This window comes from Rhipicephalus microplus, chromosome X (assembly GCF_043290135.1).
Source record: "Rhipicephalus microplus isolate Deutch F79 chromosome X, USDA_Rmic, whole genome shotgun sequence".
Classification (NCBI taxonomy): domain Eukaryota; kingdom Metazoa; phylum Arthropoda; class Arachnida; order Ixodida; family Ixodidae; genus Rhipicephalus; species Rhipicephalus microplus.
In genome coordinates, this window is record NC_134710.1 from 258,349,014 (window position 1) to 258,421,102 (window position 72,089).

Sequence of the window (72,089 nt, forward strand, 5' to 3'; positions counted from 1 at the left end):
GATTCAGAGAGCAAGGAAGCCAAATTTTATAGCGCAGTTCACGCCGATAAATTTTCAATTAATTGAAAATTAATTGAAAATCGCTCTTAATTGAAAATCGCAGTCAATTGAAAATCGCTCTTTCTTGTCCTAACAAAATAGGCTATAAAACCAAATGACCGCGATATTTACCCAAGGTCTACGCCATTGGCTGATTTGAGTATCGTGGACTGCATATAGTTATCACGGCCACCATTTCTAAATGAAGTTTATTCCTCCGCCTCCATTCCATTGGAAGCAAGCAGCGCGTTCGAAGAGAAAAAAAAAATGAAAACAAAACTACTCAAGGTCATGACGAGCCCTTGACGTAACTTATTTTCGCCATGTCATCCCTCCCTGCTTATTTTATATTGCACTCGTCGTCGGAACGAGAGAAGTCAGAAAGCGCTGCACGACAAGTGCCTGGAACTCCACTCGCACTTGACGATTCGAAAAAAAAAATTGCTGTGGTTGATTTGCGCGGCCCATATAAACTGCTCTAATGAAGCCACCTGATGAGTACATAGAAAAGTGTTGCAGGGTTCCTTCAATATATCCGTGAATTGTGAATTCCCTTCCCATAGAGTGACTGTGAGCACAAAATCTGTTTAGGAAGGCGTGTATGTCACCCTGCACATGCCTTGAGCTAATGTTCCTGAAATTTGAAGTATAAGATCACGTTTCCATACGCACAATGGGGGTCCATATCACGCAATTTTTGATCGCAATCTGTGTTAAGAGGGTTAATTCTCGTTCGTTTACAAATAAGCTGGTGATATTGTGGCTCGCTTGATTGGGTGCTTAATAATTCATACTGAATAATATAAACACACGAGAGGTTTCAGAGTCGGACAAAACTGGCACACTCACTAGCCTTGACGTAACAAGTAAGTTGCTGTGCCAGCATCTGCGTTACAGTGAACGGTATTGTTTTGTAGTCAACTGCGCATGATATTTGAGTTTTCTTCAGCTTGACATTAAAATTGAATGATTTGCAGCTGCTGAAACTTTTGTAGGAGACAACCACTCTGCTCTATGCAGCTCATGACGTCGCAGGCACCATGACAAAATGGTTGTCGCCGGCGGTAAGTAGCGTCTTCTAGGGCTTGTTTTTATCTGGAACATTTTTACAGTATACTTTTCATATATGTACAAATAGGCATAATAGACCATCTACTAATATTTTTCGCTGAAAATCATAACTTGTTGGATGGCCGTGTCATAGCCCGTTTATATAAGGGTCGGCTCTATCGGCATCGCAAGCCGCATATACGATGCCAGTTATGTAGGAAGGAGGATGTTTAAATTAACCACCTATTTTTTTAATTTCGCATGTGTGTAGATGCACACACACATGTAGACATTGGCATGTACATGCAAGGAGGATAATTTACCCCTCTCTGGACCTGCGGTGAAGTAACTTATATAAACTAAACTGCCTTTATAACCATTTGCTTTTTTCTCTTGTTCTCGACCTCTAGACAGAAATTCTTAAATCCCTTCAATAGCGTTTATAGGGTAGTAGTTTCTACATGAGGTCACCAATCTTGTAAGACGCACGCACCGACACGTGAGAGCGTGCAGAAGAGGGGTTAATGATGGGACACTAGTCATGTCATAGCCGCTATCCAATTACCAGGACGCCTATAGCTTCAGGGACATGGGGCAGAAGGAAAACAGGGCGAAGCACACACGAGCGTAGCGTGACGGGTGCACTCCCCTTGTCATGTTCGTGCATCAATTTTCCGGCGCGGCAGTGAGCGGGCAGTGCGGAACGCATCCTTTATTGCGCTCGCGGCGCGAACGGTGTTGCCCCCGAAACCACGCTGTAGTGCTTGCAGAAGCAGCAGTGGCAGCACATATAGTGTGATTGTGGAGGCGAGCACGGCTTTGTATATTTATAGGCAGGAACGAACCGCTGGCTACATCGTTATCCCCTTTCATCAAAAGGGCAGGTGCGAATCCAGAGCGGACCATTCACGCGTGAAAAAGCGTGGATGGGTGTACCGCTAGTTCGGCTACGGTTCTGCTCGTGCTCGAGTTGACACCGCGTCGCAGGGAGGCGAGCTGGTTTCCCTTCGTCGTGGTTGCACTTCGGGGAGACCAGCAGGACGGGGGTTTATTTCAGGGTACAACCAACAACCTCGGTCATTAGCTGAAGTGTCGCATGCGCGTATGGGAGGTACACGTCCAGTACGTGCACGGCCTTGCACATGATGTGCTATAGTGCGCTTGCTCGGCCATCGAGCGGACGCGCTGAATTCAGCACTCTGTAACACAATCGAGAAATGTCACTTTGCTTGCCATCCCCAAATCGGCTGCTCATTTAGCTATCACCTCTGTGAAGTGCCTATGAGTGATGCGCGATCGGCGAGAGAACTTTAGAAGGGATCAGAAATCCCTGCGCTCACAGCAAAGCTCATTTCAATCACCATACGTGTTCAATCCGAAAGTCACATAGACTTGATAAAAGTTCAGTCGAAACGAACTCATGTACCGGAAAAGCTAATCAGAGAGTCACATTCACCATGTAATCAGCATCACGTCAGTCATCACTGAATATGAAAGTAGAACGTGAGAGAGGGCCGAAGCAAAACAGCCATTCAAGAGAAAAAGAACAAGGAAAAAGAACGGAAGTGCGAGATGTAATTTTCTTTTCGGTTAAACAGCCTGCTCTGCCTTTTTCGTGACGCCTTCTCTGTGCCGAAGAGGCAGCGAAGCTGACACCAAGTAGTTCGGCAAACGTGGTAGCCAGTGAGGCAGGTAGTGGTGAGGAGGCACAACAAAGAGTGCGTGCAGCAAAGCCGTGTTCCTCCTTTGTGGGCCGCTTGTCGTCGCTTTGTGGTGGCGGCGCGACTCTGAATGCCCCTACACGTGTAAGGTCGTCTCAGAGAGAATGGACAGTCGGTGGGGACTGGCTTCCCTGCGGGCGGCCCCGTTCCGTCCTCGTGGCTCCTCGACAAGAACGAATGGACGGACGGACAGGGCTACGTCGTCTTCGACAACTGAGAAGCGCCTCCGTCTTTTTCTATTCGCCCCGAACTTCCTTGTATTTATTTTACTGGCCATTTCTTGTATTTTCATATTTTTGATCACCCTAATACTTTCGCCTTTTTTGCTTCCCAACCAGCTACTCCCTTGGGCCTTCCGGCGTATTTCACGTCTCCCTAGGAAGTGGGAACGTGTGATCTCTAGAGTTGTGTTCTAATTTTGTATAGGTTGCATTTTTGTGGTTTAGATTGCATTTTAAGTGCATGCCCGTATTTGTATATTTTATATAAGGGCCTATTGAATTGTCACAAAACATGTCCTTTGAAGTTTGCGGATGCGAAAAAGTTCGCACTAATAACAAGGTTAATGAACGTGAGTTTCGTTGGGGTACGAGATACGACATTCAAGCTCACATTTCAAGAGATGCGAAAAGTAACAACGCACTTTCCTGTACTGTTAAAATTTTTTGACTGATAATGGCTGTGGCAATAATTTGTATCTCACACACGTATTTGGCAGCACCAGCTAGACCGTGTTATTAACTTCATTATTTTTTAGTTCAACCATGTATCATCCCGACCAAACGAGCTTCCGTCAAACTTTAAACTTCATCATTATTTTTTAAATATATTTCCACACCACTGAATTACGCCTCTTTTTCGCCATCGATGATAGCAATGCCTGTTTTGCAAAAAAAAAAGCCAAGCATGTCGGGCTGTGAATTAGTGATTACGTGCAGGGTGCTATTACAAAACGTCACTGCACTACAAAAATAAGCTGTACTGGGCACTAAACGAGCGTTTCCATCAGAATGGAAACAATAGATAAAACTTGGTAGGCTAGAAAAACATTTCTACAAATGCATTTCACCAGGGATTACAATGTACATGGTTTGCGGAAAAACAATGACTTCATTCTTCACAAGTTCTGCGTTTTCAGAAATCTCGATAACCGTTGTCACGAACTGAAGGTAAGCCAAGCAGATCATTCTTCTAGCTGCATCACGCTGCGGTACTGTTAAACCCACGCAGCGCTTACACACAACTGGACATAAAAGCAGTATGTCGGGTTCAGCCTCAGCATTGATTGCTCAGATCTGCTCACAGCGCACGTACTATATTTTACTGGCTGTATACCATTCCATGCAGCGTCTTGCTCCCTATATTGACAAGTACTCGGACTGGGCCAGTTGGTGCACGATAGAATGGTTTTGCTTTAGCGCAGCTCAGTTTGAGCGCGAAAAAAAAATGCTATACAGTCAAGAAGGAAAACAAAAACACGACAGTATGAGCGCTCATACTGTCACCTGTTTTTTCCACTTCTTTACCATATAAAATCTTCTCTTCACGTCATGCTGAGCATGTGCGAAAGCAATACCATTTCTTCTCACTATATTGTATTCTAAGAACCCAGAACTTTGGCTAAACTTGCAATTTGTGACTAAGTAATCTGCGAGGAATTGAGATAAGCACTGAGTATATACTTGCGACTTACTAACAAGTTAACGACTGATTGTATTCAACATAATATTTTATGTTTTATTGTGCCCAGAAAAAGAACCACTGTCTTCTAAAAAGGTTACTTTTTAGAAGACTTACTAACAAGCTAACGACTGATTGTATTCAACATACTGATTTATGTTTTATTCTGCCCAGAAGAAGCACTGTCTTCTAAAAAGGTTACTTTTTAGAAGACTCACTAACAAGTTAACGACTGATTGTATTCAACATACTAATTTATGTTTTATTCCGCCCAGAAAAAGAACCACTGTCTTTTAAAAAGGTTACTTTTTAGAAGACTTACTAACAAGTTACCGACTGATTGTATTCAACATACTAATTTATGTTTTATTCTACTCCCAAAAAAGAATCACTGTCTTTTTCGCAGGTTAGGTCTTGTGTTGAAATGTCCGAGGGGGTAGAAGTAAAAAAATGCCAACGTGGACGTGTTTGCTTAAGGCTATGGCGTAAATTTATTTCGTACTCATCATTCGTACTCTCTTTTATTTCTCTTTTCTTTCCGTACCTTAAAGCGCAATGCACTGCCGAGTTCCCACCATGAAAGAGGAGAGGCGGAGCAGCTTAAGGGACGAGGGTGTTTCGAATAAAAGTTCAAAACAATCATCAAAAAAAAAGAAGTGAGACACGTGTGGTTGGAACCCGTCTGGTTACCCATTAAGCCTAGAGTCGGCAATGCTTTCGATGCCTCACAAAGTAGAAAAAACTTTCGAAAAACTTGCAGTAGGAGTGAAGAAATTGCGACATTTCGAATGCCCTCCACTGCCATAGAGCAAAGCCCTGCAGCGACTCAAACTGTTACCAATTATATATATATATATATATATATATATATATATATATATATATATATATATATATATATATATATATATATATATATATATGCATAATCACTTTTTTGTCCCCAAGATAGAAGCTGAATAATAGACGACTGGAGAAGGTGACGGGAACCAGCCCTTCGTTGGAGCCCAAGTCGAAACTCCACAGCACAAAAACTTGGCTGTGGCACAAGTCGCAATACAGAAAGAGCGAAACGTGGCAAGCAGAAAAAAAAGAAATAAATAGATAGCCCAAAGGTTGTAAGGTGTGTAAGTACAAGTGAGAAAAAAAAACAGGAAAAAACTTAGAAAGGATAAGAAAAAAATAGGGAGGGGGAGAAGCAGAAAAGACGCTCCGTGATCAAAAGGCTGCCAAGTGGCACGGCCCTCTTTCTCGAGGTCCCCGCCAAAACCAGCTTACAGAACGCTGAAGGCGGTCGTGGCGCCGCGTCGTTCCCCCGATGCAGCAACAAGGCACGTCTAGCCGGCGGCCTTATTCTGTGTGTCCCCGTATATGAACCAGACGAAAGCAGTCCTTTCTCTGGAACCTTCGCCGCTCCTCAGTCAGAGCGTCTACCACACTATCGCTAAGCGGTCGGCGTGACTGCAGCCCCCAACAATGGTTCACGTGAGCGACCTGGGGAGACCCGCGTTGTCCAGGCCCGGACGACAAACGTGAGCATGGGAAACACAAAAGGAACGGACTCTTTTGCACCCCAAGAAGGTGAAGCCTAGATGGGACAGAGGGCTTGCCCGTACAGCAGCTAGACGTGCAGGTGAATGATACGATAGAAGAGGTCCGTGAGGTGAAGCGGCGAGCGACTGGACTCATTGGCCCGTAACCTTAACTCCAGCAACGCTGCCCGAATGAACGATGTGCAAGTGTCTAGAGCGGACAATATTAGATGGCTTATGCGCTTGTTTGGTGCCAAGTAATTGCACGCCTAAGACCGTAAACGGTATACGTAATGTGTTGTTTTAAATAATGTATCAGGATACCCGCTATGAGACAAGCCACACCGAGCTTTGATGATCTCGCAACGTGAACGTTTTACTATAATCTGAAGTTAACAAGTTGTACCTGTCATAACAAATATTTTTGAATATTTTTTAAGTTTTGATATATGTTACTGGTTTGCCACTTGACTCGCTGAATATACATGACGTTTTTGGACGTGTAAGAAGTTGAACAAGTAAAGTGCTAGCAGAATAAATGCGAATATTAACAATTTAAACAACGTAGTTGAGCTTCCACGTTTTCATTTTATATGGAGCAACAGCTTGAATACACATAAAATATTATTCAAAATGAGTTCTGCGTAATTCCTTGAGGTGGCAGAAGGGGTAAAAAGGGAAATGAGCACCAGTTTACTTGTGGTACGAAGCCACAAGGAAACCTATGGGGATTTTTTTTCTCCCTTCCACCACCTTGCGGGATCCCACGAAACTGATTTGGAATGCATGGCCCACCACGGTGGTCTAGTGGCTAAGTAAGGTACTCGGTTGCTGACCCACAGGTCGCGGGATTGAATCCCGCGGCTGCGGCGGCTGCATTTTTGATGGAGGCGAAAATGCTGTAGGCCCGTGTGCTCATATTTTGGTCACGTTAAAGAACACAAGGTGGTCTGAATTTCCGCAACCCTCCACTACAGCATCTTTCATAGTCATATGATGGGTTTGTGACGTTAAACCCCACGTATAAATTGATTTGGAATGCAGGGAAACCTCGGTAATACGATCACGGCTCGTACAAATTTTCAAGTGATAGGAATTTGTGTGTGATCCCGTCCAAGGCCCATTATGCTGCAGTGTACTGGAGTACCATTGTCACGAACCAAAATTTACCCTGCGACGTTTGACACGAACGTACACTAGCGCCCATATACGAAAAGGTGCCACCCACGCTCTCGCTGAAGACGCGGCAGTCACGCGTGGGTGCGGGCATCCGCGCAGGGCGACCATCACCGGTCTGTCCTTGCCTTCAAGATTGTGAGAGCAAATCTGGGAGGTTTTAGCGTTTTGAGTGCCTTGGCGTTTCGATCTGATTTCGCGTTTAGATTACCGATGGTTTAGATTACCGAAGTGGCTGAGCACGTCGTCCTCAACAGGGTTGGTCGATACCTCGAAGATAACGACTGCATCCCGCACCACATGATTGGCCTCTGACCAAGGTTACCCACTCAAGACGCCATGTTACTCCTAAAGCATCAAATTCTAGATGGCGAAAACACTCGGGACTTCATATACAGCGACTCCAGGCCGGCCATCAAAGCCTTCGAACGCGGAGTCATCTCCGACCAGGCGTTACGTATCCTGCGCAAAGCGGACCCGAGTGTCCTGAAGCACCACACTGTCATCTGGTTCCCCGCCCATTTCGGCCAGGTGCCGGGTGCCCTATTCAACCTCAACGAGATCGCCCATGATTCAGCACGCGCACTTACCGACCGCACCGCCGCAGGGCAACCCCATCTTGCTGGGTTAGATACCAATCGGGATGCACCAATTACGTACAATGAAATAACAAAGCACTTTTACCTGGAACGACGCATTTTTCCACCCCCACCTCCCCATCCGAAACATAACCGACCGCAGGCATTAATCCTACGCCTATTACAGACACACGCGCACCCAAGCCTTGCCACGCATCACGTTTATTATCCTCATGCGTAAACCAGCGACACATGCCCATCATGTGGACACACAGCGACACTCGCACACATGCTCTGGGAGTGTAGAACAACGTCTCCCGACTCTACCTCAAACAAGTGGGAGAGGTCCCTCAGGAGCTCACTTCTCGCCGACCAGCAATGGGCCGTCCAGCAGGCCAACGAAGCGGCCACCAGGTACTCCCTGTCGGTCCCTACTTGGGAGACGCTCGCTACGCGCTAAGCGCGTCGTGCGAGACTGAACTAAAGTTTTTTTTCATTCCATTCCATTACCGAAGACTGTGAAGGTTATTGTTTTTTTCCTACACGTCGACGCGTGCTGCTGTGTTAACACGTGCCTGCCATAGCGATGCAAGCCATGCCCTCGCAATCACACGGCCTTTGAAGCAAGACTGACACTTTGGTGGTGGGTCCGTCATGCAGTCCTATCAAACGAGGACGAGCACCTCTGGAGACGAGGCGGACGCTCTTGAGGGACGTACGCGCACACCTGCCTTCTCGGATTCGCACGAGAAACCCCCAAACTTTCAGCAAACCTCCTGATTGTGCGGCCGCGGCCGCAAGTCTCCTGAAATGCACCTCCAACACAATCGTGTTAAGGAAATGACAGAAACAAAGGACAGTGGTTCCAAAATTTTCTGACCCTCATGTATTGAGTGTAATGTACTTATCGAGTCACTTTCGTCGTCGTACTTTAGTGTAATGCTAAAGAAACCACCACACCTGAGCGGAACGCGCAGCATAGTCACAGCGAAGGCTGGAAAAGCAGTTTTTCTGGAGCCTTTTTTTATACATCCTTTGGGTAAGTGCTACAAGCAAACTTGAAGGGTATCAACTACACCATGAATCATAATTTATTATTTTTTTGTAGTAGGGAGGCATTCACTATGCCATTATTCGTCATTTTTCAGAGAAGCGTGGTACCAGCTAAACACTTGCAAGAAATCTAGTGCAATTTCTTTTGTGCTGTGGCTGACGACGATGGACGAAAAAATTGCACTAAACTTCTTGCAAGTGGTTCATTAACTGCACACGTGCACATGAACGTGCGCAATTTCTTTTCAGTATTCTCTGCAATGATTCTTTAGTATGGAGATCAATGATTCAAACTATCTCGTGATCATCTTCCCGTGTAATACATTTGAGTTCCCTTATTTCATGGTTTCCGAAATAGAAAGTTTGCCAGCTTTGCTTCGATCCACCACAGAACCTTGTCAGATAACGTGTTTCAGGATACGTGCCTCAATAGTTCGAAGGGTTTTAGAGGTGAAATAATAAAGCCAGAAGTTTCGAGGGCCCTGCATGAAAGGAAGCTTCTCAATTTCAAAGGCTGTTAAACGTTTTGATGACGTGTACTCAGACTTTTATTGCAAGCAGTAAATTGTTTTTGTCCTTTGAAGAAATGGATAATCTATGCTGTAGGCCAAATAGCGGTAATTCCATATTAGGATGTTTTAAATATGAATGATTTTTTGCGAACAAAAAAGGACCACTCACTGCCACACCAGTATTGTGTGAGAGAACCACCACTATACGCTACGGCCCGTATTCAGAAACCTACCTTGGCCTTACCTCCGGTTTTTCTCGAGGTCGTTTACTTCCTACATGCGGCTAATGGCACAAAAATAGTAACAGGATTAAAGATAACACGAAGATTGCTTCAATAATGTTTTATACACAAAGCGCAATAAAGGAATAAAACCAATAAGGAAAACGTGAGGTAAGGATCAGGCTGTTTTGTGAATATGGGCCTACGTCTCCCTCGGAAGCTTGCGTTATCTGGGCGTTCCTTGTGCGCCCAAGCTCTCGCTGGTGGTTTAACCTCGCCACTTTAATAGCTGTGAACAATATTATAGCACAAAAGTAAAATAATTCAAAACTGAAAACGTTGGTATTCGTATACTTAGAGCCTATGCCTCTCGCACGCAGTCTAAGTAAGGGAGTGTGCTTTCGCAGGCCCCGGAAACTCAGCTCTAGTTTCGGTTTCAAGTAACATGCACGCTCGTAACGGTTGCCGGGCATCCTAAGATACAGCTGAACAGAGCGAGGTTGATGTGAATGTTCGCATTTATTGGCTTTCACAAGTTTTTTCAAATAAAAAATGATACTTCTGTAAATAACCAATCTTTTTGTTTATAAGTGTTTGCTTATTCTTTATTTTGTCAACTTCAAATCAGGCGAAGGGTGGGAAGTGATTGACTTAGGTTCGTAACGCTTGCCTCCTCTCCTTCTCGCCCTTCGGTCAGTGATATTTGAAGTTGGATCCCGCTCAGTTATTTCTCTTGGTTGTCGGGCATGCCAACTACAGGAAAGATAAAGACAGCAAGTGGTGGCGGGCAGAGAAGCGACAGTGAGCTACACCGAACAAGTGAACCGCGTATTTGTCGAAGATCACTTAATCAGACAACACATGTTTTTCGCGGCTCTGCAGTGTACTAACCTGGTGATTTCTAGTTCCGTAAATATTTCTCAGCGTTTCCTAAAGGCGACCGGTGAGCACAAGTATTTGGACCCATTATTTGAGCAGGTATTGATTTTGCATGAGTAGATATGAGTGAACCCAGTTCTCTACAAGTCTGACTGGACTGACAAAAGTGCGGTGTCACTTGCTTAATTGGTTAAGACGGCAGCCAATCTCCTGTTGGGAAAATGCGTTTATTGAAAGGCTTGAATTCAAGTTGGCTAGGCTACAAAGTTTTAGCTTTTTTCACTTTTGGCGTGAAGTTCAAATGATATCAAGCAATTGGGCTGCTTCCTGCTCATAAAATTCTTGTAGCCACTCTTTGATAATTTGTGAGTTCTTACTTTTGATACTGTCACTCAAAGACACGTGATGGACTAAATGCTTCTAAATAAAATTACGGTGAATGTCGATGAAGCCAACGTTTTGACAAGAGAACTTTTCTTTGACAAGGCAACACCGTTGCTCTGATGAGGACAAGTCATCTTGCCGAAACACTGTTTCCAGCGACGTTCTTTCTCGAAAAATTACGAAAAACTACGCTTAAAGCCTCTCCGTGCCTCTGAACTTCAGGCGCATTCGGTACCCGAGGTCTGGAGGTCTGTCCTAACAAACGTCATTGAGTCAAATACGACGTCTTCTACTCGTGATTGTTGGTAATATTTGCATTGGTTATAATACTCTGAGTTCCATGTTTGCTCATTATGTCGGTATGGCAGTTGTAATTTGAAGCTGATTTTATAGATTGACACTCTCACACTACGTGTATGTGTTTTCTTTTATACAAAACGTGTAATAAAATTTCTTTTATTTGTGCCAATTGAGTGTCTTCTGATATTGTGACATCAGTCAGGTCATGTTTCGTCTTTTCAGAACACAGGAACAAAATTTGGAAAAAAAGATTAACAAAGTTTTTCGAGTGACTGCATCGCCCAAGCGGCCAGTGGACCTGAAAGAAGTGATGAGCGCATTCCGCTTGCATGCGAATCGGGAAAGAAGGGCTTCTGCGGCAACCCTCCTCCTCTCAATTTTATTGCGATAGCAATTATATGGACACTCTCGGCTGGATTTTGCCGCCGGCGCTGGCGTCGATGTCATGCACCGTATATGTATACGTATCTCTATATGTGAAAACGGAAGAAAGAGAAAAAAGTCAGAAAAAAAAAACACTCCGTTGTGCGGATTCGAACGTGGGACCTCTGCGTTGTGAAAGCGAGAACGTTTTCCACGGAGAACGTTTTTTGCCGTTGAAACAGCAAGCTATTTATATCTGCCACTTACCGCTGCTCTGTTTTTGGCATTACCAGAAAGATGGCGCAATAAGCGCACGTCACCACATCGCGCAGCGGTGCCCGCTCTGATCTCCTTCGCGTAGTTTGCCCGGCTTAGAGAAGGGGAGCTACGCTCCTCGCGCGCCCTTATCTCGCAGTTGTGAGGAGGGGAGGATCGTACGCCTTGGCTGGCCTCGGGCTTTACGTGGAACGATTCTGCTGTAGTTACCGGGCGCACAAAGGTCACTGCAATCATCGCAGTCTCCGTTCGCGAAAAGTGCGTGCTTTTCAGACTCAGCAAAGTAAAAAGTGAGACGCTTATTTGCATACCTGTGAGTGCGTTTCGTCCGGAATTTGTGCGCGAGAAACACGGGGCGTGTTTCGATCTTCTTTCCATTCGGCGCGTGACGTTTCAAATTGTTGCTATCACGTTTATTGCTTCGCCTTTGTGGCAAAGCTGTGACTTTTTCATTCTTTCCCTCTATTTTGGGACATCACCAGGGTTGTCATGAAGAAATTTTCTGTTGTTGATTTATTTATTGTAGGATGCCCAGCAACCCCCCCCCCCCCCCGCGCCAGTGGTAAAAGCGGCGCTTCGTATCAGCATGCGACAGTGAATACATGGGAGGTATAGGGAGCTTCCGCCCCGTGGTTTACGTGCTGCGCTGAACCAGTGCCCCATTCCCACAGGCTTGCACACTGTTTCATGAGTTCACCACTTTTGTCACGCCGGGCTTCACGATAGAAAATGCAGCCTAACTAGCGTGATGCGATAAAATAATGCGCAAAGTTTTGGTATCAAAAGCGTGGGCACATGTGTCGCATTTCTCGTTATTTCTCGCACTGACCTGGCTTCGCTGCTGAGTGGGCCGGCCAACCAATGGCCTCATCCGCGAGTTGTTCGGGAGAGGAGGGGGTCAGACCCCCTCCGCCCAAGAAACTTTATACAGGACGTCGGTAGCATCCGGTGGCGCTGGCAGCTGCGTATTTACTTGCTTGGGCAGCACACTTTTTCGTGGCTTGGGTGTTCGATTGAACATGACCGCTTTCACATTTATAAATGGATATGAACTGCTTTGGCCTCCTCTGATTTTTTTTTTGAGAGATAATATAAAGCACTTAAAAAGGGACATTTATGGAGGCTAGCTGGTTTTTAGTAAACAATGATTTATTGACATGTGGGGTTTAACGTCTCAAAACAACCATATGATTATGAGAGCCGCCGTAGTGGAGGGCTGCGGAAATTTCGACCACCTGGGGTTCTTTAACCTGCACCCAAATCTGAGCACACGGGCCTACAACATTGCCCCGCCACGGTGGTCTAATGGCTAAGGTATTCGGCTGCTGATCTGCAGGTCGCGGGTTCGAGTCCCGGCTGCTGTGGCTGCATTTCCGATGGAGGCGGAAATGTTGGATAGTGCATGAAAGAGTGTATTTTAGTACACATAAGAACAGACTAACCAATGTGCCTTCAATATTCTCTTCCTTCATTCATCCGTAGCGAGGGTCATGGTCTGGCGGACATGATGCTTTGATGTATAGTATGGGTGGACTTATTGGTCAGTTGCCAATTCGTTAAAGAATTACGTGGAGCCTGACGCCAGCTCGCAAAAGAAAGAGTGTTTCACACTCGCTGTAATGGCTACGAGAAGCGCGCTGTCTATCGCTCCCCGGTTTTCATGCCCATGAATATACGATAAAGAAGAGGAGGGGACAACCGCCACCATAGCTCAACTCGTCGTGCATCGGACGCAGAATCTGAAGATTGCAAGTTCGGTCCCTGCCAGCGGCAAACTGTCTTTTCGTCCACTTTAATTTATTCACATTTATATGAAAATTACTAATGTATACACCTTAAACAGCATAATCGACGTGTCATATGCTTTCTCTGGCTTCATCATTCTGCTGTTATTCGTTAAGGGTTTGTTACACAAAGAAAGAAACCCTCAAAATTTCTTTCCTTCATTTATGCATAAATGGATGTTTCAGTGATCGATTGGTTGATACTTGTTGCCAGTAAAAATGTTGGAGCTCCACAGGAAAAAGTTTCGCAAGAAAGTGCGAAGCATGTCTTGTGTTTCTAGACAACTTAAAAAAATTGGGTTTTCCTGCATTTTATGAATAGCAGTAGGATCCAGCAAAATAATAGTGAGCAGTCACATCAATGCCCAAAACAGAAAAAAAATGAAGGCTGTAAATCTCCATTTCCTTCAAGCCTCACAGTTTTTCCTTTGGAATCCTGATTTACAGCGGTTGTTTGCGTGCGCTCGCGGTTAGCAATCATGCGAGTCGCCTAAGAATGAGAGCACGTTGACCTTTATTCATTATGCCAAGGTCAACACACCGGGCCCGAGTATAGCTCACGTGTTTGGAGAGCCGCACCCATTCTATGGCAAAACCACGGCCCGTTTTACACTGCGCCCCCGTGTCGGGAGCGCTGCAGCCTTCACAACGCCCTTCAAAGGAAGCCACGAAGGCACGCGGAGAGTAAACACGAACGGGAAGACGCGCACGCCACCGACGTCGATATGGACGTGGTGCCGGTGATGCAGTGATCCATTTATGGTCGACGCGCGTCCCTTTCACGAGCTCCGCAGAATGTGCACACAGCGTATCCGGCTCGCGTGCCCGGCGCTGTTGTACATGTATGGCCCAGAGACAAGCAAACGGGACCACCACCACCACCGTGCGCGTGCTGAATGTGCTTCGAGCGGCTTTAGATAAACAAACCGCTGTGACGACAAACACGAGGTGGGAGAGCTAATAGATGCCCAGCGCCGGCTTCCGAGTTTATGGTGGTTCACTATCCTCGGATCCGTTCCTGCAACTGACCATGGCCACAAACTGGAACCGCCGGGAACCATGGGTTTTTGCCTCTAAACCTGAGCTTAGGCGCTATGCGAGATGGTCCGAGCTTGGAGAAACTCAAAAGCTCTGGTGACACCACCTTTTGAATGAGCCAGCAGTAGGAAAAGGTGAAATTCACTCCTCCGCGCGTTGCATTTCATTGGTTACGATAGAATATGGCATCGCGTCAAGGATGGTGGCCAAAGTTGGGTGTTGTTTTCAAGCCAGAAGCATCTCCTTTCATTTGTTGGCTGAGTGCAGAAGCGCATGCAATAAAGGTGTCAGAAACGTTTCCTGGTGATATATTTTTTTGTTTCATGGGCTGTTTAGATACATTTTGAAGCTCTCATGCATGCACTATATGCCTTCTTTAGAATAACTAGCATGGTGGCCTTTGAGATTAGTTCCTGCCGAGTGCCTTACAACATTGCAACCACAGTTAATACCGAGGTTACGTTTTAATAATCATGGTGAGCCTGTAAGTTCTAGCATGTTGCTTGGCAGGTGCGCGCTCTCTTCGCTGTCTTCATCGTCTGTTAGCACCCGAGCACGTGTTGCCAGCAAATGAACTATTTGGCTGGGTTGATGTACTTGGATAGTTAGGCCAGACATGCTATGATCAAGATAATTAATCCAAGTCGTGGTAAGACTGAGGTAATTACGCCACATCTGAAAAAGCTATGCGCTGTGACGTGGTGTCTGAGTCTTTGCGCTGTTAGCCACAATGAAGACTATGCTAATGAATCCAGGTAAAGCTAGCACCGTGCTAACTATAAAGCGTACTAGTGGACGTGCTAAGTAAACTATCCTAATTAATGCGACGTTAAAGATAAACACGGTGAGCAAAACTATGCTACTTAGACATTACTGATATGATGATAATTAGGATCGGGCTAATAGGGGTTACGTTAAATAGTTCCTACTAATCATGACTTTGCTGCTTGTATACAAAATAATTATTGTCGTCTTAAAAAAAAGATAGCAATCAATACGAAACTCTGCAGTGTTATGTTCATTGAGTAATTAGTGTAGTCAAAGTTAAGGCAGAGCAGATGCGGTCTTCATTTCGAAGCAGATGAGTAGACGACTGGCTTAAAAAGCTGGAAGGAGCTAGGTTATCATAAGCTCCTCTGTGGCTCGAGCCTTGTACAAGTATATAGTGCAAGCTGACCAAAACCCTGCCGTGGTGGTCTAGTGATTAAGGTACTCGCATGTTGACCCGCAGGTCGGGGGATCGAATCTCGGCAGCGGGGGCTACAGTTTCGACGGAGGCGAAAATGCTGTATGCGTGTGTGTTCGGATTTAGGTTCACATTAAAGAACCCCAAGTGGTCGAAATTTCTGGAGCCCTGTACCACGGCGCATATCATAATCATATGGTGGCTTCAGGACGTTAAACCCCTAATATCAAAGTAATCTGACCAAACATTTTATTATGTAAAGAAGCTGGTGCTCAGCATCCACCGCATGAAACGCTTGAGAGTCACATCTGCGTTATGACACTCACGAGTTGAACTGGGGCCTTCTCAACATCATCAAGCTTGTATCTGAGTTCATGCGTTCATCAGTTTGACTGACAGACGCCCACGGCGAAGATTGGGTCCGCGCCCCACATTTGTTCTTGACGCACAGCAGGGCTCACGCCGCAACGCCAGCGAGTGGGAAGATTCATCTATCAGCCTTATTGCGCAGGCTGTGCACCCAGGCACGCAGAAGTAAAAGTTATATCAGTGGCTACGGGGTCTCGCATTCCATTTCACCGCGGTCCCGACGTATCCACTCACAGCCGCTTCGCCGCCTCGATGCGAGCGCCCGTAGTGACAATCTGTTCTCACATTAATCTGCAATATTTGATATAGGTGAAACGAGTAGCACGTGAGTGCTGCGTGTGCACCCCTGATGCCTTCGAGAGTGAAAATTTTCATGCGGCAGGTCTAACGAAAGAATTTGCTCGAAAGAGGACAAACGTGCACGAACATGCCTGTGGAAGGAGTGTGTTGAATTATCAAAAAGAAAGCGCGACAAACACGCTGATGTCACTGCACTGGTAAAATGTTGACTGAGTGGCGACACTGACGTGTTCTTGCATGATGTTTCTTTGATAACCACCGCAATGCCCCTTGTGTGTTTCTGACGCCACGCGCATTATTGTAGTCATTTTTATCAGCGTTGCTGTCACGTGCTGCGCACTGTCTTCATGCCATGGCTGCCGGTGAGCGAACGCGGAGAAAACTCGTCTGTTCGAGAAGCTCGGGCCATCTTGCATAGCACCCCTGCGGTTGTATTCAGCGCATGTGGGCATATTGGTGACAATGTCGACTGATAAGAACAAGCGCTTGATTGATTGATATGTGGGGTTTAACGTCCCAAAACCACCATATGATTATGAGAGACGCCGTAGTGGAGGGCTCCGGAAATTTCGGCCACCTGGGGTTCTTTAACGTGCACCCAAATCTGAGCACACGGGCCTACAACATTTCCGCCTCCATCGGAAATGCAGCCGCCGCAGCCGGGAATTGAACCAGCGACCTGTGGGTCAGCAGCCGAGTACCTTAGCCACTAGACCACCACGGCGGGGCAAGAACAAGCGCTTCGATCGCACTTGGAAGAACATGATCTCGTTTTGCATTGAAGGAATCATTCAGGCTTGTATCCGACAAAAGAAAAAGCACAATATTAATTTTATTATGTAAGTAGGTAAAAAGCACCAGGCGTTGTCATTGGATGGTGAAACAGTGCACGTACTACCTCGCACTAAAAAAATATATGACGATGCAGTGAGCGGTCTGTGGTAGGAGACAATGTAGTGTTGCCATGTATTGTATGTTATGCAGACCTGCTCTTTGAAACCAAGCACCACTGTCTTGACTCGAGACAAAAACAACTCTAAACAATTGACTTGGGCACATGAACAAAAGAAAACATAAAAACATAGAACACAATTATTATATATACTCGAATGTAACCTGAGGTCTTTTTCTATATTTTCGCGAACTAAACTTGGTCAAGCCTCGAGTCACAATAAAATACCAAAGTAACCATTTTTTTATTCTTGAGAGATTCAAAACGGACTCCTATCGTTACAACCGAGAAAATATGCTAATAATGAGGAATACAGTAAATTCTGTATAAAAAAGAGAGTGAAGACACTGGCGTGGGCGTGTGAGTACAGAAGGAAGAAATTTATTTTAAAATATAGAGGGAGATGTACAAACAGCTGCAGCCAGAATAGTAGCACAGCGACAACACGAGGGCTATCGCAATTTTCATCACCTTTCTGGCGCATGCTTTTTCTTACCGTGTATCAATATAAAGTAAAAAGTCAAGACAACAGGAGAAATAATCAAATAACACAACACAAAAAAGTGCAAGGAAAATAATAACTACAATCGCGTACTATAGCACCAGCGCAAAGTTTTTTAAAAGACAAAGGAAAAAAATTATAAACCATTTGTCCTAAGGAAACCTTGATGGAATGCGAAGCAGCAACGGTGCACACGGCGTTGACCCGGTTGACACAGGCGTCGACACGGGTGCTGAAAGAGTGGTTTGAAGTGAAACTCGGTGTAGTGTTCACTCGAGTCAACGTTTGTTTGAAACGCAAAGACACAGTAGGTGGTTTAGTTTTTGTTAGTTTCATCGCAGGAAGACTCTTCGCTTGATGTGTGCTCGAACGTTGCGAGTGGTGGAGATGGTGAAGCGAGCGAGATGACACGCGGCGAGTGGCAACAGGCTAGGAAGAAAGTACGTCAACGCGTGCATGGTGCGAGGAAAGGAATAACCTACTTGGCACCGCCCCAACGCCTGTGGCCAGGAGAGCGTGGTGTGTACGGAGGGGCAGCGTTACACAGGCTAGTCAAAGAGCTGCTTCGCATCTAAAGTGTACAGTAAGCGACACTAAGCTAGACGAGTGCAGATTTCGGAGAATAACAGTAACTTCGAGCTATGAAAGAAGAAAAAAGAATTTCGGCGGATCCCACGTCCTTCGGGAATTGGTGGTATGCGAAGCATGCGGAGGGAAGGAGACTGTGTTGTAATTTGTTTACTGAGGAAAGCGCTACGAAATGACGTAAAAGCTACGCACAAATGTTGCACGTACAGTGATATGTTAAACAGATGCAGTTTACTGCTGCGTAACGATGCCAACAGCAACATGGGTATCAGCAACACCTCATGCGGTGTGCTAATATGTAGAGCTTGTGTGAGCAAGGATGGTGGCCCAGCCTACTTCTAGATAAGTGAGGCTTCAGTTGATAGAGCTTCACTACAATTGTCTTTAACACCACGTGACGGCTGTATGATAGGAGTACGTATGTGCTGTTTATAATATTGGATAGCCAGCACTGCAACCACAATTGACGTTTCAAGGACGTTACGGTCTTCTTGAAAAACAGTCGAGACCAGGCGTGGCTCTGTGGTAGAATACTTGATTGTCACGCAGAATGCTGGGGTTACATTCCTGCTGGGACCATGATATTGAATCTATGCGTTCAATATGGTTATACGCTGACAATGCCAGCCTTTAGGAGCGAAGCTCCTTAGGGTCGACCTAGTTGGCGTTCATCGCGGCGCACAAAATCCACACCGAAACTGAATACCTGCACAACGAAAAACGAAAACATATCTCGAAACAGCCAACTATGTGTCATCAACTGTAGGACAGCACAATACATGATCACCCACGCCTTCCATCTGTTCATCCGTTTCTGCATCTGCCTGCCCATCCATCCATTTGTCAATCCATCCGCCCGTCCACACAACCGTGCATGCGTCCACTGACCTGTCCGTCTGTCCATGCGTCCGTCATTTATACTCATCAGCGACTTCAACGTAGACATTAGGAGGTTAAGACTTATATATACAAGGTGCCCCAGCTATATTTAGCCAAAGTTTAAAATATGCAGACGCACTCAACTACGACGCGACTAAATGCATGTTGCTTACCGTTGCTTGGAGTTAGTCAAGACAATTTTTTGTGCACTAAATAATTGTTCAATTACATCTGTTTATTTAACAGACGTTTGAAGGAACGTTGATGAATAAAAATTTCAACGAGAAAGTTGTAGATCGGTTTGCAACATGTCGGATGAGAATATTTCTAACTTTCCCGTGTGCTCAGATTTGGGTGCACGTTAAAGAACCCCAGGTGGTCTAAATTTCCGGAGCCCTCCACTACGGCGTCTCTCATAATCATATAGTGGTTTTGGGACGTTAAACCCCACATATCAATCAATCAATATTTCTAACTTTACACGTTTTAATTATTAGTGTTTTTCTGCTACCTACGAATGCCTGCAAAGTAGACAACAAAATACCACATGACAAAGCCACTGGCGCGTCCACTTGCGCCGTGATGCTGGTGCTCTCTATAACGTTCCGCCTACGAACGATACGCTTCCCTCGCGCTGGTTCATGATAGCGATAAGCTGACACAGCGGTTATCGCTTTTGTGGCCGATAGCAAAACGTGTTCATCTCAAAGTCACCACCATCGCTGCGGCCCTGTCGAGACAGCACATTTAGGCAAATGGCTATATGGTCATTCGTACTCAGACCGTTAGAGAGCACTAGAGTCGTCGTGTGCACTGGTGTGTGTGAGCGGGTTCGTCACGTGGTATTTTTTGTATTTTGCGGGAATTTGTAGTTAGCAGAAGCACGCCAAAGAGTTACAAATATAAATTTCAAAACGGTCTAATTGGACGTTTTGCAAACCGATCTACAACTTTCTCATTGAAACTTCTTATCCATCTTTGTTCTTTCGAAAGCTCGTTGATTAAACAAATCTAATTAAACAATATTTTATAACACAAAAAATAGTCTGACTCCAGGCAGCGGTCAGCAACATGCACTTGGTCGCGTCGTATTTGTGTGTGTCGGCATATTTTAAAACTCTGGCTAAAGATAGTTGGGGCACCCTGTATAGCGTCACTCACTCGTCCCTATTCACTTCACAAAAATGCAGTGATTTTTATTGAACGTTGTCGAATTAAAATCACCAATATCTCTTCGCGCCATTCTTAGGTTGATACAAACTGTCAAACATCCTCAGTGCTTTGATGTTAACTGTAGTTGACATGAACTCGACGGGACTGCTGTATCGTAGGAGTACATATGTAATGTTTAAAAAAATGGATAGCCATCACTGTATCTTTGATTGGCGCTTCGTAAGCATTACGATTTATTGGAAAAAGAGTTGCAAAACCTTGCATGGCTCTGCCCTGGTAGCCACTCACAATTGTGGGGTATTATTCCTGCTGGGGCCCTGACATATTTTTACAATGGTAGGGCCAACGCAACGGATGTCAGCTTTTTCTAAGCGTCCTCGAGTTAAAATTACCCCCGTGTGTTCTAACCACTCCTGGGTAAATATGAAGTGTCGGTGACATGTGGCACATACCCGGATACCAGTGGCACATACCCACCTGCGGGTATGTGCCACTGTCTCGCGGAAAGTGTTTGACGACGTACGCGACGGAACATGACATTATTCATGTCTTGGCTAGCGAGTCGTATTGGTCTAATCATGTTACCCTCCCATACTAATTTTGGTTTACTCCAAGTTAAGGGGGTGACCACGAGAGCACCCAGATGTAGGCGGCTAAATAGAGAGATACTAAATGGATGCCAAAAGTGCTTGGAGTACGCAAAGAAATGTTTCACATTTAAAACTTGACCTAAGCTGCACCCTGCGTGAAATCTGCCCTAACAGCGGCTCTGCTGTGTTTCATTTGCGATATTCGGTGACTTTCTGTGTTGTTTAGTGCTATTGTGCAAGTGTCAGTGATTACATTGATTCTAGAGTATAGATGCACGGTAAAGGACGCTGGCAACAACGTGACACATCTGTTCCTGCTACCGTGACTTTCGGCCCTATTTGCTGTCGAGCCACCTTTTCCTGTTTCACTGTGCTGCGACCGCTTCGACAATGACCGAGGCTTTTACGCCATGTATGAGCGCATGTTGGGGTCGGAGCCTGACATGTAACGCGGACATTTATTTGTCCTCAAGCCAAGCCCTAGTACGGCTCCACCGTTGAAATATATTGATAAAAAATGAGTATTATAAAGACCTCATCTTGTTGTTAATTCAGTTTTGGGCGATGCAGGCTGGAAGAAGAAAGAGTCTATGCCCTCCGCATACCTTAAGCGGAATCCCAAAAGAAGTAGAACACGGCCATTCAGAGTGGGCGAAGAAGCTTGAAAAGTTATAGTGGATGAGCTATATTTCGCCGGCCGTGAAGTAGTGCATGGCTAAGACAATAATTAACAATACGAGTTCTTCGGACATTTCCAGCGGAGATATAGTCATATAAGGAGTGTTTCAAGAAATGTGTCCACTATTTTCAATAATTACTGAAAGAAGGTATCTGCGTGGTACTTGCGGCTTTGCTTTCCTCTGGCAGAATGCATCTTCAGATGAGTACAAACATTGATTATGGCAGTAATTATAGAAATTAACACAATTAACTTTTTAACCAGTGGCAATAGCCGGTTGAGTCAAATGAGTGAATTCAATCTCTTCCTACGAATAGTCTATAGCCACTTTGAAATTTTCAAAAAGAGCCATTGATAATCACCGTGGAGCGAGGCAATGAGTCTAATTTAGCTAGAAAAGCCAAAACAGACGCACCAAACAGCGCATCTACCATTCACTTCGACAACGCCCTCAGTGACGAAACTGTTTGCTTCGCATTTGGGGAGAAGAATAAGCGAGCGTCGATGAGCCGCCTCGAAGCGAAGTGTCTAAATTGAGAGTTGATAACGGCGAAGGAGACAGTGTTGTCATGGAGGGCGTTGTTGAAGTGAATGATAGATGCGCTGTTTGGTGCGTCTGTTTTGGTTTCTCCAGCTAAATTAGGCTCATTGCCTCACTCCGCGGTGATTTGCAGTAGCCGCTTTTCCAAAACTTCAAAGTGGCTATGGACTATTCGCAGGAAGGGCTTGAATTCGCCCACTTGACTAGACCGGCTATAACGCAATTAACGTTCCAACCAGTGGTTAATGTTTATAATTACTACCGCAATGGATGTTTGTATGCATCTGAAGATGTCTTCTGCTACAGGAAAGGCAACGCCACAAGTAGGACGCAGATACTTCTTTTCTGTGGTTTTTAAAGAATATTGGACACATTTCTTGAAATACCCTGTATATTAAGAAATTTTCTCTGAACCCACCAATTAGTGTTACCACTGAATTTATAAATACCATACGAGATCTTAGACGCATGTTCAAATAGGGAAAGTCATATTCTGCAAATATAGCCGCGAGAACGAGGAGCACGCATAGCAACCCGTGCTTTGTGAACAGAAATGGGTAATGTTGTGTCAAAGAGAACACCGAAATCATTCATCTCGCAAAGCTAACGTAACGACATGTTTATTAACAGAGTATGAAAATGACACGCTAGAAATTTTGTGCGTCATACTCATGCCTTTGGTATTAGCAGGATTTACGTAGTGGTACTCTTGAACCATTGATTGATATATGTGGTTTAACGCCCCAAAACCACCATATAGTTAAGAGAGACGCCGTAGTGGAGATCTCCGGAAAATTTTGACCACCTGGGGTTCTTTAACGTGCACCCAAATCTGAGCACACGGGCCTACAACATTTCCGCCTTTATCGGAAATGCTGCCGCCGCAGCCGGGATTCAATCCCGCGACCTGCGGGTCAGCAGCCGAGTACCTTATCCACTAGATACTCTTGAACCATTCAGAAAAAGAAAGGAAATATGAATGCAGTATTCGGCAGGTGTTAACAAAGGGCATTTCATTAAAAGGGGTACCTAATATGCTACTACTACTACAACTACTACTGCTACTACTACTACTGCTACTACTACTAGTACTACGACTAAAAATAACAATGATATTATATTACTAACAGTATTCTTAAAATTGTTGTTATTTACATGTATTGGAGCCTAGGTTCCTTAATAAGTCAGAGTTTTAAGTTTTCTGTTTTGTGTAGTGTTAACAAACGCTTAAAAACTCTTTTTATAGAAGTCCCCATCCATCAAGGGAGGGTTGACTGCCTCTAACTGGGTTCTTTTTTCCAACAGGAACTTTTATTGGATTGGATGGAACCCAATTGCTTTTAACATAACAAGTATATCCCGTTGTAAAGGTCCATAACCTAGTTTTTGTAAGCTTAGTTTATCTTTTTCTAGCTCTAAATATGGCATTATTAGGTACCTGTTTGCAACTGGTATATTTTTGTGTTTCGCGGGCGTCTGCAGTATTCAGAAAAACCCTATAAGAAAGTGAGAAAGAAAAAGAAAATGTTTTACAGAGAGGCAGAGAGGTTGGACTGAGCGACAGCTCTGGCCTGCTACTCTACACCAGAGGAGAGAACGGGGAAGGAAGAAGAGTAGCAGATAACGATGATGAGTCTGATTGAACGTTTTGTAAACCGTTCTATTACTTTTCAATACGAATTCTTCGCCAAACTTTGTTGACGGTTATTAAGAAGATGGTTAAATATACTTGCTTCGTTTTAATCAGTTAAGCAGAAGAAGGTCGCCTCAGAGTGGGTCAACATATTTTTAATTCTGGCTAACATTAGCTGGAACACACTGTACAAAACGATAGTTTATGTTCGATAACTCTAAGAAGAATACAGTATGTGGGATTTCTGTCGGGTACACTGACTTGTGTACCCGACAGAAATCTAACGTAACGTATGACTAACGAAACGTATAACGTATATGGGAGAGGTACACTAACTCTCTGGTTGGTCCCACGACTTTCACAAGAGAGTGTAATCACCCTCGAAGAGAGTTGTTATGTGTCTTTAAAGTCACAGCAAGCCGCTACACACACAAAAAAGAGTCAAATGGTTCCTTTTTTTAGCGTTCTTAGTGAGACAGCTTTCTCTTTTTTTTTTCAAGAATAAATGCCTTCATTATTTGCAGATGCTTACGAAGGGAATCGTCGTGGAGGAGCATGGAATATAAGAACACATCACCACACATTATCGCAGAACGCATAAAGTCTCGTAGTGCTTCATGCGCGCGCACCAAGGCTGAATACTACAAACGCTTCGGGTGCAGCCATTTGCATCACGGTTCTGCACTCCGCCTCTCGCATCGGGAAAGAAGGCGTGCACTTCCTTTGGGTGGCCGGCGCTACAGGTCAATGCATGTGGGAACAATGCAGTGAGCATCCCCACCCGGGTGTGTGTGCGCGCACGCGCAAACATTGACGAAGCCTGCGGAAATGACCATGAACGCGTCGCGCAGGTAAACTCAAGCACGCACCTATGCACAGCGGATGTGAAGCCATGCGCTGCATAGAAATGCACACAAAGCCCGTCATATATAGTCCATTAAGGTTTTCTTCCTGTTCGAAGTTTTCGCCGTTGTGTGCGCAAATTTCGAGGAGTAAAATATGGACCTGTGTGGCCGCTTACTGTATGCATATATACAAGGCCAACTGCCTCACGTACGACGCTAACGATCATTCTGTTTCGTATGTGCTTCCTCTCTCTCGTAGTGCAGCCTCGAGACTGTAATAAATGACAAGAAAGCGAGCGTTTGTAAAAAAATTCAAATCTTTCATCAAATACATTGCCCTACGGAGTTCTCAGGAAAAAGCAGACTTGTAGAATAGGGGGCCGATGCGGAGCTATTGCGTGATGGTGTTTAGCGCCAGCCATTGGCTAATTATAGTGACTGTCACCATACTACGTCAGAAGAATATACTTGTATAAGAGCACGTCTCTCGGTGACCATATTTATGTGACAGACACTCACGTAGTGACATGACGGTGTTAAGATTACGCAATGTCGCAGGTGTTTTCAGAATGTGTCAAATTATTTGAAGCAACTTCCCCGAGCCTTTTTTTCCGGATTCTCTGCTTCATTACGTACGTACGTACGTACGTACGTACATACATACATACATACATACATACATACATACATACATACATACATACATACATACATACATACATATATACATACATACGTACGTACATACATACCTACCTACCTACATACATACATACATACATACATACATACATACATACATACAAATCGCAGATTAATGTATGTAGAACCAATTCACCATAGACCGTATGCTGTGCGACAAATTACCAAAGGACGTTGCCGAGTGCGGATTCATTGACTGCAGCGCTAGCCCCGTGAATTGTCAAAATAATGATTATTTGCGTATTTAGAACAAAATGTTGGTTTCTGCGTCAGAAATAAATGAATTCGCTTTTATATTTGCCTTTTCTAAAAAAACTATTTCGATTGAGTAAGCACACTACCTCAAAGTGGAACAATGGGCTTTTAGGGAGCAAGCGGAATGATTCCAGTTGCAGTATCTAAAAAAACGGCCCAAGGTGATGGCCAAGGGGTTCAAGAAATATCGTCAGCTTAAATTTCTTGTGTATGACGAGTTCCTATAGTTGACTTTGATTTACCTCTCGTGCGGAACTTCTCGACAGTTTGACCCCATCACGCTCCATTCAGTTGTTTGAGGTCCGGGGCGACGAGAACGGAAGCCCGGCTAAGTGTAGGTCAGCACGGCGCACCTCGGCAAGCCACCTGCGCACACACGCCGAGAGAACGGGTGAGAGGGGCCGGCGGAAAAAGCGTATCATGATACACGGACAACCACTCCGTCGGACTTCGCTTCAAGGCGTATCGCTTCGCGCGGAGATGGCCGTGAACATCAGACTCGCACTGGACGCGGTTCGCGGTCTGAATCGACGGGCGACTCTCGGGCTGTTTACAGTTCGTCCCGAATTCTTTCCCTATTCGAGTAAAGAGCGAGGCGGGGGTAAAGCCCTTGCTTGCTCTGCCCAGCAGGAGAGCTCATAGGAGCTCGATGGCGACGGCGCAAACACCAAGGCCAGCGGCCTCCTTCGACCACACTCATGTCTGCGCGGTAGCGGCAGCTCGATGAAAAGGAAGGAGGCCAGCGTTCGATACCCAGAAAACACAGGGACATTCTAGTCCACCATCGAGTACGTTGTTAGCGAGCTCGCCGAAGGATCGCCCCGGCAGGGCGTTTTCCTCGTGTTCCCGGGCGGAACATTTATCGTGAAGGGGAGTAAGGACCCTCGTAGCCACGCGGCAGTGCGCATGCACATAAGGAGCTGGTCATTCTGCATAGCCCTATTCTCTTTGCGACCGTTGCGGTTTCTGCAGCTGCAAGGCAATGTGCCTGGTTATGTAGAATTTTGTGCTCGGAACAGTGTAAATAAAAAAAGAAGGTTCCAGAGCACGGATGGACATGGCAATAAATGAACGAAATTGATAAATCTGTAAAGGATACACGCTCTCCATCCACGCGTTAAAAAGCGTGCATACCCCCCTTCCCCCCCCCCCCCCCAAAAAAAAAGGGTCAAGCGGTTGCTGTCATTTACAATATGAACTTCTCCTTGAATTACCTCTGGCGTCCTCCGGAAGTAAATCTCCATCGCTAATTGCTTTCTTAAATTCTTAAGATGTCGTAAATTGCATTACAAATTATAGCTGCTCGAAAGTAGGGACATGAAATTACTAATACCTTTGAAAAGTCATGTATTTACAGTGAAAATAGCAATAGTTCACCATTTATGCACTATTTTTATTTATATTATTTCATATTTATTTCATGTCTATGCAATTAAATTGTGGATTGATATATATATATGCATGTGTACGTGTATGTACAGATATGTAACTGCGTTTTCTTTGTTGTCAACCCATTTTCTGTTTCTGTTTCCGATCGGGCGAAATATGTGCACCTACCACCTGTTCCATGAATTTCGTTGTGCCATATATATCACGTAATGCTCAACTCCCCCTCCCCTCCCTATGAAAATACCAAACAGGGATTGTGGTATTCTTAAATCAATAAATAAATAAATAAATAAGTAAATAGGTAAATAAATAAATAAATAAACCTATTTACGTTTTAGTTACAAAACATATACATCGAAACCTCCGTGATTCTGTTGCTTCCCACGCTCAAGAAGTGGTATTCAGATGAACTTCTTTTTCTCATTTTTCTTTTCCCTTTTTGCCAATTTTTTATCCCATGAGGGAATTGTAAATAATATTTTAAGGTGAAAAGTAAAAGAGAAATTAATAAGTAATGAACTTGACTTACTCGCTTGAAGTCATTTTTTACGTTACTAAATTACCAGGCCACAAAAGCGTGTTGTTACATTGCTGACTACAGTAAACATATTTTTATTAAACCAATTATATTACTGCCAAGTCTGGTTCTTCTCAATTTTGGAAAAAAAATTAGGCTTTACCATTGTTTTTTCCATTGTGGACAGGAGAAGCTCCTGCTCCAGAAACAATTAGAACTCATAGGAAAAAGGCGGTGGTAAATGAGAAGAAACTGCCTGTACGGTAATTCCATGTTGTCATGTAAGGTTATGAATTCAGTGATCGTAGTGTTTTTCTAAAGCATGCTAAATTTTGATGCTCACGCTCAATGTGCTGTCATGCTTGGCCTTGGTTCACTGTGCTGTGTTTGCAGAATCTCTCAAAAATTCACTTCTACAGCCTTTCACAAATTGTACACCGCAATATGTCTTCCTCAACTTGAATATTCACCTGTGATCCGGAATGACATCGTTAAATCTGCAGTTATGCCATTGAGCGAGTGAAGAAACAATTCATAGGAGTTTACAACCATTGTTTTGCTAGAAATCATTCTGGATGTCGTTATGGCACTGCCAGGTTATGATCATTGCCATCACTTTACTGCCGATGAAACGGCACTGACGTGTTATTTCTTTACAATTTAGTTGACGGTATGATATCCTGTGCTATAGTTCTCAGTCATGTAAATTTGCGGATTCTGCGTAAGTTAACCAAAAAGAATCAACTATTCTGTGTACCTGCCAACGTCTTTCAATAGTCTACTGTTCACACAATACATAGTCTATATAATGTTAACTTTTATGATCTTAATGTTTTTCACAGTCCACAGTCATTGTTTTTATCTCAGCTCTGTACTGGGTTATTCCCTTCCAATTCATCCAGCGTTTTTCCGGCCATCAAAATATGGCTGAAAAACTTTCCGCATGTTTCGCGAAGTTCGAAACTTGCCCTGCTCGTTTATTTTCGTTGCCGAAAACTTTCCTGCCTATTTATGAGAGTCGGTAGTTTTGCACCCACTGAGCTAGAGGGCGTCAAACAACATTTTTTTTCAAAAGACTTTTTTAGAATGCACTTAAGAAAGCGGTATTTGTGGCAAGTTTATGAAGTAATCTAACTGTATAAATAAAGAAATACTGATGAATATAGATTCTTCGAGGCCTTTTGTGACAATCAATATTCAATAAAATTGCCAAACTTTGAAAATTTTTTTCCGGGAACATGGTGGCAACCTCAAAGGACACAGATAAAATATTTTCTATTGGCATTTTAACGTGCTGCAAATTAAAGCATAATATAGGCGCTGAAGTTGTAGCAGATGGTCTGGAAAAACTTGCAAGTCTCTCTATCATAGGAAAAAAACATTGTATTGAAGAGGAAAAAAACTCGCATCAGAGGCCCTACAAAAAATATGCACAACAACTCATTTGAAAACCCCATGCATTAGTTAAACATAGGTGAAGTTACTTGAGAGTATTACTTTTTACCTTGAGAAATATTTTTTTGAAAATATGTATCTCCACCAGCTTTCCGCCTACTTACCTGAGAGCATGACGTACTCGCAAGGACAATGTTCAGCCCAAGGTTACTGACCTGGGATAAATACAGCAAACTTGGTGCCCTCTAAAGAGCAATTGAAAAGAAAATGGGGTTATCTTCTACAACCTGTTGTCAACAAAAGTACACTACAAGAGATATGGAATTAGTGTGGTGACTTCAGGATGAGCCATGCAGCTTTATGGATTCAAAGTAACAAATTATACTTCCTTGGGGAGTTCTGAAAATGCCGCAGGTGTGTTTTATACACCTAATAAAAATACCTATTCATATTCAGTACATAAGCCTTCCAGTACGCTAGTGGCATTGACGCAGTGCAATGATAAACGCTATCGTAATACAAATGCTTCATTTTTCTTTCAGCTTTCAGGAGAACACGCTGCTCTCTCAGACCCTAAGCCTGTCATATTACTACAAAAGTGCAAAACAACTTCTTATTAAGAACTGGTAGCCGAGCCGACAGTCTCGCTCATGTTGTGCGTAACGTAATATTGTATACTGTATACTCTTTAAAGGCTTGATGGCTCATCTGAGAGTCATCACCAGTGGCGTTGCCAGGAAAGGAGGGAGGAGGTGCTGAACTCCTCTGCAGTGCAGTCCAGGAATTTTTTTAGCTGTGCATGTGCATACATACGTGTACACATACAAACACATATACAAACGTACATGAAGTATGAACGACATCACCTCCTCCCTCACACACCGCTCCCAACCAACTTTTTTTTTTGGCTACGGCTAATGGTCTCCGCAACCTGGCCACATTCATTGTAGCACACCTCTGTTGGCAATGGAATGCAGAATGCAGATAACCTCATTCCGAATTCGATTGTCCCAAGTTTGCTGTCTGTATCTGAGGTCAGTAGCCTTGGGATGTAGATTGCCCTTGCGAGTACGTCTTGTTGCTTTAGTTACATAGGCGAAAAGCTGGTGGAGACGCCTTATTTTAAAATATAATACCTTTTAGTAACTTCACCTGTATTTAGCAAATTCATTGGGTTTTCAAGTCTGATATTGTGCTTATTTTAGTCCGAACACCAAGGCAAGCTTTTGGATGCTAAAGACAATGCTTTTCGCCCAAAAAGGGAAATTCCTTTTCAGACTATCTGCTATACCTTCAGTGCCTAAATTATTTTTTTTAATTTGTAGCATGCTAAACAGCCCATCATCACATGTTTTATTTGCGTCCTTTGATCTTGCCGTGTTCTCGGAAAAAAGTTGTGAATTCGGCAACAATATTCAATATTGCTCATGGAGAAAACACTGGAAGAATAAATATACACAACTAAGTCATTATTTTACAGCTAGCTCACCTATTATCTTGCTGGAGTACGATTTTATAAAATGTGTTACAGGAACGCCTCTTGAAAAAAAAAATGTTGCTTCATGCCTTCTAGCTGAATTGGTGCCAAGCTACAGACTCTCATAAAAAGGGAGGAAAATTTGTGGCAACGGAAATAGATGTTCAGGACGAGTTTCGCACTTCAAAATAACACGTAAAAAGTTTTTTAGCATATTCGCGATGGTCTTAATAACTCTGGATGATTTGGCATGGAATGACCACACTGTTTCAACATTGTTTACAAAATGTACTGATGATTAATCTCTTTTCCTTCATTCAGGGAGGTTTTTATACATATTCGTCTATATTCCTTTTAATTTTTAACTCACATTACATGATTCTCGTCTTATCTGTTTATTCTTCCCATATTGCACTGATTTTTTTTGTCGGCGTGTTTTCACTCTTTTCATTTGTTTTTTCTTTCTGAAGATTGCCTGTGTTTTATTGTTTATTTTGCGCACGCCTGCATGATGACCTCATGATTGTTTCAGGGTACGATAAAGAAATAATAATAATAATGGTTAGAAAAAGTAGTTAACGATTTAGAGTACTTGGTACTCTACTATGGGAGAGCACAAAGCCGTCCCGTCAAGGCATCCCGCCGCAATAATAATAATAATAATAATAATAATAACATATCTCATCATAATCAGCCTCACTATGCCCAATTCAAGCAAAGGCCTCTCTCATATTTCCCCACTTAACCCGGTCCTGTCCTTGCGGCTGCCCCGTTTTAGCCGCAGACATCCTAATATCATTTTCTCACCTAATTATTAGTCTCCCCCTCACGCGTTCGCCTTTTCTTGTAAACCAGTCAGTTACCTATATTGACCAGCAGCTACCGTGTCTGTGCTCTATGTGAACTGCCCATGTCAATTTCTTTTTTATGTAAACTATGATGTTCTTAACAACTCTTTGTTTACTGACCCACTTTGCTCTTTTCTATGTATTAAGGTTACACCTATCAGTTTCATTTCCATCGTTCGCTGCGACGTCCTGAATTTAAGTTGAACCCTCTTTTGTAAGTCTCCAGGCTTCTGCTCGGTAGGGAGGTAGTGGTAAGAGCAGCTGCTCTATATAGCCACGTTCCATTTCCCAAGTTTTTGTTATCGTCCCAAAACACCACACGATTCTCAGCGCAAACCGCGCCTGCAGTTTTCGAGAAGGTTCCGGACTGTAGTAGATCATTTCGATAAGATCACGCCCACTGTGCGAACGGTACAGATTGTTCTGGAACATACGCCAACGCCAGCGATAACGCTAGAACATTCGACAGCAAGAGTATAAATGCCGACGCGCTTCGCCGATTGTCAGTTGTTGATCGAAGGCCGACGCTCCGTTCGCTGCTATCAGTCCGAGACTGCTATCTGTGCAAGACTACTGCTGTAATTGGACTTTCCGTTTACCGGGCACAGGTTCACCCAAATAAACAGTTAAATCCCAACACGAAGTCTCCTGTCTTCGGCCACGTCACGACCCCATGACATCTGTGGTGGAGGTGTGGGGTAGGCAAAGCAACGGTTATGCTCACGAATTTCAGCAATGAGTACAAACATGTGAACAAAGGAACAACGGTCGCATACATCGAAGAAATTGTCGAAGCCACCAGTGCTTTCGCCCTCGCCGATTCTGCGGAACCTGATAAGAGGAACCAAGCCCCTCCCATAGCTTTCGACGTCAATCCCAGACTTCCGAACGATAAGCAAGAACAGCTCAAGGCCCTGCTCCTGCAATACGAAGATTGCTTTTCGTCGTCATCGAAAATTCGGCAGACCCCAATCACGAAACATCGCATCATAACCGAAGAAAATGCCAGACCACTCCATCAGAGTCCGTACAGGGTTTCGACGCGAGAACATGAGGCCATGAAGAGACAAGTTGATGAAATGCTGCGGGATGACATTATCCAGCCGTCCAAGAGTCCATGGGCATCCCCCGTGGTGTTAGTGAAGAAAAAGGATGGGACCCTACGTTTCTGCGTCGATTATCGCCGCCTGAACAAAATCACAAGAAAGGACGTGTATCCTCTCCCACGAATAGACAACGCACTTGATCGGCTCCATAACGCCAAGTAATTTTCGTCAATGGACCTCAAGACTGGCTATTGGCAAATCGAAGTCGACGAAAGAGACCGAGAGAAGACGGCGTTTATAACACCGGACGGCCTCTTCGAGTTTAAGGTGATGCCCTTCGGCCTTTGCTTAGCGCCTGCAACTTTTCAACGCGTTATGGATACAGTACTGGCAGGATTGAAGTGGCAGACTTGCCTTGTGTACTTGGACGACGTCGTCGTGTTTTTCTCGAGTTTCGACGAGCATCTTCGGCGCCTTGAAGCTGTACTTCAAGCCATCAAGACGTCTGGACTCACACTGAAGCCAGAAAAGTGCAGATTTGCGTATGAGGAGCTCTTGTTTCTGGGACACGTTATCAGCAAGTCTGGAGTTCGTCCCGATCCACGGAAAACAGCCGCCATCGCCGACTTGGAGCACGGCCTTGAGCTGTTCTTGCTTATCGTTCGGAAGTCTGGGATTGATGTCGAATGCTATGGGAGGGGCTTGGTTCCCCTGAGCAGGTTCCGCAGAATCGGCGAGGGCGAAAGCACTGGTGGCTTCGAGAATTTCTTCGATGTATGCGACCGTTGTTCCTTTGTTCACATGTTTGTACTCATTGCTGAAATTCGTGAGCATAACCGTTGCTTTGCCTCCCCGCAGCTCTGCAATTCCTCTTGCGACGCAAATATTTCGGGTGACCAACAGATGCTAACTGCCTTCAACGACGCCTTCCAAGTCAGGTGATTTAGGAGTGCCGACTGAAATATTGACGCCTGAGCGAGGCGGAATGGTGACTTGTTCTTCCAGCACATTCAAGGCATGGTGTCCTGACGGCGTGCGCGGTGGTAGTGCTTCTTCTGTGGATAACGTTATCGACTTTGTTTTTAGGTTGATGACAGCACCATGGAGGCATAAGAAGTCCATGCCAAGGATGACATCTCTCGAGCAACGCTGTAGGACTACGAAGTCCTTAGGATGAATACGGCCGTTAATGGAGACTCTCGCTGTGCAGATTCCTGCAGGCGTTACGAGATGACCTCCGGCTGTGCGCATTTCAGGGCCTTTCCAAGCTGTCCTAACTTTCTTTAGCTTCGCGGCGAACGACCCACTGATGACAGAATAGTCGGCTCCATTATCGACGAGAGCGGTCACACTGTGGCCGTCGATAAGAACGTCGATGTCGCTAGTTCGCCGTCTCGCATTACAGTTAGGGCGTGGCGTCGGGTCACGGCTGCGTCGGCTTGTTCCGCTGCTTCCATGTTGCGTCGTCAGGCCACCTCCGGTAAGTGAGCTTTCGCCGCCAGGGCTTTGCCTGGTTGGCATTGTGTTCGGAAAGCTCCGTCGCGGCGTCGTCGTCGTCGGAGGATCTTCGGTAGTTCGTCGCACAGCAACCGCACCTCCACCGGTTGCTGCCCTTAGTTTCCCGGATACGGGCTAGGAGACCAGCCCCGCGTTGGGCCGGAGTACTGCCGGGGGTGCGGTGACATGCGGCGGCTGGGCGACGGCGAACGGGGAGGACTTCGGGGTGTCCATTGAGTTTCTGTCAGGTAGTCGGCGATGTCACGTGGCCGTTCCCCTGGCTGCGGACGTGGTGCATCGACGGCGAAGCCACGCAGTCCCATCTGTCGGTACTGGCAACGGCGGTAATTGTGCCCGGCCTCGCCGCAGTGGTAGCACAGTGGGCGGTGGTCAGGGGTGCGTCAAACGTCGGTTTTCCTCGGCGCACTGCGCTGGCCCGCTGGTGAACGGTAGGTCGTCGGTTGGGGTGGTGGCGGCGGTGGTGTCTGGCGACGGAAGTGCGACGGGGCGGCGTTTTGGCGTGGACGGGGAGGAGCGTTGTGGCGCACTGCAGCGGCGTAGCTCATAGTTTCTGGCTCGGGCAGCGGTGTTTGGGGAATTCGAAGTGATTGCCGAACTTCTTCTCGCACAATGTCGGCGATCGAATCCACTTGAGGGTGCGCCAAAGGCAACAGTTTGCGCAGCTCTTCCCGCACGATCGCTCGGATCGTTTCACGCAGGTTTTCGGAGTCACTGGTTTGAGCAGCAGCGCATTCTGGAGTCAGGCGACGATTATACTGTCTGGTGCGCATGTCAAAGGTTTTTTCGATGGTGGTCGCCTCGGATACAAATTCTTGGACGGTGTTTGGTGGATTCCTCATTAGTCCCGCGAAGAGCTCCTGTTTGGCACCTCGCATGAGGAAACGAACTTTCTTCTCCTCAGGCATGTCTGGGTCAGCGTGACGTAATAGGCGGGTCATCTCCTCTATGAAAATTCCAACCTTCTCATTTGGTAGCTGAACCCAGGTCTCTAGTAGAGCAGCGACCCTCTCTTTGCGAGCGACGCTCGCGAACGTTTGCAGAAATGCGCCGCAGAAGACATCCCACGTTCGGAGCGTGGACTCACGATTCTCTAGCCAGGTCCTTGCGGTGTCTTCCAGGTAGAAATACACACGACGGAGCTTTTCTTCGTTGTCCCAGTGGTTGAGGGCGGCCACACGGTCGTATGTTTCTAGCCAGGTTTCCGGGTCTTCAAACGATGACCCATGAAACGTTGGTGGTTCCCTGGGTTGATGAATGACGATCTCCGGCTGGGACGCTCCGGTTGTCATTGTCGCTGCAGTAGAGGTCATGGCATTGGCCTTCCGCGCCTTGTCTTGTAGAAGCCCGTACTCCGGTGGGAGACCTTGCTGTCGGTGGCTTGTTCGCTGCTCTTGGTTGGCGTCGGTGTCTTCTCCGCGACGTGGGCTGGGTTCACGGCTTGACGGGGGCGTCCAGTACATGAACGAAGGAGCACCTCCACCAGATGTCACGGGGTCGTAACTTGGCCGAAGACAAGAGACTTCGTGTTGGGATTTAACTGTTTATTTGGGCGAACCTGTGCCCGGTAAACGGAAAGTCCAATTACAGCAGTAGTCTTGCACAGATAGCAGTCTCGGACTGATAGCGGCGAACGGAGCGTCGGCCTTCGATCAACAACTGACAAGCGGCGAAGCGCGTCGGCATTTATACTCTTGCTGTCGAATGTTCTAGCGTTATCGCTGGCGGTGGCGTAGTTTCCAGAACAATCTGTACCGTTCGCACAGTGGGCGTGATCTTATCGAAATGATCTACTACAGTCCGGAACCTTCTCGAAAACTGCAGGCGCGGTTTGCGCTGAGAATCGTGTGGTGTTTTGGGACGATAACAAAAACTTGGGAAATGGAACGTGGGAACGTGGCAATATATATATATATATATATATATATATATATATATATATATATATATCCTCTTGAGGTATAGTGGTAAATTAAAATTCATGATAGGAGAATATGTGCTCGCCCCATCGTTATTCTTCTAGTTATTTAACCGTCAAGGTTCGGCCCCCTGGTTACTACCTGCTCTAAGCAGTAGTATTCCTTTAAATCTTCCAGTGCCTCACTATACATAGCTATCGCAAAGCGTTGTTATCTTCTAAGACTTTTTCACACTGCTTTAGTTTCCTGCTTAATAATTTTCACACCTACTCTTCTGCTTTCCGTGTCTAGTTCATGAGTTATCCTTCGTCCCCTAAGTTACTCCAAAATGTAGTTTCATCAGCGAATCACAGCTAAGGTATTCTTCATTAACTGTTATCCCTGACTCTTCCTTCTATAGGGCCATGAATACCTCCCATAAGCATGCGCTGAATAGTGATGCGGAAATTGCGTCTCCCTACCTTACGCTTTTCTGTTTTGGGATTTCATCGCTTTGTTTATGAGAGACGATGGTGGATGTGGATCCGCTGTATATTTCTGCCAGTATGTTTATATAGGCTTCATTGACCACATGATTGACCAGTGCGTGCATGTCTGCTGATCACTCGACCAAATCAAAAGCTTGCCCTAATCTATGAGAGCTATATGTGAGGGTTGGCTGTATTCTGCACATTTCTCTATCACCTGATTAGATAGCATAAATATGTTCTATTGTTGACTGCCCTATATTATTATTATTATTATTATTATTATTATTATTATTATTATTATTATTATTATACACATTGACAGTTGAGCGAAACTATTTTGTTAAAAAAGAACGTTGATGACATCTCATTTATTATTCAGTACCACCTAAAGAAAGAACTTTGCCATGTGATACATATTTATGAGGCATCACAAGCTACTTTATATGCCACTATAATCTCGTTGTATTCTCGTTAAATGAGTGTTTCACAATGAATCATTGCTTGGGCAAGATTTATGTGAAACATATTTATACTTCACCTAAAGCTCTCAAATATTTCAATGAGCTTTATAATATTGTTCCTGTGTTTTTTTTGTGGAAAGACGTAATGATTCAAGTTTATAACCGAGGAGTGATAACAAAGGTAACACGCGTTACTTTTGTTTGATAATAATCATGAGCGTTTTACCTTTTTTTCCCTTTTGTTCTACGTAAAGTGGTAACGGTTTCGCTTTTTTTTTAGTGTTATGAGTGACGTATTTAGTAACTATTATTAAAGTAACAGCTACAACGCTGCTTCTAAATAGCTGGTATACTTATTGCTGTTCGTGGGTGTACTTCTTTATGCGCAAGCACGCATCACAGAAAAGAATGCCTCTAGGAGAGCCTTCGACCATACCTGAGCAGTGAACGTAGCTGGAGAAAACACTTTTGAAAACGAACCGATGGTATCTTTGGAACGCATTGAATAAGCATTTTGTAACACTCGAACATAGTTACACACGCGTTGGAGTGTTTAAAGGTGTCAATACTTAAGGACATCACACCAGTTGAATTCCAGCTTCATCTGAGTGTGGTCTACCGAGGCTGTATCGTTGAAAAGGCATGAAGTATGTGTTTCACCTGTTGGATACACTCATAGATGAGGTGCGCTTACTAAACGTGGCTCTGGAGATAAAGAATGTATGTTACCACAGCAGACATTGCATTCACGGCTTTAATACTCATGTAAAATTGTGTTGTTCTCAGTTCTCACTAGAGAGGTATTGGGCATACATTGAAAGGCAAAAAAAAAGTGTGACTGATCCCTCTTTCTAGGAATCGGTATAACATTAAAGTGAATCGCATCCTAACAGAGGCAGTTGAGCGTTTCTTGTGAATTGTTTCACAAGGGCGAATGAATGAACACTACAGCCAGGCACGTTGCTAGAGGGGGTGCTCTGAAATTCAGATAGTGCCACTTCGATCTCTCGAGTGCTCCCGAATTCGCGCGGTGTTAAGGCTGGTGCACACTGGTGACTAGCAGTGGTCACGCAACCATTCGCGACTGGCGACCAAAAAGCGACTGATGTTCAAACCGGCAGAGGCTGCACACGAGCGACCGGAAGTCGCAAAACCGGAGAGTCACGTCCGGATCTCGTTATAAGCGAGAACTCTGGAGACCGGCGCCGATAAGCTCATCGCCGCCAGCTGAATGAGCGGAGCAAACCGAGCGCGCCGCATTTATTGTTTTCGACCATTCTCGCACAGTGTTCCCAAGAGCATCAAGGAGTTCGATTCAAGCGAAGAACAAAAGATTGTCATGGTGCTGGTGCGCCGTGCCATGGTGTCAGTGCTGGCAGCACAGATGCCTCCATATAAAAAAAAAAGCCAGTGGTGGGTGTGACCATCCCTTCGATCGCGGGATTTAGCCGGCCACAAAAGGCGCCTGCCTCCCTAGCTGCGCTGAGACGACGAGGAGTATTTCTGAGAGGAGTACATATTCAGAAACGCCCGTGAATTTAACTTGATTTGCCAAAGCCTCCAATTCAGCACAAACGTGTCTCAAACGCGGTGTTAGTCGTTGCCAGTCGTTGCTAAGGCATGAAGCACAAACGCGTTCCAAACGCGCTGCATTGAAGGTGGTGACAAGTCAAGTTCAAGACAAAGAGTGATTCTGCGGGGGGAAAGATAGTGCACAATCCATTTTCTCTTTATTTTGACGGTGTTTATCTTCTTGCGATTGCCGCCACGTAAATTCGGCACCTTGCTCGAGCTGCTGCGCCCGGCCATTTCCAAGCCAAGTACTCCGTGGTGGCCATGGTGCCACAGACCCAGAGGAACGCACTCGTTTGTATCTGGCGGCAGAAAGCCAGCGCAATAAAAAAACAAAAAAAAAAAACATTAAGCATCGCTGATTGGTTCCAGCAGCTTTGCGACTGCAGTCACGTGACTGAAAAATTAGTCAGGAAGCGACTAGTCAAAGCATGCAGTCGCTTTGCGACCGTTTGCGACCGTTCACTACTGTTAGTGACCACGACCACTGCTAGAAGCCAGTGTGCACCAGCCTTTATTGCTCAGCGGCATGTTCTGCGGAAAGAGTAAAAGGCGCGATTTTGGTGCCTTTTGATACTTTTGTTGTTGTTTTGTTGTTTCTTTTTCAAAGCACACGCTCTGTCACAATCAAATAGTCGGCGCGTTGGTGCCTGGTTATCGTGCTGTCGTTTGAAATTCGGGACAAGTGCTTAGTTAGCTCTTGTTTTTGACAAAGGCTGTGCGCAAGTGCACTTTCGTAGAACCCCGCCTTTTCTGCAGCTGCCAGCGCCGATTCGTGCAGCAGCCGAACGAAGGGAAAATCAATGGCATCTGTGGCTGTCCAGAACGATGACGCGTGATTCAGCCCCAACGTTTGGCGCTCCGTCAGGCCAAGCAAGATAGTGTCGAGGGTCTCTGTGACAACAGCACGCAACCATTGTTGTGATCGGCCTCCATGTCTTGGCACTGCTTGGCCGCGTGGGATGGTTTCGGCTAATTCTACCCAGATTTGTTTCGGCTTTGAAACGTTTCCCGAGGTGTCCAGAAGCATCGACAACGCAACTGTCGTACTACGAATTCTTCAGGCCCGGCGGCTGCCTTTGTGAAAACCTCTTTAAACGCGCCCGACCAACTGATGTCCTAGGAAGGGCTATTTGCAGTCAGAGCTGCTTAGAAGAGGGGTAAACTCTGGACTACTTTGTTTATCAAGGTGCACTGGACAATGAGGCGAGTGTTATGGGAAGTGTCTTCGGGGACGTTTCCCATGTTCCGTGGTGTGTTCGTGTCTTCGATTGCCGCATACCGCAGCCTGCCGGGAACCATAGCTACATGGATGAGTCAGCACTGCACGTAGGACACTACGCCATTCCACTGTACTCTGTCGTGCCGTATAATGACTTTGTGCCGGGTTTTGTGCTTTTCCATCGCTGTGGGGTGAACTATGAGCGCCTCTTCTTTCTTTTTCGAGTTAGGAAGGAGGAGGTGTTTGACCTTCCCATTTGGGGGTGGAGATGAAGACTACTTCTTTCATCAGGCTGCCTTGGACGCAATTGTTTTCCCCTGCAGGAAATCTTCGGAAGACCCAGGCTTTAAAGGGCGTACGCCTAGATGCTTAAAGGATGCTTCGATCATGCATGTACGGCCATAGCACGCTACCTTCATCACGTAACAACAGTGAATAAACATTCCTGATATCAGCTGACAAATTCGCCCAGTCGAAACATCAAAGAGAAAAATGATGCCAGCCAGGTTTCAACTTCAATGGCCAGGAAGCGACCAGGGTCAATGATGAAATTGACAAGCTTCTTTGCTAAAGTTTCAAAGATGAGTCCCGTATTTCTTCTTGTCTTTGCTTTTTACTTCCGCTTTGAAGAGGGCATTTAATAATTTCTCGCTTGTGCATGTTCAGCAATACCTCGACACTGTTTTGGCCATAAAATGTTCTTACTGAGATGACTATTTAAACACAATGAATGGGGTGCTATATGGTCGAGAAGTGCATTTTGTTTGGTGTTCTTAGAATATGACAACATGAATTAAAAACGATTGTTAGTATACTTATGCATATTTTATTCATATCGTCCTTCTAGGAAGGACGCTTTGTATTAAAAGAAGGTGGCTCTATCTCCGGAACCATCACCACACCTGCAGACTTGAATGCCGAGAGAATGCATGACTTTGCAGACAATTCGTAAACTGTCAGCCCTCTTTGTCATAATATCAGAATGTTTGTCAATAACACTGCTATAGGCGATGGCGTAAGAGAACGGGTATACTCTAACGTATGGATGCTGCCACCTAGCTACAAGTTTGAAGTCCCGGTAGCCAAGAACGGTAAAAGGCATACGTTTAAGTCTCACTGGTCACAGCGGTATTAGTGGCTAGCATTTTCTCACATGCAGGAGAGAGATTTTTGAAAAGGTTGCGTATTTTTCGGTCGTAAAAGCGAAGTGGGTAAAGGCTCTCACCAGTCATGTAGGAACCTCGTAACAGTTCTGTTTACGAAGTGGAAGGATGCCATTGAGACATTCGAGAATCATGCACGAACTGCACAAGACCACAACGGTTGACGCGGAATTATTTCTCAACTGCGCCAGAGGAAAATCAAGCAGTGTCCACGTACAGCTTAATCAGCAAGCAAAGGACGAACTCAAAGACAACTATTCTCGAGACTGTTGTACTGCGTGGCCGTCAAGATCTCGCGCTGAGAAGTGATAATAATTCGGGGTGTTTTGATCTCGAGGAACCCTTACAGAACGACGGCAACTTCAGGGCACTCCTACGTTATAGATCCAATTGAGAGGACATCATTTCGGCCAATGACATATGTAAGAACAGCAGGCAGCAACACTCTCTACTCCAGCCCGCACATTAAAAATGAAATTATTTTGATAGTTGGCAAACTTATACAAGATCATATTGGAAAACAGGTAAACGAGGCTGGAGTTTTTTTTGGTGCTGGCTGATGAAACAACGGCTGTGTCCCAAACCGAGCGATTCTCGTTGTGCGTACGCTACGTCGATTCCACTACTTCGAGCATTCGGGAAGATTTTTTCTGCTTCGTAGCTGTTGATGACATAAATTCGTCTAGCCTAGCTGACACACTGAAAAAGGAGCTGCTGAATCTAGGCCTGCACTTGAACATGATGCGAGGCCAGGATAAGATGGAGCAGTGGCGATGAGGGGGCATTCATCGGGGTACAGGAGCTCACTCGGAACGACTTTCCAATGGCTTTGTACACGCACTGCTCGTCGCACTCCCTGAATCTTTGTTTTAGTGACTCCTCGGTTGTTCAAGTTATTCCACGGGCCTTTGGCACTATTATTGAAGTTGTACTTTCTTTCGGGTGTCACATAAAAGGACATAAGTTCTGAAAAAAAAAACATCGAGAAGCGTTTACAAAGTCATTCGGCCGGCTGCTCCGATATTGTAAAACAAGGTGAGTGGAACGTCACGATTCAGTTCCACTGTTCGGAGAAGCGCTTTCTGCGATCGCTTGCTCACTTGAAAAGTTCATGGACACCTTGCATGAAAAAGCAACAGCATCCACCACTCATTGCCTCCATCAGCGAATCTGTTCACCCAACGTTCCTATATGACTCGGTGTCAGTAAGATATTCCTAGGCCTCGCGCACCACTTGTGTGTGTATCTGCAGTGCTCATCTACAGACATGCGCGTCGCCTTGGAGCTGGTTGACTTGGTGTTCACTTAGGTAGAAGAGTTGGAAACTAACACGGAGGCAGAATGCAACAAAATATTTTCTCTAGATTTTTTATTTATTTAGCGATACTGCAGACCACCACAAGGACCATGCAGAAGGGGTTGTGCATTGATCGTAGAATAAAGAAAAAAACAAAAACATCGCAATCACAGCGAAAAATAACAAAAATAAAAGCAATGACAAAAATAAGAACCCAAGAAAACTGTCAAGTACAATAATAAAACATAATACAGATTTTTTAGTTCGCCTACAAAATCATTGGCATCAAAACAGTGGAGGGCAGAGCACTTCATTCGGACAGGGTTCTAGGGAAAAAATGTATTGATGCGATTTCGATTTAGCGAAAATTGGGGCAAGTGTTCTACTGTGGGTGTGTCTAGTCTTCCTAGCTGTGTGGGGATGTACACAATCAGGCATGGTTACTTTTGTGCTTCCGGTAAGACAATTATGAAGAAAAAGCAACCTGTTGACCTTTCTGCGTGCTTCTAACGATGGGATGTTGTGTTGCCTCATTAATGTGGAAGGCGAGTCAGTCATTCTATACTTAATAAATATGAAGCACACTGCTTTTCTTTGAACTCATTATCGTTATTGAACACCAATTTTGTTGGGTTGGGGGAGGGGCTCCTCTACAATTGAATCATATTCCAATTTAGCTCAGACGCAAGTATTATAAGCTAAAAGCTTAACGCTAGAAGGTGTGGTTTTAAGTTTCCTTTTCAGCTATCACAACGTCCGCAGCGCAGAGGTACAAGTAGCCGAAATATGTGATGACCAGGTTAGTTTGTTGTTGATAATGACACCTAGATACCTACATTTGTCTACCTCCTGTATATCATCCTGGTTAATAGAGTAAGCGAACGTACTAGGCGTTTTCTTTCTTGTAATACGCAGAAGTACACTCTTTCCTGTGTTTAACTCCATGCTCCATCGAATGCACTAGTTCCAACAGCCTGTAGGTTTTGTTCCAACAGCACATGATTATTCGGACAGCGAATTTCTTTATATACAACGCAGTCATCAGCGAACAGTCGAATGCAAACAGCATTATTGTTTAGCTCTGCCAAATCATTAATATAAATTAAAAGCAACACAGGTCCCAGTCCACTTCCTTGGGGCACTCTAGAAGTCACACAACAGCTCTGACGTTTGACCCGAAACTTGTACAAATTTCTTCCTGTCTCGAAGGTAAGCACCAATCTATTTAACAATATTTGGTGGAACACCCAAATATTCTAGCTTTCGTAATAGCTTCCCATGAGGCACCTTATTGAATACCTTTGAAAAATATAAAAACAAGGAATAAACTTCTCTAGCCATATTGAGGATATCTGAAAAATCTTATACTGTTATCACAAGCTGTGTAACTGTAGACAAGTTCTTTCTAAAACCGTGCTAAAATTGCGATAATGCATTGCGCTCATCTAGAAAGTCGATAAGGGTCTTTGAAATGACATGCTTCAACAACTTGACGTGCTGGTAATGGGACGATAGTTATTTACAGATAAACGATAATTTTTTTCTGAATGTTAGTGATGCGTGCTAAACGCCATTCCTAAGGAATTTCGCTTTTGGCAATCGAAAAATTAAACAAATTTGTCAGAAAATAAGATACCTGCTCTGCGTACTGATGTAAGAAAACGTTAGGGATACCATCCGGCTTTGACGGCTTTTTTGGATTAACATTAGGCAGCACAGACACCACGCATTCATGCGATGTTTTTTAATCAATAGCTAAACATGAATCAGCGCTCTCTGGTACACAATTATCGCCTGTCGAAAAAACACTTTGGAAGTAACGGTTAAAATGGCCTGAGATCTGCCAAGCATCTGTAGTTATCTCGGCACCAATTTTTACTTTATAAACATCCTGCCTACTTTAAAAAAAACGCCAAAACGTTCGGCTGTCGCATTTATAGAACTGGGAAAGGTAGTTGTTGAAGTCAGAATTTCGGGGCTCTCATAGTTTAATTCATAGATTTTGTTTCATTTCAAGATAGATGCAGCATGACACTTTTTTTCTGCTTGTGGAGCCGCTTAATTTTAAGCTTTGTGCGAACTATATCTCTGGCTATCCGAGGGTTTGCATGCCGTTTCTCGAGGATATTGGTGGATGCATAATTTGCAACGCAAAATTTTATTGCATCTCATTACCTTATCCATGAAGTCTCAATATTGTCAACTCTATAGTCAAGATGTACGTCAAGATAAGTGAATATTGAAATGTCATCGGCGTTTTGAAAGTCCCGAACCACTAAAGAATTTTTTGCTACCCTCGGCCTATTTCTTGTTAGCTGCTAAAAAAAAAGATTACATCATGGTCTGAAATGCCTGGCTCCACTGATGCCGTAGCACCGTTAAATATTTCTGTTTGAAGTAGTAGATCCAGCATAGATTCACCACGTGTGCACTGACGCACCATCTGCTCTAAACTTAAACAAAAGATTACATCCAATGCAACATCAATTGTTTTGGAACATCCATGTTTTAACTGGTACCAATTTTTTCAGGGAGTTTAGAATCACCCGTCAAGATTATATTTTTATCGTGTAGGCAAGAAAATGTTCATGCAGTTTTGACAAGAATGATTAGAGTCAAGTGGGCGGTATACGGCACAAAGAAAAAATTGAATTCCACAAAAACACACGTTTAGCAGCAAAATTTCATGGTCGGCAATTGGATCTCCGACGGTTATATCGACAGGATGTTTTGCAAGAAGAGCCACGCCTCCTCCTCGAGAACCCCTATGGCGCCGATACAAGCAGTAACCTGGTGGCGCAATTTCATCATCGCGAATGTTGTTATGAAGCCAATTTTCAGTGATAACGCAAGCATGCGAGTCATATAAGAGTCGTAGGGATTCAAGTGCAACCGTTTTATTCATCACGCTTCTAGCTTTGAGTGAAATGAGGCGTAGCTGTTGCATCTTTCCTTGCTAGCTCTGGGGAAATGGGGTATTTTTGTTTGACATTGTTATGCGTGTCATAGTAGCATCATGCCATGCGTACAACTGGTCATCGTTGCGCAGGTCATCATGCACCAAAGCTATTCTTTTGCCTTCGCTTTTGTCACCTTTAGCGCTAGCCCAGAGAAGCTTACGTTTACAGAGTGTGTCTGCGAGATAATCGTTTTGTAACTATGTAAGTATATATTTGTACCACTCAGCTTTTGTGCGTTACGCTTGACTGCTTCTTTTTCCGTGTAATTATGAAAGTACAAAATAATAGGTCGGTTTACCCGAGATTTACGAAGCCTATGAATGCGACCAACAGAAGTGCTGTTCACGCCGAGCTTTTCTGGAAAACTTTTATTGATTACTTTTTCGCGCAAGATTGATTCAGACTCATTTAGAACACTTGGTATGCCAAAAACTATCAAGTTCGATCTCCTGCTACGATTTTCTAAGTCGACTAGCTTAACATATGCTGACTCTTGAGTTTCCTGGATTTTGGAAATAGCTGACCGTAAATCACCAGCTGCATTAGTGGCGTGGTATGATGACTCCACCTTCTCGTCTACTTTGTTCCGGGTGAGCTTCGAAACTCGGTATTCTATTTTCTGTTAGCTCAAGACGGCTCTTCAAGTTAGCAATGTCAGGCCTTATAGCCTGTTGAGCGTACCTTCAACAGATGGCCCAGGATTTTCCTCAACGTCACTACAGAGCAACAACTTGCAAAAACAAAAAACACACACACTCATGCGCTATGGTAATCCAGGTTTGTGGGCATGGCAGAATAACTAAAAATCGGTCATCATTACGTACAGAGTAGGGGTAACTAACCTGTACGAAGAAAACAAATGGTATGGTTAGCGATCCTAATCGATGTGTTTCGCCGTGCCCACCGATGAGATCCTCGTGAGGTACTTCTTTTATACTGTTGGTGCCGGTTGACGTCACAGAGCCCTGCTCAGTTTATAGAACCTGAATGCTCGTGACCATGACAAAGATCCCGGCACGTTTGTCGGCGAAATCTTGCGGCTTCAAAGGCAAAACTTTCAGTGTTGGTGATGCTCCGCCCAGTGCAAGGAACAAAGCCTATCCGAAGCAAACAAATCGCATGGTTAGCGATCCAAGTCGATGCGTTTCGTCTTGGTCCTATGTGAAGACAGAATGGCGGATTTCGGAGGGAAGTGCTAGATTCCATGGGTGGTAGGAACTCAGAGATACCAGGGAAACCCAGGGAAACTACGATTGTAGTTCAGTGGAAGAGTACTACAGGCGAGCCTTGTTCAGTCCGTACATAGATGACCTGAAAGCTTCCCTGAAATGTCGTTTTGCAAACCATCGCAAAACACTGCCAACTTTGCCATTTGTGTTGCAAAAGCATGCCTGCGAAGGCAAATTTGAATTTGTGCATCCGGCCTTCGATTTTTACCTGAGAGATATGACAACAGCTTATATCCCTACACTAAAAGGTGAATAGGAAGTCTAGAGAACTAAACCGCAAGCCATGCAAGAGCACAAATTTCCCCGCTTTGTGGCGAATGCTTTAGCCAAATGCGACAAAGCCCTTTTTCCGAACATTCACACACTCCTCAAAATAATGGCAACGCACCCAGTGAGTACAACTGCTGCAGAACGGAGCTTCTTGACACTGAAAAGAGTGAAAAACCACAGCTGAAGAGCGGCTGAATGGTCTGGCCCTCATGTCCACTAACCAGATACAAGTCAGTGTCGACAAAGTTGTCACTGTGTTTATGGAGAAACCATGACGCACGAATATTGAAGCGTGAACCGCTCTCGTCGGCCAGACTACATGTTCGTTTTTTTTCTTTTCCATTGACCTTTAGTATATGGCAATACTATATGGTGAAACCATTCGCAACGCGACTCTTTAACATTCCTTGCTAAAATGAATGTTAACGTTCTTCCTCTTCTGCGTCAGGGAAGCATCCGTGTTTAGTTTTTTATTGTCCAATAAAACTATTTTCCCGAATACGTGTGTTGTTTTTTTAAGAGTTACTGCTATAAAATGGTTCTTGTTCTTTTTGCAGGCGTGTTGTTACGACACAGTTTGCGAAATCCAGCCGAAAAAGCGTCCCATGCTGTTTTGCGTGCATCTGTAAGTGGACGACTAATTGTCTTGCATTCCCACAACCCCCTTTTTTTCCTTTTTGTCCCTAGTTTTCCCGTTACTGACTCTTAATTGCCATTCTTGGTCAAGGTTATTTGGTAGGAAATCATTATTTCTGATCCACACGCACAAGCTTTACTGCAATATCAAAATTTGCTTTCTATCACTGATTAATTCTCCTCTTGTGCTGAATTCCACCTTGTTTCCGTTTTATTCCAATAATAAGCGCCTTCTATGTTCCCGGGCAACGTTCTCTCAAATTTCTATGTAAACACTTTCTTTCAAAATATTAGGCTTGGCCCCCTCACCCCCCCCCCCCAAAAAAAAAAAATTCTGGCTACGTGCTTGGCAACAGCAACATATTGCAATGTCACGCGAAGAACGTAAAAGCAGCTTGATACTGGATTTGCGTACCCCAAGCAGAAATAAAACACAAAGTGAGCATACTGAAGCACGGACTAACAACTGTCAAAGCTCGGCACTTAAAACGCGCTATTCCAACATAAAGACACAAGAAACGAACGCACAGGAGCAAACAAGACAAGCACCAACAACTGTCACAATTCTTGGTTCTTTGTGTGAGAAGCGGGCTCATTTAGTAAACGGAGCAGCGAGCAAAGTGACTTTTGTGCTCTCCCGAACCACGAGTCTGATCAGCGTTCGCGCAGCAGAGACCACGTAGCGTAGAGGCGGTGGTCTTCAAAACGTGAGATTTATTGATTAATTGACTGATTGACTAATTGATTTATTGATATGTGGGGTTTGATGTCTCAAAATCACCATACGATTATGAGAGACGCCGTGGTGGAGGGATCCTGAAATTTCGACCACCTGAGGTTCTTTAACGTGCACCCAAATCTGAGCACACGAGCGTACAACATTTTCGCCTACATCCAAAATGCAGCCGCCGCAGTCGGGATTAGATCCCGCGACCTGAGGATCAGAAGCCGAGTACCTTAGCCACTAAACCACCGTGGCGGGGCTAAAGAAGTGAGAGGCGAGGACGTTTTAGAGTGCGCCCAACGTGAGTCCTTTGCGCCGTCTTGTTACTGATGACGAAAACAATATGCCAAACGGTATATGGTGTATATAAATAACTTTCGGTTAGCAATCTTGACAACGTACGTTCTATGGCCTAGTGGTTAGTGCCGCGTGCTGTGGATTGAGTGCTCGCTGGTTTGACGCCTCAGAACAGAACCTTTTATTCTGGTCTTTTTCACACTATAGTGTTGTATATAATTTACAACGTCATATCTGTGACGGAAATATGTCAGTGGAGCCATGCTGGACTCTGGCACAAAACAATTTCGTGTTGAAAAGTACCAATGTTAAAATAGTTCCGGAAAAGGACTTGCCTAAAAGCCTTCTATTGTACGTGAACACTTAATCTATCCCTATTTACGTCCTTTCCTCTGCCTCACGCAGTGGCTTCGCGGTGAAATGGGCTCGTTTTCATAAGACGAATTGACATCAAGGCTACAAGATTATGCTATACTGACAGCAATATTTCATTTCGAGCTCGTAGCGCTCAACTTACAAAGATTTTTGTATGTTAGTTGTACTTATTTTTCAGTTTTTTTTTTGCCACTGGTCCCAAACGTTCGCTAACTGCCCTCAGATTTACGATGGGCTGCACGTTTGTCTTGCAAAGAATATTAGCGCAACAGGCGTTTTTCGCCAGTAGAAGACCGAACGCGTCTGCTACGACATTGTGGCTTGCTGTTTCTCGATATCTTTTTTCGACAGATCAAATCAGAATTCGGCACACGCTTATTAACTTCCAAAAACCGTTTAGAAGAAGATTCGAAAGTTGCCCTAGGTGTCGCTGGTGAATGCCCATTCTTCAATAATCGCGAGTCTGCATTGACAAGACAGTGTCTCTAGTCGAATTACGTTTCTCATGGTCACATGCGGTATGTACACGCTATGGCATCAGTTTGATTCGCAGTGTTTCAAGTTTCTGAAAAGTATCAAGGACCAAATAGTTGCTAGTTTATCTTGTCTCCTTCGGGTGCTGCTGTTACTATCTTACATTTGTGAAGAAGAGGTGAAAAATAGTGTACGACTGCCCCCTTAATTTAGAACTGTAGATGCGGAACTAACAAACGCGAGTGTGAGGCGCATTTCAATGTAGGGAGAGAAAGAGAAAACTCACGCTAAAGCCATTAAAAATATTGTGAAAGCACATATATATATATCTACATATATATATATATATATATATATATATATATATATATATATATATATATATATATATATATATATATATATATATATATTCGATATACTGACGTTATTGTGTATAATTGCGACGTTAATGACTCATCATGAGCCTGAAAGGTGGCGTAAATATCAAAAGTTTGAGTGTTTCATTATTACAAACCTTTATATTGGCATTTCTTCTTGCGTTTCTATATGCCCTATTTTGCTTTCTATTTTTATGGTACCATCACCTATCATTAGGCGTGAGATGTTGAAGTTTCTCTTGTATTGTTTCTCTTCCTCCCTCTTATTCACGCACTTAGATTTGTGTTTCATTATTGTGCGCGGTGACTGCTTGTGTGGGCAGGAAAAAGGGGAGTAAATTTTCGGACAGGATCGGTAGCCTTTAAATCTAGGCCAGCACGCGTCCTTGAACAGGGAGCTGAACCACCGTCTTTTGTCGTCTTCGTTACGAATCATAAATGCTGGCCGAGAGGCCTGCCTGCTCACACGTATACGTATTTTCGCGTTCGTAGGTGTAGAAAGCAACGGTATCCGTGAAATGACAAAAAAAAAAAGAAGAAAGAACAGAAAAAGAGGAACAGGAAAACAACAAATAAAAAGTAACCACTGCCTTCGGGCAAAACTGAATAGCATACTGTAGCAAAGCTCACAAAATGAATTCACTAAAAAGCGTAGCTGCGTTTTGTTCATTTTAGTGCAATGAGTTACACACAGAAAAGAAATAAGAATAGGATATGTATAATAAAAAATGCTCCAATGAAAGAAAGAGGGGCGATCGTGAATTGGTTTCTTGCGCTGGCTCCCGACTGACCTCTGTGGTGCGGTTCTCTCTCGTTTTACATCGCGCTATTTCTTTCTCCATTTTGACATTATGTAAGCATCTTGCAAAGAGCTCCTGTGCACATGCAGGCTCAACACCACGACGGAGGTCGACCACAGGCAATAATACTCCAATGCTCAAAAAATAAATAATAAAAAAAGATGGAGAAAAAGTAAAAATCACGCGGCCATTAGGCTCGCTTCACGCCACGGGAGCGACTTTTCCTTTCGCCGACGGGGAAGCCAAAGGAGAAGCCAGGGGATAGAAATTGCCCACTTTTTCGCCCACATATTTCCTATGTAGTACTTTTTTTCCCTCTCTGGTTCTTTCACCAGTGTGCTTCAGTTTTCCTTCCGGCGTTTGCGGTGGGGTCAGGGGAGAAAGGTAAGATTGAAAGGAAAGCAATTACGGGACAAAAAGTGCCCTAAGCATTCATAGAGCGCGAGCCAGCGGTCGGCGCCCATCGAAGGGTCACTACAGAGGACGTTCATTCACGCACGGTTTGTGCCTCCGTGCCGTAGCCTGTCATGACATAGGCGGCAGCATTAGTCGAGCGAAATTGGTACGCGTTCCGTTCTTCGTGCTGACTAGCCAAGTTGTCAAACAGAAAACATAACAGGGACCTGATCATTATACGCGTGTGCCAAGAAGGAATACGTGTGCCTGTCAGGGAACGTGTTCACTCCTTAAAGACGGTGTTTTTTCACGCGGAGTTGGAGTGTCGGTGCGATTTGTGTCAGAGGTAGCTGCTAACACCTGTGGTTTGCTTGTCGAACCATATTTCAACGCTGTTGCATTTTACACTGTTCACTATCGTCAGAAGCCCGAAAAGTGGTTATGATGAAGGACGCATTGAAACCGGGGAGGAAAATAAAGGTGCGATTGTTGGCGATGAGGTTTATTAGGTGGAGAGAGATTGTGAGGATACAAATGTCTACCCAAGTCACACCATTCGCTTCTGAATGATATTTGAAAGAGTGTCAGCACTGCTCAGCGTTAAGGTGGGTGAAAATAAAACACGTCACTTGGCGAAACATTAACCATGCACGAGACAAGAACTCACTCGAACAATTCATTGTGTCGATGTTTGTTTCAACTCTGGGATTTATTGTGTTCTACAAACTCTGAATCAGCTGTCTTGCAAGATTATGGCGACGCGCGCTACAGAGTGTCTTAGCACGTTCCATAGCTTTGTATGCACTAAAAGCGCACTGTGAGGTGGAAAGCCGAGCCTACGCTGTTGCCGAAACAAAATAACGATGGGCATACACAAAGCACTTTTCTCAGGGATCTTGTCTTCGATGCCGGAAGCAACAGGACAAAAAGTGGGAGCGGTTCGACTAACGTCATAGGCTTTGTTGCCAGGTTAGGCTACATTGCGTCTATTTGGCTACTTTTATGTGCCGCTGACAAAAGAAATGTCTTGGCTATACTTGGCTACCTCTTGGCTTTTTTCTCGTTCGCTTCATTTTAAACAAATTTTTAATATGTGCTGACGACGCAGCCACTGCTATTCGAGTACGCAGTGTTGTTGTGTTACGCACTGCTCACTCCTTATCAGCCAGCACCAATGTCTGGCTCATCTGCTCTGGATGATAATCTGTTATCGCGCATGTTCACTGATATGCGTTCCCGCCCCCTTCATTAACGACCTGTCTTTATAATCGACTACGCACCACGCCATAGGCCATTCTTCTTTTGTACACCTTCTTATGACAAGTATGCTGCATTAAAACTTACGTTCTTCCTTCTCACGGCGTCTTCCTCTCCCGGCTTGGATCCCGTCTCGGCCAAAACGTAACAGCTGGTGGCAGTGGTCGCATGGTGGACCCCCGGGAGCTCTGTGACAGCAGTCAGTGAGGCTTTGGCTTTGTACTCTTGTACGCTAAGGGTTCTCATTTCCAGTCAGGGAAATAGTAAATGCGGCTAGAGAGGACTTTTGCCACAGTTACGGTAGTGAACATGTATTTGAATGGCTTGCTAAAAGTAGATTTGTTGGCTGTAGCGTATAAACTCGGTTTAGAAGTAAGCAAAGCTATTTGGAAACCCGAAATTGTGGGCAAAATTTAAGCCTCTGTGGCGGGTGCCGACGAAATCACTGAAGCAGTTAATGAAGTGCAAAAGAAACGCAAAGTGAAAGAAAGAGAGGAGGAACTAAAGAAATGCTAATTAGAGCAGCTAAAGAGGACTCCAGCCACTGAGGCAGAGCCGAGACTCGTCAGTTATTATTACATGAGGTTTCTTCACTTTCTTATTGGTAGTTATTCGGGGCTTTTTGCAACCTTTGAGCGCACTTGCACAACAATGGCCTTTTAGCTGACGTCCTGGCCTCAAAGACTTCTCAGTTTGTTGCCGGCAGAAGCAGCACAAATTATAGTCAGGTTAAATGCCGAAGAAGCGGAATATTCCGAGGACGTGAAAAGGGTCACAATACAAGTTGGTCACCTGAAACTTTCCAGCTGAAGTTTCGGAAATCAAATAGGACGCCGAACGAAAGCTGCTCAGAGTTCGCGTACAGGCTAGCAAACTTCTTGGAAAGTTGGCTAAAAGCGCTGCTGCGTTCGACGACAAGGCCAAAATGTTCAAGGAGTCCTGCCTAGAACAGTTTCATTCGACGCTTCCTGAAAAATTGAGTGGAGTCTAGATAAGCCAGGTGTAAAGAGGGCTCGCAAGGCAGCAGAGTATGCAGATGACTACTACGCAAAAACACAGTTCTTTTGACGCAGAAAGAAGCACGCGCAAGCAAAAGAATTCTAGAAAGTTGGAGACAACTACCAATACCACAAAGCACAAAGTTGTCTACTCGCGAACAAGCTTACAGCACCATAGAAACCGCATGCGTGTGTCTAGTTTGGGCTGTAGAAAAACTTTCCTGTTATTTGGCTGGTTCAGACTTCATTTTCATTACGGATCATCGCCCACTCACGTGGCTTCAAGAGATGTCTTACGCAAACGGCAGGTTGTTACGTTGGAGCCTCAGATTGCAACCGTACTCGTTTACGGTTTAACATAAGAAAAGATCGCTGCACGCAAATACAGATGGTCTGAGCAGGGCTTTCCCTCCCTCTTGGCCGGTTGGCATAGTGGCACCAAAGCCTTGATTGAGAATTCATACGTAACTAACTGTCGCAGGTCCTCGCCACTCAATTTTGATTCCAATTGGAAAGTTTCCCAAACACTCTGCGTATGAGTCTGGCTTGGCCGAGCTTGGCAGTTGTCTGTGGTGTTTGCGGGGCTGCTTGCTGTTTCGCCTATGCCTAGGACCCGGCCCGGGTCTCTCGAAATCGGCGTCGTCTGCAGTTTTCTGCCACGCCAAGCACTCCGCGTTTCGGCACATCGGCCGACGAGACCTCCGAACCCTGCGCACGACCCTAAAGGACGCACGCTTCGACTTGAACACTCACCACTGCGTAATCTGACCTCGGAGGGTCAGGGGCTACATCGCTGGATTCTTCCAGACGTGGGTCGCCAAGTACTTCGACGCTTGTGTGCACCTTGAAACTACTCGTCAGCAGCGCAGCCGGCCGAACTCGTGAAACTCCCCGAAAGTGCCACAACGTCGAAAACTTCGATGAGCTTTGCGGAAAAAATTCATCAGTTCATTTGACGTTTTTTCCCCCTCCCCCGGGTACTTGTCCGTGGGGAGGTGATGTTGCGTTACGCACTGCTCGCCCCATCATCAGCCAGCACTAAAGCCTGGCTCGTCTGCGCCGGACGATAATCTGTCATCACGCATGTGCCTTGATGGGCGTTCCCACCCCCTTCGTAGCAAATAATTGACTACGGACCACGCCATGAATCATTCTTCTTTTTTTCACACCTTCTTACGGCACGTATGCCGCACTAAAAATTACGTTTTTCCTTCTCACGGCATCTTCATCTCCCGGCTTGGAGCCCGTCTCGGCCGAAACGTACGTGTAAAACATGCTGGACCACGCGTGTTCTCGGCTTCGAAAATTGCATTTGGCACTAGCGAAATTCCTCTGGATTCCTTGCTGGCAGTCGCTAAATACTGTTGTGCTGAGCCTAATTGCGCAGAAGACTTATTCCTGAACCTGTCCATAAACAGTACTAGGAAGTGGGGAGGACAAGCGCTATGTACCCTGGACGCTCTGCAATCACTGAAACTGGACATCGCATATCCTCTGAACGTCATGTGCCATCTGTTAAGTAGTGTCATCGTAATGCCAGTAATGATTGCGAAGCTACATTTTATGCTTCAGTTTCATAAACTGCGATGTTTAGCACGGTCACTGCGTACCCACTTTTATCGTAATGATGGCTTTTATTTTTAGTCCTTTTAAGAAGAGTTACGGAAGATGTCTGAAAGGACTGTCATTTTCGCTTGCTTGCTTGGTTGCTGAATCTTTTCTTGAGGCTCTTACCCACTAAGGGTGATTGGTCAAGAAGCAGGTGATTAATGTAAGTCAAACACTTAAGGGTATCCAGGCTAGAGAAATATGAATACTTAGTTTTCATAAGACGGGATTATTTTGGCACAACGTGAAAAAAAATTGAAAGAAAAGAAGTAATAGGTTTTTTGAATAATTGAGGTGTAATCATTATATAAAATTGTTTTGAAGGTTGTCATTACAGTGTAATAAAATATCTTCGATACAGCGCATCAATCTTTTTTATCGTCTACAGAGTGATTGCTAAAGTATGTTATATATGCTTGAATCTGCACAATTTTGATTTTGGAGGACTTCCATGCTGCAATAATTTAAACTTTTAACCGAAGGCTCTTGTATTTATTCAGTTCTAATAAAAACCTCCGTAACTTTAACTCACGCTAGGCTACTTTTACTTGCCTTAATTCAAATTTGGTATTCTTTGGATATATATTTTTTCAACGTTTGCCTATTTTTGTTTTTTGCAACCCGGCAGCCCTGGTCAAAGTGCTGCTTTTAAGTTTTTTTTTTTCATTTTAATTGACCTGCCTCAACGCGGTGGTCTAGTGGCTGAGGTACTCGGCTGCTGACGCGCAGTTCGCGGGTTCGGATCCCGGCTGCGGCGGCTGCATTTTGGATGGAGGCGGAAATTTTCTAGGCCCGTGTGCTCAGATTTGGGTGCACGTTAAAGAACCCCAGGTGGTCGAAATTTCCGGAGTCCTCCACTACGGCGTCTCTCATAATCGTATGGTGGTTTTGGGACGTTAAACCCGACATTTAAATCAACCATTTTAGTTTACCTGAGAAGCGAAATACTCACGTGCACAGCTCCCACAGCAGCTTATTTACCTAAACTATGGTAAATGATGTACTCGCAATACTGTAGTGCTCAGACTGATTACGTAAATGTCTGTTCGTGTGCTCTTTTGTCAATAGTTGTTGATTCAATGCGGGGAAAACTATCATGTACCGTGCAGCTGGGAACAGCATAAATGCTTGTGCGCCAATTGAACATTGCCTAAGACACCAAGAACAACTTTGTGCGCAAATATTTATAGGCGCCTTCCTAATCCATATGACAGGCAAGTGATACAAATCATGAATACCTCGTCTAGCAGATGGCGTGATCATTATAGATAGCGGACTCGGTTAACAGCCACCCAAGCTTTCCAGTATAATTCTTTACTACTCAAGCGATCACTCAAAGTGTAAATCAACGCTTATTCAGCACCAATATACACACAGACGGACGCCGAGGTGGCTAGTTTAACTTTAAGGTCGTGTGGATTTCACAGATTGCAGGAGCAGAGCCACTCGGGCAGACATTCAATGTTCAAGAGAGGCACCGTTTGGCTATGCTTTTTTTTGTTACATGGAGGCTCACCGGAACACATCGGCTAGCTTAAATAATGTTACGCTTACATAATGTTACTTACGCAAGATTGTGGCCACCTTGGTAGGGTTACCAAGAGAGACAGGTATGCGCTCTTTATTGGAGACGCGCATCGTATGCGTGTCCCTTTCTATTTTGTCGCTGATTGCCCGCCATTCTTGCACCAAATACGCTATGTCAGCATAGGAATGATGATGATGTCGAGCACATTATGAACGTGGCACTTGTGGTGAAACAAGGCCATGCTGCAACCATGGTATTTGTTTGACAAGGAGACAGATTGACGAAACACGCCAAACTATCAGTCTTGTTACCTTTCTTTACGAAGTTGTACGTGTTGGGGAGTTCTTCCCATCCCGATGGTTGACCTTTCAAAGCCACTCAGGCTTCACGTTGAAACCTACACATTTTTCCGCGTATGTAGTGGCTTTCACTTTCACTATATTGTGGCACACTGGGCTGAGCGCCCCCGCGCTCTTGACTAAGATTGCAACAATACGGAGCCCACTTTAAATTCATGCCAGACAGCGGGTGACCGAGCCGAACGTGCAGCCGCTCGTCAGAGCAGTGAGAGGCTGGAAAAGGATGCTCGTCACCACTTCTTCCGTTGGAAACTGGCGAGGTGAGGAATTCTCTTAATCAGAGTGGTTCGCGCGTGTTGTGACGCAAAAGTCAGAACGTTTCAGAGCCCTTCAAGCGAGGGCGTAGTGCTCTGAAAGAAGCAGTCGAACATATCTAGAGCTTTCGATTTCGTCTAGCCGAGCGGGACCCGCGCCGCCGAAACGACCAGTCGAATGTACCATCAGAAATGCCTAGTCGATTGCATTTTATTTTTTTTACTCCCACAAACGCCGCAAGGACGAAGCTGACGCACAGCTCATGCGCTCACGAGTTTTAACAGCAGTCATTTAAGCCGAACTTCAGTCCGTGATCTGGGAACAAAAAATGTATTATCGTCAAGAACTGCACGCGCTGAAAAAATGTCGTGATGAGGCGGGATGCAAACTTACGCATACCCATGCATGATTGTAAACCACTCGGCTACCTATGCACACTAGCAGATCATAACATAGCCTTGTATTGAATAACCAGGAGGTTCGAAAGAGAAGTGATAATTAGGAGGAAAAGGAGAAGGGGAGAGAGTAGAGCATACATTATAAAGAAAGAGAAACATAGAGATAAAGAAAGGGAAGACATATAGAAAGAGAAAGAAATAGACAAACGTGGAATTGAAGAAAGAGTGAGCAAGAAATAGAATGACATAAAACACACAAAAAGCTAGAATTAGAAAAAAAAGGGATAGAGAAAGGAAATAGAAACGACAAAAAATATACAGAGCAAGAAAGAGAAAAAGAAAAAGCGAAAAAATAAGACGGAAGAAAAAGAGTCAAAACAGCGATAGAAAAACAGAAAGAGAAATAAGCAGTAATAAGGAATGTGACCCAGCTTTGTTCTTTTAGGTACGGCAACAAAAGTGTGAATCTGTACTATGTTTTTGTTTATTATTCTTTTTTTACATACGTGAATGCCGCAAAGGCGAAGTGAACTAAGTACACACGTATATGGTGCTCTGAATTTATTATTAGACTATTTAGTTTGGGCCTGCTTGAAATGTAGACGTTTAGGGCCTTAACAATAAAGAACTCTTAGGGTTGTGCGTGTCTAAACCACAATATTGGATGCCGTTGTGAAGGGTTCCCGAAACTTCTACCATATGTGCTTTCTTAACGCGCACCTAAATTGAAGTGCAAGGTCTTTGAACATTTTCGCCGCCGTCGAAAATACGACCGCCATGACCGAGATCGCAACCGCGTACTTCGAGTGAGCAGCTAAGCACCGTAACTACTGCACCACCGCGGTGGCTATCTCGCGGACGGGTGAGGTCATTGTAAGTATAGTTATCGGCTTCAGCATAGATAGACCCAGGACAAGCAACAAGGAAAAATGTCCCCGTGACAGCTTGATCAGAACACATGTTTAGCGCAGTATGTAAGAAAGCAGTATCGCAGAGTAAACCACGAGCTTGTTTGTTCCGTAGCGTGCTCGGAAGCTTTATGGAGATAAGGGCCGATGAAAGCAAGGGGCCTACCCGAGTAATCCTTTCTTTCGCCAGTGGTGCCGTGGTTCCGAACGTCCCATTTGACGCACCGCACCTTCGCGAAGGGGCATCCACCTACCTCTAAAACGGAAATGGAACTACACAGTGACGCTTCTCTGTGTAGTTGTATTTTCGAAAGCTTGTAACGCAGTATGGGAACCGTCTATTATATGCGACGGGAACATACAATGAACTAACTGCAAACTTCTCGGGCAAATTCGAAGGCGGCAATGTTCAACTGTCATGCTCCGCAGTAGCACTTTTGTGCTGGTCCCTGGAAGCCGTTATTTTCTGCAGCGTACCTTTTAGCAGTTCGTACAGGTTTGATTGGCGAAGAATGGGTCACGGTGACGGGCTGACGCCCTTTTTTGTGCGGCTCTACAGTGACAGCCCGGGATGCGCGTTTGTGATGGACGGGAGCTTTAGCTCGCGGCACTACGTGATTTCGTCGCTCGCACACGCCCTTCAGGCGTGTTCTGCTATGTCTACTCTCGTGTGTCTCGGAAGGTGTACTTTGTCATTTCTTTCGGCACCTTCGTGCTGAGGTGTTGAGTGATGAAAGAACGACCATCGGCACGGAAGCGGGAAAAGAAAACGGGACCCCTGATCACTGCAGTGCTCCTCGCACTCTTGACTTTATGTGGACAAAGCTTGAAGCCCGAACGCATTTACGAGATTTAAGTGGTGCCGGAGCACTCTTGGCGGCCAACCTTGCTTTCTTGAAGGCTGTGGAAGAAAAGCACAAGGAAACACAGCGTCAGAAGGATATACACGGTGTTTCAAGAAATGTGTCCACTATTATTGAAAAGTTACAAAGAGGGAGCATCTACGTGCTACCCGCGGTGTTCATCTGCATATGCATACAAACAGTAATGGCGGTGGCATTATTAGAAACTATTTTTTAATCTTTGGAAATAAGCGGTCAAGTCAAATGGGTGAATTAAAGTCCTTGCAGCTGCGAATCGACTGTAGCCACTTTGAAATTTCTAAAAGGCGGCCACTATAGTAATCACCGCGGGGCGCTGAAATCTGGCTAATATAGCAGGAGAAACCAAAACCAACACACCGAAGAATGCACCTGCGGTTCACTTCGAAAATCTGTTTCACATCTCAATCATAAAAATAAGTGATGTAGAACAATTAAACAATTTTTATATTATGTCTGATAGTTTTTATATACGATTTAATTCATACGCGTATTCTTGGCATAGCCCCCCCCCCTTCCATTTAGCGTGATTTGTAAACATTGTCATAATGAGTACTGCTCTGATATACATTTGTCCACACACTGCCAGCACGGAGTAGCAATGGTTAGTGCTGGATAATTTTGACTATTAACTACTTCGGCATCCACAATATCTTTATGGCGTTGAATCGGGCTAGTCTACGATCATGGCTGTGTTTATATAAATAGATGATGCATATCTTTATATAAATTTACATGACTGAGTTGCCTACAAATACACGAAGTTGCAATTTGTCAGGTACGTCTCATACTCCAGCTTTCATCACAGAACTACTTGCCGACACAAAGGTGAGAAATGTGGGGCGTGCTGAGTAAGGACGTCAGAACAGAAAGATGCTATCTCATTTTACGGGCCTGAGTTCTCATGTTCTCTGACATGTATGACTAACTATCCAAGTGCATTTGTTGTGCACGAGTTTCTTTTTTTCCAAGAAATGCCTCAAAAGTTTGCTGAAAAGAGCAGATGGTTCTGCTCGCGGCTGTCACGAGGAACTGTCATGTGAAATTCGATAGGCAATCTTCCTTCATGACTCACATTTAAGTGTCGCTACTAATGGATAGACTGACACTTTTCTTGACTTCACAAAAACATTTCACAAAGCAGCCGATCAGCACGTACTTCTGAAACTTACACACCTTAAAGGGCCAGTTAACGGGCTCCGACGTTTTTTTACACCCCCTAAACAAGCTCGCCAATTCGTAGAGTAGACCACAGCGATCACGTTTCCTCAATATTACTGCGCTGTGCGCCACGCAGAGCCTTTTTCTCAAAAAAAAAAAAAATCCCGCGCTCCTTTCCTACGCCTGACCTCCTTCCAGGTGCAGTGACGCAAAACCGGTCATCGGCGACTTGACTTAGCACACAGCTCGTCGATTGGTCTAAACCAGGTCTCAACAAACAATACTAGAATCTATGTCAGATCTTCTTCCCACTCATAGCTACGAAACTGCGCCTGTTTTACCCTCGCAGTTGTCGCTCGTACATTCCTGTGTCCACTTGCTGTTCCCTCGACATGAGCAACACAGAGAAAAAGCGCTGTTCCGCTGGTGGAGCGACGCCAACGGAGCAACGCTCGGACGACGACGAGCTACGCCTTCCCCTTTATGTGAGAGAGAAGGGTGGCGGGACCGCGTGAAATTTTGAAACCAGCTGAAACCGATGTTCTAACCTCTGCAACTTCCTTATTATGTTACGTATTTGTAAAAGTCTTGTGGCAGCATGTTCACAAAGTAAAGGTGCACATATTCCTTTTTATAACGATCTTTTGAGATTGGGGTTATTTACTCGCCTTTCAACATCAGTTTTAATGCTTTATGGTGGGTTAAGCGATTTCAGTGTAATAACTCAAGGTTTGTGCAAATAACAAACAAGGATTCTAATCCGCTTCTAGTTAAATCAGGTGCTCCACAGGTTTTTTTTGCATTATATTTCAAAGATCTGCTTCTTCGAGCCTCTAGACGTATTCCTCGATTTGAGATATTAAACAAAGCTCGGCTAAAACTGACCTTAACTTTGCTTTAAATAAGTGTGAAGACTGGCTGATGGTACTAAATCCTTCATAGTGCCGTCTCATGCCAACACCCCATCGCAACAATGGCCTCACCCTCTCTAATGTAATGCATAAAAGTCCTGCGTGATCAGTCAAGTTTTTCAAGTACTTAGGGGTTACTAGTTCGTGCAACTTTGGCTGTTGCTGATATGGAAACAACGTTGTAACATGTGGTAACAAAAAGGTAAGTTTTTTTGAAACTTAGCTTGCAAAAAGCTCCTCTGCACGTTAATCTGGTAGAATTCAAATAAGATTTAAACTTGAATGCAATTCTTTCATATGGAGCCCACATGAACTTTTCCTCGCCTTTTTCCTTGAAACCGTACAGAATCGTACTGCAAGGTACATTTGTTCACCATACTTATACGACATGAATGTATCATCTATAAAAGAAACTACAAATCACCAACAATTTCGTATGGGTGTCGCATTGCAAGCTTCTAATTATTTTACCTGTTATTGAACTGTATCCTCGTCCTGGCACTATACGTCTCATCCCCTGCACAAGTATCACACCGCAAAAGTAATTTTTAAATGCGTCTCGCAACTTGGGGAGCAAGGTCACATTATCGTATTCTTTTTTTTTTTTTTGCAGTCAGGTTATTGCAGACCAGGACGGCCTTCCTTACGACATAGCTTCATCAACTGCTCATTTACTTTCATGAAAGAAGTGCCTGCGTTTATGTTCCCTTAATATTTTTGTTTACTATCATACGTAATACCCCTGAACGAGATATTTGAAGGACGAAGAATGATAATTCTAAGACACGCGATAGCACGACGACTGGGCTGTTGTGGCGCGTCATTGTCAGTTCAAGACCACTCCTAGTGAATCTGACCTTAAGATAAAGGCCGAGGTGCTTTCCTATGCAGTAACCTAATAGGAATATGACTGATTTAGTTTTTTTTTACTGCTCTTACCCTGTTTTACTCACGTGTGCTTGGAATGATTCTTGCCTTCTGTCTACGAAAACTACGCAAGCCCAGTAGTTTGAACTGAAATGCCGTCTACTTAAAAAAAATCCCATTGAATGACCGGTATCTTCTTCGAGCAATGAACATGTTCGAGTAAACTTCGACTAAACATTTGTTCGTTAGCGTTACAACTTAAGCAAATGGGTAACAATCCCCTATTTACCCACACGTCTTATTGCACGGATGAGCGAAAAAACAAAGGGAAGGGGCTTGAAAGCAAAACGTTTATTGCAGTAATATTTTTTGTAGTACTGCGGAAATGAATCGCTTGCTATTGCAGGCTCTCCTAACAGTTCGAGTGGCATGAGTGATATATTTTTAGCAGCTTTATAGTTGTAAGCTTATTGCATAGTGACTGAATTCATGAAAAAAGTATATTATGACAGATGCTCAGCAAAAGTGACATTCGGCCGATTTTGTTAATAATCATCACGGGACTGACACGATCATATAACTAGGCGGGTGCTGATAACCCCAGTAGTTCAATACTTGTCCTGCTTCGGTCAAACAAAAATACAATGCGAAAATATGATATATACATAAACGAAAATATGACACACACACACACAGACACACACACACACACACACACACACACACACACACACACACACACATATATATATATATATATATATATATATATATATATATATATATATATATATATATATATATATATATATATATATATATATGCTTGGTCTTTTGCCATGATACTGCGCCCAAGAACATTTGCTACAGCTAACGTGTGGTTCACGCCTGCCATGTGCAGTACGGTGCTTGACTACGTCGAACCATTTCTTGTCCATGCTCTCTCCCACTGATCGTAAATTTTGAACGGGTGTGGGCTCTACAAAAGCGCAGTCGTTGGAAACATGGTCGGCGTACGTTTTCAATCGCCCAAGTGAAGGCGGACACAAGGAAAATAATAAAGGGAGAACGCACGAACGCAGCGCACGGGATGGTACAAGGGAGAGAGATGGTCATTCAAAAACACCGCGCGCGCTACTGTAAGGCCAGGTATTCGGAGATCTCCGGGATTGAACTTTTCCTCTCAGTTCTATATAGTTGAAGGCCGTCTATCTTTATCTTTTCTCGGAGTGTCGCCCCCCCCCCCCCGTGCGTATTATAAAGAGAAGGTGGCTTCGTACGCTGAGCATTGTCAGGTTATCTCTTAGCGCATGCGCGTATTCGCCACCGTTGCAGGAAGTTCGCCAGTCAACGGCGACGAAGACCCTAACACGGTCGTTTCGCGTGGCCCCAGTTTACTGGCCTCTGTGAGCACCTTCCGGCGTGCGTATTTTTCGCTTTTGCTGTCGAAGCACTGCGATTACCTGTCTAGTATTTTTATGTTTTTGCTTTGGTGAAAGTTGCTTTTCTTCGTTTGCTTAGCGTATTGTTACTGTCGAGTAACATGCACATAAGACGTTCTTTCAAAGTTTCTTGGACGGTCACGGCATGCATTGACGATACGTGTCCTCTTTCTTTGAGTTTATGGCTTCCAGTGGGTCGCATCAGGCCTCCAGATAGGAGGCGCGAAAATTGAGATGTCGGCAGTTGTGCCACGAACATACACGATGCTAACGTTGGGCACATACGATGCACCTCGTTCTTCCTCCGTTCCTATGCCATTCTGTTATATTATTCTTTTTTGTTGTTGCGTGTGGTAAACGGGCATAAACTTTGAGTCGATCCCACCTTCGTGAGAGTTACAGAAATGAAAGCAGAAGCGATTTATGTCTCTTGGTGTGTATAGCACTGATGCTGGCGTGTGTGTGGCTAAGTGGGTCGAGATTTACGCGCTATACTTCTTTCATGGCTGTGACAATTTGAGCGCACGTTTATGGACCCGAACAACTTTTGGACGGCGTGTGTTTTCACCCGTTTTATCTTCTTATTTTCCCTGTCTGCTCTGTTCTGGTTTATATTTTGTTAGCGCAAAATAGTTCCCCGTGTAGGAGCATTAGATACTCGTGGGACTCCTTGGACGGGAAGAAGTAATAATAAAATCACTGTGTTACATGCCCATCTATAGGTATTATTTTTTTATATACAGCCGTGCATTTTAGTTCCTGTGAATTGGCACCTCCATTATGACAATACTGTATCGGGAACTCATCTTTATTGTGGCGCGTTATACTGTCAAACTAAAAATGTGGCTACCAATACAGATGTGCCTTAACTAAGGTTGACGCTTTGGTTTGTTCGCTTGTACACCTTAGCTCTTTTGTTTTAGGTCATGCGACGATTCTTGGTGCTGCATTCTCATTGGACTTAGTATAGCGCGAGCGTTTATGTTCCTTGAACATATACAGAATCGGCGTCTAACCACTCTAAGCCGCAAAAAGGCAGGCTTCCATGACGCCGTTGGGGAATGATTGAGAAAATTGAAGTGATCACGCCGAACAGTAGTTTGATATTCTTTTGTTTCACTTTTATGCGTTATATGCAGATGCTGTGAAACCGACTTGACAACAAATCGTGGTCACCGAATATCGGGTTCAAAGAAATTGATTTTTTTCGCCGTTGAAATCACTTTTTTTTTCATCAAAAAATTTTGCTGCACTTTAAATACAAACATTTATCCTTTGTTGACACTTCTTGGCCTTAATAATTCAATTGTGATTTTAAGCTATGCTTTGATGTAGCTAAGTAAATTGCTGATTTAGCTGACTTCTTTATAACTAAGTTTGTGACACAAAAAAAAACAACACAGAAAAGCACGGCAGGCATGGTGACGCCTGACGAAAAAAAGAAAGAAGTAAAGAAAATATAGGAGTGCAAGGTATACATCAGGGGATCAGGTAGAATCATCGCATTGAAGTGCGCTGTGAAAGAAGGGAAGACTGAGAAATAGCAATAATGTTGGTGGTTTCAATCGTTAGAAGTGTGCGGTATGAAGGAATAATAAAAACGTGCTTTTTCTTCAGAAAACGCTTTTTACCGGTGTTTATGAACAATAAGATAAGAAGAACATATTGATGACATGATAGTCTCAGTACTCAGAGTGATAAAATATCGAAGACCTTATGAAAAAAGGCAAATGCATTAATACTTACGACGCAGTGATATACATGGCGTTCACAGAGTGAGTTTAATTGGTGTTATGCTCGATGTGCTATGGTAATTATAAAAACACCAAACGCGTACAGTTATTCTGAAATAATACAAGATATCTAGTTGCATATAACATCGTGGGGATTCTAGATTGCAGCGTTTGATTATAACATGAAGTACATAATATTTTAAAAGAGAATCGTTTTGAGAAAAGGTGGGGCTTTACTGAAGCTACGCTACCAGTATTCAAATGCTCGGTTAGCTCTCTTGTTGATCATGGGAACTAGAATTCTCTGTGCTAAATTGCAGCTAAATGTAATGCCCAAGTGTCGGTATAATGAAGAACGGTTGAGTTCTTTGTTGAATAATCTAAGAGTTTCCAGATGGTACTGAGCTAACAGGCAAATAGTCAAAACAAAATTGACACGAAAAACCAGAGCAATTTTGCTTAAAAACAAAAAAGGAAGCGCGAACTTAATTAGTTTTTCTGATTTTGGAAAATATTTTTTTGCTATATTACCAAAAATTCTGTTTAATTATGAAATGGGAGTTGAAAAAAAACCACTTTAAATGTTTTGTACGGCAATAATAGCGCACCTGTGAACGGAAAGCACATGCTTTTTAACATTTTGAACAGGGTAGTCTTCATTCGGTCATATTCACATTTATTAGCTCATTAATAACGTTACGTGTTGATTCCTCAAACGTATACGTCTGGATTCGACAGGCAACTATACAAAGCCACGTGCGTCGGCAAACTGCAGAATTAGTGAACGAGAGAAGCACCATTCGTTAACGTGATGATCACTAAAATACCTATATTTGCCGAGAAAATTCCAATAGCCCCCCCCCCCCCGTAAAAACCCCTAAAAAAACGCGACAAGTGACTTGAAAGTTATGCAAGCAATTCGGCGAAAAAATAAATTTAAATCTGCTTACTGTAAACAGAAACGGCAGCTCTACTTAGTTTTTACATTGAGTAGATTTCGTACTACTGAGTGAATGTTAGCTTTCAAAGTCGTGAACTAATAGCGTCGCTAACTTCTAATATTATTTAGGTCTGCCTTCAAGGCATTTTTATTCTCATGCTTATGTATTTCAAAAAGTTATGAGACTGAGCTAGCTGCTATGCCTTCATGACTGCAAAGCTGAGCGAAAAAACGTGGACTAAAAAACAAAAACAAAAAAAAAAAACAAATAGGACCAAGCCCTGGTCCTCATGGTTTCTTTCTGTGTGCTCGTTTTTCGCGTTTTTTGCCATCATGAAGCCATTACGTATTTCGCCGCAAAGCAGGGAGTCGCCAGTATAATTATGCAAAGAAAAAAGGACGCTTGGTAAATCGTTTATTTAAATAAAAAGCAAGGATCGGCGTAACACGGAACTCTTCTGATGCTAATTTAACCTGAGGTGAATATTCGCCTCTAATTGTGACACACTAAAACAGTGGCTTGTTAAGAAGGGAGCGAGCCGGGCTTGTACGTTGGAATTAAGATTGAGTGAGGGTCATGGTGCCCTTATTGTTACCATACCAAGCTCGCGGACACTGGTTCAGAGAGAGAGAGAAGTAAATGTTTTTTTTTTAACTGCACTCCGAGCAATGCCCGGTGTAATCCTGAGGTGGGAGGGCTCCTTAGTCCAGGAACCCTCTGGCTTTTACTGCCCTCTTGGCCCTGGCGACGAGTTGTTGTTGGCCTTCCAGGTCCAAGAGGGTGAGCTTCGCCTCCCACGTTTCGGTTAGGTCTTCGATCGTCCGTCCTGCTTTATGATCAGTCGTGTGTTGTTGCAAATTACGTCTGGCAATACACTGGCATGCAAGAAGCAAGTGTGCCAGGGTGTCCGGTACGTTGCAAAGCGGGCACATAGAGCTATATCTCGTTGGGTAGAGATGGTGCTTTAAGACCCCATGTGTGTATGTGCTGCTTTGCAGGCGTCTCAGTATCACGCTTTCCTCTTTTGTCAGTTTTGGGTGTGGTGGAGAGTATACTCGTCGCTCCAACCTGTAATGCTGCAGTAACGACGAGTAGGTGTTTTGAACAACTTCCATCCCTTCAACGACGGGTCGGATGTCCTGTGGGCAGGGGGCAGCCCAGCTGACGTGCTCGCGAGCAGCAGCGAGGGCCGCTTCATTTCCCTGCAGACCCTCGTGTCCTGGCACCCATAATATGCAAGTGTATGGGAGTGGAGTGCTTCGATGTTGCGAAATATTGATAGCATTGGCTGAGACGGTCCTTAGAGAAATACCTAAAGGCGGCTTGCGAGTCGGTGAAAATCACCGCGGTGTCTGTACATGTGGTGGTTGCTAGAGCGATGGCCGATTCTTTTGCTGCGTCTGAATCGAGTGCGTTGACCGTGGCTGACGCTAATTCAGATTTCAGAAATAACGGCTTTTGTCAAGGGTATTCCCAATTTAACCAGATAGGTTCTTTCAAACAATATTGAACTTTTTCATCAGTCGCAATCTAAATAGTGCGATTTGACTTTATTTGTCAGTTGATGTGTAGTTTGTATACAATTAAGTGTGTTTGTTTCTTGGACTGCTACAACAACTTGAAATAAAACTTTACGGGCATACTTTCTCTTTATTGCGCATGGCGCATGAATTTTTGTTAACGTGAGTACATCGAGCACCCTATTCGGTTCAATTTATTTACCCGCTTTTATCTTTTTTGTGCTTCTTTAGTGAGTACTTGTGTATGTATTACTCTCTGTGTGTGTGTGGGGGGGGGGGGATAAGAGCCACTTTGATTTCCTAAGTGCATCTTGAGACAGCCGCCTATCAGATTTCTTCGTGATCATCTTTAAACGAACGCAAGTATAAATTCTGTAATGATAGCTTAAGAATTGAGTGTCGTATATATACCGTGTGGTGGCTGCCTCAGTATACAATTTCATGGTAAGTTCTCCCACGAAGAAATTGCCTGATTCGTGATGGGTATGGACTGGCGCTAAGCAGAGAAAGCTTTCTCTTTTAGTGGTTATAATTCCACCATGACGTATACAATGAAGAAACTGGTCACCATCCAAACTGAATGCATTGCCCCAACGATCTTCTTGCTTGTAGGGGTGACCTATAAAGAGAGATGAGATTAAAAATTGCAATCTCAGCCAATAGCCAATAGCACTGTTGCAGATAAAGAAAGCGAGTAATTTTAATTGTCACTTCTCCGGAACAAATTTTTGTTGTGTTCTTTCCAAAGCTCGATTTCAAACCGGTTTCTTGCCAAAGCTCGGAGTGTAGGTGGGCAAATATCACCGCAGAGATCGCGTCATAGGAGTTGGTGACATTTATCCTATTCGCTACCGTGTCTCCATTCGTATGGGATGAAATGCAGAGGAATATCTGTGTCGTATGCATGGGCGCATAAGCTGTAGGACCAACACACACGTCACCCAGTGGCGCTCTTTGACGCGTCCACCTGGCGCATGCATAGACGTCGCAAAATGCAGAACTGAATCTCAATCCGGTGAGTATATCAAACCACACGTGCCGCCGAATATGCGCGTGCTCGAAACTATAGTCGATTGTTCGGGGCCCTTTCTCCGCGAAACCGCGAGAGCAGCTTTACGATCCCCCGTGCAGCGCTCCGCGAATCCGATTAAAAGTGTGCCCCTTGTACACCCCTTGTCTACCCCGCTACGAGCTTTGCATCGCGTGCGCGCACTTCTCTCCGCACCCTGCCGCCGCGAATGCGGAAAAACTCACCCTTGTAACGCCATAAAATTTATTGGGGCCACCATCGCCGAGCTAGCCCCTGCGGAACGCTTATTCGCAATTAGAGGCTTTCAACCGCGGCCTCGCTCTGATCGGCCTCCCTCCCCTCTTAACATAGTCGCCACCATGGCAACTGTTTGCAAAGGGACCGGAAACGCACAGAGCACGCTCCCTGACCACGCACTATACTTCGCACTCATTGCCGATCTTAACCGAATCGGGATTAAATCACGACCCTGCACACGTCACCGTGGAGATCCCTTCTATATGCGGTCGACCCCCTTGTACCATTTTATATATGCAGGCGTATGCTGCTGGAAGTCCTTCTATACAAGCCTGCTTCGCGAAGTGAACCGCAGCACTTGTTTAGCTGCATTAGTATGAAGTATGGTAATTGCTGCGTACGCATTTGAGCGCTATAAATTGAGAATATATGTGTCCGTATTTAGGCAAAGCACAGAACTGATTTCGTAAAGGTGCTTCTGGCATAAAAATGCGAATACATAAATATTTATAGCCTTTTTGATTTTTTTGTAACTGGAATAACACGGAAGTGACATCAAGTCAACCACTTCTTCACTAAGGTGACGTAAAATTATAATTTTATTTTTTATTTATGCTGTGCCGCTTTCGGTGATCTTGATGGTTCACGGGAGTACTTTAGGTGGAGAACATAGAGCTCACACTTAAATATTAACTCCGTCACAAGATTTTTGAATTGCTGCTTTTCGCAATACCGAGTAGACTTCTGAAGCGCGACCAGCAACTACGCACACGAACGTGCGTACATACGCGCGCACTTAGGCTCTAGCACACTGAGAAAGGAAGCGGTGATCGTAAACCATCGTATATACCAGTCGACCTCGCACTGCCGCATGCGGCGAGCCGGACGGACCACGGGGGAATTACGCGACAATGGCGTTGATGCGGATCAAAAGACTGCGTGGTGTGCACCGGGAGCAGAGGCGTTATAGCAACGTCACGGCTTTTTCCTCTCCCCTCCAACGAAGCAGGGTTCTTCTTCCTGCTCCCATCCCCACTACGGCTCCGTGTAGTTAGTTTGCAACAAGGGCATTGTCTCCGACAAAGCGGTCCCCAACATCGCGCTCGCTGCAACAAGAAAGCCAGGCTAGCGAGGGGTGTAGAATGTAAAACGGAGGCCTCGTAGCCAGAAGAGAGGCAACGATTCAGCTGCTCAGCCGGAGACTATAGTTTCTACGCCGATGCGCTACTGTTCCCGAAGCGGTCGTGCTTTGTGGCCTTCGTGTGCTGGGTTCTTGATGGGGAGGACATTGGGGGATGATCGAGCCACACGTGTGGGGAGATGTACGCGCTCCTGGTTTGAGCTGGAATCCGGGACCTCCCATCAATCTGTATCAAGCGGCTTAGGGGGCGGCCTGGGGGAGGGAGATGGGTGCTGTTCGAAACGAGCCGTTCTTTCGTGTCTTTCTTTTCTGTGCTTTGCCGCGTGCTTCGCTTGTGGCGCGTGTTCGTATTTCCATTCTGTTTAACGTGGCACCTGGCGCTGCTAACGCCACGCTGCTCAGTGGGAAGCTTACCGCAAATGTACTCTGCTGCATGCCGGGCCGCGTGCCAGTCCTCGAGAAGTTGTTAGCACGTGGTCGCCAGTCTCGGTCGAGGAGTGCGCTTTGCAATCCATCGTGCATTGTGTCAGATGCTGCGTCAAGTCGGGAAGGCAGGCCGCTATACGGCGACTGAACGACGAGTCGAGAGTCGAGTGACGCTCGGAAACGTGCGTCGTGTGGTTATTTCAGAACGAACTTCCGAGTTTATACAGTGGTGACATGCCGTGTACGGTATATGGCCTCAAGCCTTTGATGGGTTGGTCTCTCATATTGTGTTTTCGCGTGATTAAAATAGATTATGTGTTTACTGAAGTTTTCTCTTGCGATGAACAATTATATGAATAGAATATCGCCTTGATATATATACACTGCAGGGTCGCCCAATTATCATGCAGCGTGATTTAAGAAAAAAAAAGGAATGGCGTTACCCAAACAAAACCTAGTGCGTACTGTTCCCAGTATTCTGCAGTATAGCAGCTACTATTTTTTTGTTGATAACAAATAAATATTTAGTCATAAATATATTTGTGGCTCTGAAAGTACTCACCTAACTTTCAAAATGGCAGTAAGACAGAGGAGCGCATTTTCAAACATCTGTCTGCATTACTTTCAACAACGCACTGATTCCGTCCAAACTTTTTCCTGTAAATAACGAAAATCCACAAAAATGTGAAAAAAATAACACGCGGCTGTGATCTCAACTGCCGAAGAAAGCAGCACGCTCAAATAAGCTTGCTGCTAGCAACCACTTCACCTCTTTTTCGTTGTCAATGACAGCGTTCCACACATTGCAAAAGTACAAGTTTGGCGCCAACAACATGTATCGCAGTTTTGCAGAGATATATCCATATGTTACAGCCAACTGTTCCCATTAAAACGCGGTCGGAGCCCTGTTCTGATTACAGCCTAGCTGCTTAAAATGAAATTACTGCGTTTTTTTTTTGGACGGGAAAAGACATATAGCGCGATTCGTATTTTTTTTCTTCCTAGATTTTCTTCATTTTTCTTTGATACTGGCTGCCTCTAAGTGAGCGTGCTTGAGGGCACCGCTTTTCGATGCACGCTAATGCGCGCAGCTATATAGACACGTGTCACATTTCAGATTCCGCGGCCTTTGTCTATCAACAGGAAAAGATGAGTGTGCAATGATTACGTTCTTGAAGTAGAGCCGTCGGATGTCATTTCAACATGCGCACATCTACTTCAATAACATTTTCTAATTAAATGACTACTTTTCGAGTTACAAGTGTAACTGTGACCAATTAGTTATTGTGAATAACGAAAAAATTAGTTGTAGCCACTATAGTATACTGGGAACAATATGCATCAGGTTTGCTGCACATAACGCTGTTTTTATATATGTTTTTAAACCGCACTGCGTGGTATCTTTGATATATATATATATATATATATATATATATATATATATCGTATTGACGCGCATCATTTGCGCCCTCCCATATTTCGCGCTCCCCGACCCGCCCGATCCAGCTTGCTTTACCCCCGAATGCAGAGATGTTACTTGACTCGTACTTGACTCGTTCTTGACTCAAGACAGTCTCGCCGGTCACCATAAATCGTTCTCGAGCTTGCGGAAGACTTGAAGGCGCCTTAGCTCGGTCGAAGTCAGGACAAGTTTCAAGTCAGCTGCGGGGCTAGCTTGAAAGCACCTTCATGCATTATTCGAACATGGCCACCTCTCGAAATGACGTCGCGCGGCTATAGGATTTTCTGAGGCGCACTGCCTGCTGAAGATTCTTGGACACGCTTTACGTGGCCGAGGAAATCCGGTGGAGTTGTACGACGAGGAACAATTCCACGCTCGATACATATTCACGAAGAATGCCGTGCGGCAGCTGCT

At 44.5% G+C, this 72,089-nt stretch overlaps 1 long non-coding RNA gene across 1 annotated transcript; it reads right to left on the bottom strand.

Annotated features, from left to right (window-relative positions):
• Nucleotides 1–26,013: 26,013 nt before the first annotated feature.
• LOC142777151 (uncharacterized) lies at nucleotides 26,014–53,862 on the bottom strand. Its single transcript, XR_012887948.1, has 3 exons — nucleotides 53,621–53,862; nucleotides 51,957–52,057; nucleotides 26,014–26,146 (listed from the first exon to the last, which is right to left on the bottom strand). It is a non-coding gene; the product is annotated as an uncharacterized LOC142777151 (long non-coding RNA).
• Between the last annotated feature and the right edge of the window lie 18,227 nt (nucleotides 53,863–72,089).